This window comes from Trichosurus vulpecula, chromosome 7 (genome assembly GCF_011100635.1).
Source record: "Trichosurus vulpecula isolate mTriVul1 chromosome 7, mTriVul1.pri, whole genome shotgun sequence".
Lineage (NCBI taxonomy): Eukaryota > Metazoa > Chordata > Mammalia > Diprotodontia > Phalangeridae > Trichosurus > Trichosurus vulpecula.
Genome location: NC_050579.1, coordinates 12,123,056 through 12,184,101, shown reverse-complemented (window position 1 = coordinate 12,184,101; position 61,046 = coordinate 12,123,056). Strand labels below are relative to the sequence as shown.

Here is a 61,046-nt window from a genome sequence, read left to right as displayed (position 1 = left end):
TGGAGACTATGCCCTAGGACAACCAGTTGGAGCCTACTGGGTGCCAACCCCTTTAAAAATACAGTCTCATTTGGTCCTCACAAGCACCTTGAGAGGTAGGGGATATTACCCCCATTTTATAGTAGAAGGAGTGGAGGCAGACTGAGGTGAAGGGACTAGCCTCAGGTCACACATCTCCCAAGAGTCTGAGCCTGAATTTGAACTCAGGTCTCCCTGTCTCCATCTCCATGGTCCATGTACTGTGGCGGGCAGGGAGAGTCCAGCAGAGCTGTAATCATGTCCGTTTGGAACAGAGCCAGCCAGCTCAGTTGTGACTTCCTCCATCATCAGGTCGGCAGCACTGAGGAGGAGGGAAGGTGGTAGAAACTGGGGGTAATTTAGACTTCGGGGTGACAAAGTGGCAGTAGTCATAGTGAAAGATTCCCAGGTAAAGGATGGCATGTGATTGAACCAGTTAACTCTGGGTCAAGGAAAGTGAGGCCAGAGTGAGGGAAGGGGGTCTCCTGGTCACAAGAAGCAGCAGAATGACCCACATCTCTAGGGCTGGGGGCTTTGTAGGACAGGGAAGCGGGAAGGACAATTAACCAATCACTGGGCACCTTTGAGGCGCTTACTGTGTGCCGGGCATCCTGCTAGGTGTGGGGAAGACAGAGAAAGGCAAGAGCAGTCCCTGCCCTTGGGAGGCTCACCGTCCAATGCAGGAGATGCCGTTTATACCTGAGACACATAGAGAGGATGGAAGGGGACCCCAGAAGGAAAGGCATGAGCAGCTGGGAGACATCAGCCAAGGTCTCCTTGCAGGAGGTGCAGTTTGAGCTGAGCCTTGACAGAACTGAGGGGTTCGGAGAGTGGGGACAAGGAAGGAATGCATTCCAGGAATGGAGAACAGCCAGTGAAAAGCTATGGAGGGGAGATGAAGAATCAGGTGTGAGAAGCAGGAAATAGGCTATGTGACTGGACTGGCTAGTGGTGGCTGGACTGGCCAGTGGTGGCTGGACTGGTCAGTGGTGGCTGGACTGGCCAGTGGCATCCAAGGCTTCCAAGTGACCAGGAAGGATGAGGACTGGGAAGAGACCATTCGATCTGGCAATTGGGAGATCACTGGTGACCCTGGAGCAGCAGTCCATGTACTGAAGAGGTCAGAAGCCAGGAAGGAGCTGGTGGGGATGGCCTTCTCAAGTTTAGCCACAGAGGGGAAGAGAAGCATGGGGTGATATCTAACGGGTTGGCAGGATTAATGAGGGATGTTTTTAGGGCTGGGGAGCTTACAGATGTGGAGGCCATGCAGCCCAGAGATAGGTCTATGACCTGGCCAAGGTTACACAGGTAGAAAGAAGCCAAACTGGGTCTAGCACTTGGAATAAGTGGTATATCCCCAGACCTCATTTTGGGGGATATTAAGACTTACTAGGACAGGTGTCAATTTATAGACCCCCTGAGAGAAGCCCTGCTTCCAGAGTCAGAGGATCTCAGGTCATGCAGCAGCTCTACTGGGCTGAGTGACCCTGGATGAGTCACTAAGCCTCTCTGGTAAACAGAGATCAGAAACCTGCTGGTCTCTGAGGTCCCAGGTCCCTATGATTCCATGACTAGAATTGATCTAAAGGCCACCCCTCTGCCTAGAGAACCATGTTTACAGCAGAGGAAGGGGATGCACAGAGCAGTCAGTCTGTCTGGGGAAGGGGAAGGGAAGGAAAGGAGCATTTACTAAGTCCTTGTTACGTGCCAGGCACCACGGTGCTATACGATCTTATTTGATTTTCACAACAACTCTGGGAGATGGAGGCTGTTCTTATCCCCATTTTAACACTTGAGGAAACTGAGGCAGACAGGGAAGTGACAGTGTCTGCTCAGAGGTCACATTTGATCTAGCCCACAGCAAGCACTTAATAGGGGATGATGGAATTGTATTGAATTGACCCCAGCCCTCTGGAGACCTGGGCAAGTCCTCCAGGCATTGTCTGTTAAGGTGGCAGGGGTGGAGAATGTCCTTCCTGTGTCCTCCTGTGAGGCAGATGGCATGGCCACACAGCTCCCAGCTGGCGATGACCTTCAGAACTTCTCCCAGAGCCTTCTAGAGCCAGTCACCCCAGCCACCACGATCACATATCCAAATTGTTTAGACCTGCATGGATCTCGAAACCTCCTGAGGCTTCCAGAAATGGGGAAAGGAGCTCATCTCATTTTAGGGTGGCTTTGGTTTCTTCTCTAGTCAGGACCCACATTTTTTATGGGTACAAGGATCTCCTAGGTCAGGAAACTCCCTCCACTGGTGCAGGTCACTACCTGCTTCAGGATCTGAGGAGTTAAGTGACTTGCCCAGGGTCACCTAGCCATCAGGCTTTGGTAGAAGAACCTGAGCTCAGGGCTTCCTGATTTGGACAGAGTTCTGAGCCAGATCCTCCTTCCCTCTGGTACTTTATTCTTGCCTGGCTGCTCTGATCTGTGTCACTGTCCCCCAAACACAGTGTTCCAGAGATTCCCAAGAGCGTGAGTGGGGGAGATGCCTGCTCTCAGGAGGGGAGCAGATCCAGTGCTGAGCCCAAGGAGCCGGGATGGAGCCCTCCCGACTGAAGAAGACCAGTTCTGAGGAGGAGGAGGACGACGAGGAGGAGGAAGGCTACATCATCCCTCCCAAGAAGATCTCAAAACTCGAAATGGTCCCTAACCTCAGGAGAAGCAACAGTGGCCGCTCCAAAACGAAGAGGCCCCAGTATGCTTTTGGCAACAATGAGAAGGTGAGGACCAACCCCACCCCCAGCCCCCGTCCTCTCTCCTCCTCCCTTCCCCCCACCCCACCCTCCAGTCCTCTCTCCTTCTCCCTTCCCCCTTCCTTCCCCTGCCATCCTTTCTCCTCCTCTCCCCCGCCTCCTCTCTCCTCCTCCCTTCCCCTTCCCTTTCCACCCCCCAAAGCACCCCCTGCCCTTGCGGGTCATCTCTCTCTATCTCTCTGCTAGTGATCCAGACCTCAGCCACCCTTCTGCTCATCTCATTCATCTCTTCATTCACTCACTGATTCACACAGTTATTAGTGACTTTATCAGACCACCCTGCTCCTGCCCTGCCCCTCTGCTCCCCTCCTCTTGCCCTGTCCTGTCATCCTTATGGGACAGTGACTGGTCAAAGGCCAGGGAAGCGCACATTGCTTCTCCCCTGGTATGAGTGGCCGCTGGCTGGGGCCAGTAGTCAAAGGGCAGCTCTAGCAGCCAGAGCTGTACAAGGAGGGCAGTGCTTGAGGGGTAGCATAGAGAGGTGGCTGGAGCGTGGGACTTGGAGCCAGAAGTCCTGGGTTTGAATACTCCATCGAACATTGGCAGCTGTGTGACCCGAAGCAAGTCACTCGCTCCCTCAGAGTCTCAGTTGCCACACCTGAAAAATGGGGGTGATGATGCTTTCATGCCCTGCTTCCAAGGAGTCTCTTTATGGACCTTAGGGGCAGCAGAAATTGGAGATTCCTTTGGCCAGGTGACAAGTGGCCCAGAGAGACTTTTTCTTTTGGTGCTGCCTCTGAGAGCTTGTGAGAAGAATGGGCTCAGCTGGTCTCAGGGCTCCCACAGATGTGAGGCTTGAGGCTCAGGCGCCCTTTGGTCCATCTGGGATGGTGACCTGGCCAGGAGGGAGGACCCCACCCACCATCATCCCACACTGGGTGTGATGGAGATGCCCAATGCTCTCTTGAGCACCTCTCCCCCTCCCCAGTGGCCTCTTTGCTTTTCTTCTTCCCAGGAGAACCTCAGCTCGTGGATTCCGGAGAACATTAAGAAGAAGGAGTGCGTGTATTTTGTTGAAAGTTCCAAAACGTCAGACTCTGGGTAGGAAAGATGCTTTGGGTGGGTCTCATCCCCCAATCTCTGCCCCTCTCCCTTCTCCATTTTGCCAGGAAGCAGTTTGTGAAGAGGCAGCCACCAATGAATGGCTGAGGAAGTTTCCCCTGGGTCTGCAGCAGGGCGTTCTGGCCTTTCTCTGCTGAATCCCTCTTCTCCCCACCAGCCCTTGGCATTTCCATTCACCCTCACCCAGGTCCTTATTTCAGAGTCAAATTCTGAGACTTACCTTCCTCTGGGTCAACAATGGGGCAATGGTTGGGCATGTTTCTGGGTGCCCTAAGATCTCTGGGACAGGGGAAAGCTAGGGAGATTAAACTGAACAAGGACAAATGGACAGTCCTACACAGTGGCTCAGAAAGTCGATGCTAAAGAGCAGCATGAGACCAAGTCCACATGAGGGGGCTACAAGTATCTGTATCCTTGTGTTGTTAAAGGGCGGGAGGCTGCTTCCTCATTCACACACAGATGTAACTCCCTTACAACTGGACTCCTTCCCCAAGGTCACGGATCATGGCAGTCATCAGCCAGCCAAAGGCCCATCAAAGGGCAGAATTTGTCTAGTTCTGACTTGTCCTTTTCTATTATGAGCTCTAACGCTATTGCCCGGTGGAACATGTGGAGGGCATGATGAAGGGAGCAGGCTGGAAGGCCTAAAACACACTTTACCAAAGTGATCTTCAAGACGCTGTTCTTCAGGACCCAGAACAGGCTCACTTCTGTCTGTGTTTGTGGAATTGCCACAGGTAGCCCGCCCCTCGAACCTCCCTGGAGTAGGAGACCTCTAGATATTCCCAAAAGCACCATCAGAAGTGTAGAGGCCTACCCAGGGTCACCTTCCCCTCTATCCCCAATCTCCCACCTCAGTGTTTCAATCCTGCAAGACTAGCTGATTGTTTTGGGCCGGGCCTGCCTCAGGCTCATCTCCTGGTAGTTGTATGAGGGATATAGGAACAAAAGGAGACACTTTTAATGGATCATTCAACAGTTAACAGAAAGTGGTTGACTTTGCCATTGCAAAAGGAGATTCATCAGGGGTAGGTATTGAGGACGTCTGAGTCAATTTAGCCAGGTGATGCTCGCCTGGCTGCACTGTCCATCATAGTCCATGGCCAAGCCTCAAGATGTACCTGGAGCTCCTGGGGCAGCTTTGTGCTCCAGCGGTGAAGAAGGGACGACCACAGCCTGAGTCAACCCAGTCTCAAGGACCTGCATGGGGCAGAGCTTAGAATATTGCTTCTATCACAACCCATCAGGAAGATCGTGTCGAGCTCTGGACACCAGATGTTTAGGGGCTCACTGGGAAGCTGGGTCTGGCAGAGAAGGCAGTGAGGACAGTGACAACTCTCCCATGAGCAGAGGCAGGAGCAGGTGGGGGTGTCCAGCCTGAGGAAGACTCAGGAAAGGCAAAGCTTGGAAGCTGTCTACAACTGTCAGCTGTCAATGAGGCAAAGACTTGTGACTGAGCTAGCACCAAGGAGTGCAAGGTGCAGGGGGGTAGATTCTGGCCCAATGCAAGGAAGAACTTTAAAAAAAAATTGTTTTTTCCACTTAATGGTATTTTTTTTCCAATTACATTGAATATAGTTTTCAACATTCATTTTTATAAGATTTTGCATTCCAATTTTTTCTCCTACTCTCTCTTCCCTACCCTCTCCCTAAGATGGTAAACAAATTGATATAGGCTATACACACGTATAATTATGTTAAACATATTTCCACATTAGTCATATTGTGAAAGAAGAATCAGGACAAAAGGCAAAACCACAAGAAAGAAAAGAAAAAGAGACAATAGTCTGCTTTGATCTGCATTCAGACTCCACAGTTTTTTCTCTGGATGCATTTTTGATCATGATCATTGTATTGATGAGAAGAAGCTAAGTCTAGCAAAGTTGGTCCTCCCACAATATAGTTGCTGCTGTGTACAATGTTCTCCTGGTTCTGCTCACTTCACTCAGCGTCAGTTCATATAAGTCTTTCCAGGTTTTTCTGAAATCTGTCTCCTCCTTTCTTATAGCACAATAGTATTCCACTATATCCATATACCACAACTTGTTCAGCCATTCCCCAATGGATGGGCATCCCTTTGATTTCCAATTTTTTGCCAACACAAAAAGAGGTGCTATAAATATTTTTGTACCTGTAGGTACTTTTCCCTTTTTTATGATCTCTTTGGGATATATACCTAGTAGTGGTATTGCTGGATCAAAGGGTATGAACAGTTTTAAAGCCCTTTGGGCATAGTTCCAAATTGCTCTCTAGAATGGTTGGATCAGTTTACAACTCCACCAACAATGCATCAGTGTTCCAATTTTCCCACATCTTCTCCAACATTTATCGTTTAAGGAAGAACTTTCTAAATTCACTTGTCTGGCAATGAAATTGGTTGCCTTTGAAGCTGGTGATTTCTCCATCATTGGAAGTATTCAAATAGAGGCTGAATTGTTGAGAATGGTGTAGCCCCAGGCTTACCTGTGCTTCAGGTGAGGTGTGGATTGAGCTCTGCAGTGGGATTCTTTGTCTCCTCTGAGCCTCAGCCCTAGGGCCTTCTCCTCTGCCCCATTCCTGCTGAACAAACCACAAATTATTTGTGAGCATCCTCATTCTGTATCTCTCCTGCTCCCCCTCCATGGATCTTTGAGAGCAGAGACTGTCTGGGCCCCTCCATCTGTGTATGTCTTGCACTTGGCATGCAGTCGGTGCTTCATAGCTGCTCATGGGTGGGCTGTAACTGATGAGGGGTGTGCCCTTTCAGGAAGGTGGTGTGCGAGTGTGGCTACACGAGGGAGCAGCACCTGGAGGAGGCCACCAAGCCCCAAGTGTTCCAGGGCAAAGAATGGGACCTGAAGAGGCACGTCCAGGAGATGCCCACCGACGCCTTTGGGGACATTGTCTTCACAGGCTTGGGACAGAAGGTGGGAAAGGTTGGTTCTCCGTGACTTTGTTGTTCTTGGGGGACTCTTGGTTCCCAGATTCTGTCATGCTGATGTCTGGATGCTCCTGTTGGGTAAGCAAGGCCATTGAAGCCCAAAGGGAAGGGGGAAGGAAATACGCACTTATTAAGCACCTACTGCTTGCCAGGCGCCGTGCTGAGCGTTCTACAATTATTATCTCATTTGAGCCTCACAATGACCCTGGGAGGTAGATGCTATCATTTCCCCATTTTACAGATGAGGAAGCAGAGGCAGATAGAGGTCAAAGCAACTTGTCCAGGGTCACACAGCTGGTAGGCAGAATTCAAGTTCAGGCCTTCCTGACTCCAGACCCAGAACTCTATCCACTGGCCACCAGCTGCCTCGTGCTGAAGGAGTGCCCGCCTCTCCATGCCAGGGCATTGACTCTCTCCCCCCTGCCTCCCATGGGGGAAGAAAATGGGAAGATGCTTTGGGTGTCCCTTCATGGAGGCTGAACAGCCCTTCATCCTGGTGTAGTCAGCCCAGGTTAGCCTGTGTTGCCTGAAGATGTGTCGTGGGCTAGACCCTGTGCTGGTAAGGACACAGTGATGGATAGAACACAGACTTCAGGAGGACAAAGGCCATTATGTTTGTATCCTAGGGCCTTGCATACAGTAAGTGATTAATAAATATTGGCTGGATTGAACTGAAAAGACTTGGTTTCTGCCCTTAAAGGGCTTATAATCTAGTTGAGGTAGGTTGCCATCTTTCAGTTGTGGGAGAAGGGGTAGCCCAGACTCTGGCCCAGGACCCAGTTCTCAGAGATCCCTTCAGGTGAGATACATGGGTTCCCCAAGGGGGCCTCTTCCCCTTCTTTCCTACAGAAGTAGTGCCCCTTTGGGATTCCAGGGAGCTGGTCTTCCCTGAGGGCTTAAGGAAGGAAGCAATGTTAATGAGAGGTTAGGCTGGTCTAGCTCCCTTACAGGTGTAGAGGATGCTAATTAATCAAAGAACAGGCATTTATTAAGCACCTGCTATGAGCTAGGCATTGTCCTGAGTGCTGGAGATCCAAAAGGGAAATTGTCCCTGCCCTCAAGAGTTTGTAGTCTAGCTGGGAAAATAAGATAGGTATGTGTAAAACTGATACCAGACAAATTTTTTGAAAGGATTGGGGAAAGGTCACTAGCAGCCACAGGGGCCAGGAAAACTTCCATAGAGAAGTTGACACTTGAACAATTCTCAAGATTCTGAGAAGTAGCAGTAAGAAGGGAGGGCATTCCAGGTAGGTGGGACAGCCAATGCAAAGGCGCAGAGACAGGAGATGGAGGTTGTGGGTGAGAAATGGCAAATAAGCTAATTAGGCTGATTATAAAGGACTTGGAAAAGAGGAAAGCAGAAAGGAAGGTGGGAGTCTGACTGGGAAGGGCTTTGAATGCCAAACCCTGGTGTTTGTATTTGATCTGGGAGATAATAGGGAACCACTGGAACTTATTGGGAGGAGTCTAAAAAGCCAGCTCACTCAGTGCCTCCTTTACCTTGTTTCTTCACATCCATTGTGACAAATCCCTGTGGTCTTTTCAACGCAGGGTCTGCATGACCTTTATTTCCCTCTTGGCTCTGTGTGTTTTGACCCTTCTGCAGTATGTACGCGTGTCTCAGGACACTCCACCCGGTGTGATCTACCACCTCATGACACAGCACTGGGGGCTCGACGTTCCCAACCTCCTGATCTCCGTCACTGGAGGAGCAAAAAACTTCAACATGAAAGTCAGACTGAAGAGCATCTTCAGAAGGGGCTTAGTCAAGGTGGCACAGACAACAGGTAGGTGTGCTGGTGGGCAGGAGGCAAATCAAGACCTTCCACCCACTACCTCTCCATCATCTTCATGCATTCATCTATGCAACTTTCCATTCATCCACCCACCTACCCATTCATGCACCTGCACATCCATTCATGTACCCATATATCCATCTACTGCTCCATCCATCCATTCATGTACCTATCCATCCACCCAAGCAGAGTCTGCCCATCACCTCTGCCTCAGGAGGTGGGCAGCCTGTCTTATCATGAGTCCTCTGGAATTGGAGTTGGTCGTGGGGTGAATCTTCTTGGCACTGAGCAGAGTCTGACTGAGAAGGGATGTTTTACAAGTGCTGTGAATGTGCATTTTCTTGGCATAGTTTATGGCTTATAGCCATGCTGCAGCTAGGGGGCGCCACAGGTACAGAGTTCTGGACTTGAGAGTCAGAAAGACCTGAGTTTGAATCCAGATATTCACTGGTTATGTGACCCTGGGCAAGTCATTTGACTTCTCTGGGCTTCAATTTCCTCTCCTCTAAAATGAGGGGCTTGGATTTGATACTCTTGAAGGCCCCTCCTGGTGCCATGTATATGGTCCTATGAGAGACCAGGCTCCAGATCAGAAGGACCATGGGCTACACTGTCTGGTTGTCCCTGGAAAGTTGACCCTGAGACTGCAAAGTCCCAGCAGGGTTAAAAATGAAAGGAATTGAGAAACACTTTTTGGGATGATGGTGATTATGTTTTCCTTAGAACTAAGAGGGGTTGGGGAAGGCTTCCTGTAGGAGGTAGGATTTTAGTTGGGACATAAAGGAGTCCAGGGAGGTCAGCGATCAGGGCCAAGGAGGGAAAGTGTTCCAGGCATGGGGGATGACAGCCAGAGAGAATGTCCAGAGCAGAAAAATAGAAGGTCTCGTTCATGGTAAAGCCAGGAAGCTGGGGTCATAGGATTGAAGAGTGTGTATTAGGGACTAAAGTGTAAGAAGACTGGAAAGAAAGAAGGGGCTGGTGATGAAGGGCTTTGAACACCAAAGAGATAGTTTTGCATTTGCTTTCAGGGGCAGTGGGGAGGCACTGGAGCTTACTGAGTAGGGGGTGACGTGATTGAACTCGCACTTGAGGAAAATCACTTAAGTGGTTGAGTGGAGGATGGAATGGAGTGGGGAGGATCTTCAAGCAGGCAGACCCCCAGCAGCCATGGCCATAATCCAGGTGTGAGGATATGAGGGCCTGCACCAGGGTGGGGGCAAGATCAGAGAGAAGAAGGGGGGTATTGGAAAGATGTTACAGAGGCGGAATTGATGAGAGACGTAGCAGAGGTGGAATATCCACAAGAGATGTAGCAGAGGTGGAATCCACAAAAGATGTAGCAGAGGTGGAATCCACAAGAGATGTGGCAGAGGTGGAATATCCACAAGAGATGTAGCAGAAGTGGAATCAGCAAGAGATGCAGCAGAGATGGAATATCCACAAGAGATAGCAGGGGTGGAATCAACAAGAGATGTAGCAGAGGTGGAATATCCACAAGAGATGTAGCAGAGGTGGAATCAGCAAGAGATGTAGCAGAGGTGGAATATCCACAAGAGATGTAGCAGAGATGGAATATCCACAAGAGATGTAGCAGAGGTGGAATATCCACAAGAGATGTAGCAGAGGTGGAATATCCACAAGAGATGTAGCAGAGGTGGAATATCCACAAGAGATGTAGCAGAGGTGGAATATCCACAAGAGATGTAGCAGAAGTGGAATCAGCAAGAGATGCAGCAGAGATGGAATATCCACAAGAGATGCAGCAGAGATGGAATATCCACAAGAGATAGCAGGGGTGGAATCGACAAGAGATGTAGCAGAGGTGGAATATCCACAAGAGATGTAGCAGAGGTGGAATATCCACAAGAGATAGCAGGGGTGGAATTGACAAGAGATGTAGCAGAGGTGGAATATCCACAAGAGATGTAGCAGAGGTGGAATCCACAAGAGATGTAGCAGAGGTGGAATATCCACAAGAGATGTAGCAGAAGTGGAATCAGCAAGAGATGCAGCAGAGATGGAATATCCACAAGAGATAGCAGGGGTGGAATCGACAAGAGATGTAGCAGAGGTGGAATATCCACAAGAGATATAGCAGAGGTGGAATATCCACAAGAGATGTAGCAGAGGTGGAATATCCACAAGAGATGTAGCAGATGTAGCAGAGGTGGAATATCCACAAGAGATGTAGCAGAGGTGGAATATCCACAAGAGATGTAGCAGAGATGGAATATCCACAAGAGATAGCAGGGGTGGAATTGACAAGAGATGTAGCAGAGGTGGAATATCCACAAGAGACGTAGCAGAGGTGGAATATCCACAAGAGACGTAGCAGAGGTGGAATATCCACAAGAGATAGCAGGGGTGGAATTGACAAGAGATGTAGCAGAGGTGGAATATCCACAAGAGATGTAGCAGAGGTGGAATCCACAAGAGATGTAGCAGAGGTGGAATATCCACAAGAGATAGCAGGGGTGGAATCGACAAGAGATGTAGCAGAGGTGGAATATCCACAAGAGATAGCAGGGGTGGAATTGACAAGAGATGTAGCAGAGGTGGAATCCACAACAGATGTAGCAGAGATGGAATATCCACAAGAGATGTAGCAGAGGTGGAATCAATAGGCCTTGGCACCATATTGGATCTGGGTGATGAGAGATAGTGAGGAGTCCAGGATGACTCCAAGGTTGGGAGGACGGTATTGCCCTCTACAGTAATTGGGAAGGTGTGTGTGTGTGTGTGTGTGTGTGTGTGTGTGTGTGTGTAGGGGTGGGGAATGGTTTAGGGGAAAAGATAAGTTCTATTTTGGACATGATGAGTCTGAGATGTTTACTGGACATCCAGTTTGATATGTTTTCCCAGTTTTCCATGGCCTGAAAAATAACAGATAGGATATGGGACTGAGGGTCGGGGTCAGGAGGAGCTTGTGCTTTCATTTGGAATGAGGCCTGGAATTTCCAAGAAGACCTGTGGTGATACTACAGTGGCCCTATGGGTTCAGTGTTTTTCCCTGGAGGGCAAGATAGGGCCCCGTGGGTGCTTTGAGATCCCTGCCCATCTGTAACCTTTCTTTCTAGGGGCCTGGATCATAACTGGGGGCTCACATACCGGGGTTATGAAGCAGGTGGGGGAGGCTGTGCGAGACTTCAGTCTGAGCAGCAGCTATAAGGAAGGGGAAGTCATCACCATTGGAATCGCCACTTGGGGTACTGTGCACAATCGCGAGAGTTTGATCTATCCCACGGTGAGTTGGACAGTTGGATCCATGCTTGTGGGGGACCAGAGCAGAAGATCCTGCATCCCAGTGGGAGGGAGGGTAAGAGGCAGAGAGAGAAGAGGGAGGCAAGGGGAGAGGGGAGCAGAGAAGAGAAAAAGGGAAGGAAGAGGGGGAGAGAAGGAGACTTGCAAGGTTTTATGAGACACATCCCAAGCATCCACTTCAGTGAGGGTTAGGGCTTGACTTCAGTCAATCTATCAATTAGTGAGCATGCATGTATTAAATGCTTATGTCTGCCTACCTCTTAGTCACTCTTGGGTCATTGAAAGTCTTATTTTCATGAACTTCAAATGGGGATGAGTGCAGCTAGGGAAGCAGCCAGAGGGTGCCACCCCTCCAGAGCACCGGGTCTGGGGTCAGGAAGACCTGAGTTCAAATGTGGTCCCAGAGCTTCCTAGCTGTGTGATCCTGGGCAAGCCACTTCTGTAGGCCTCAGTTTCCTCAAATGTAAAGTGGGCATAATAACAGCACCTATCTCAAGGATCAAATGAGGTGATAATTATAAAGCACTTAGCACAGTGCCTGGCACACAGTAGGTACTATATATATATATATATACATATATATATATATGATTATTATTCTTATTATAAGCCAATGGTCGACCAATCAACAAGTGTTTAGTAAGCACCTTCTGTGTGCCAGGTACTGTGTTGGGTACTAGGGATACAAAGGTAAAAATGAACCAGACCCTGCCCTCAGGGAACTTCTGTTCTATCTAGGAACAACATACACACATAAGGAAAGCAGAATCTAAGCCCAATCAATATGAGGGCATTTGTCTTGGGGCTGGAAGCAGGTGCTGAGGGGTCAGGAAAGGCCTCATGAATGGTAGCCACCCTGGTTTGGTGCTCTCTGACTTATGCAGGCCAGCCCTCCCATGGCAACCTGGCATCAGACTTCGTGTTTGGTACTCTAGTTGCCAAATTTGGCAAGATATCCTTCTTCTCTGGGCCTCATTTGGACTAGATGGCCTCTGAGGTCCCTGCCAACCCTAGGTCAATGATTCTAAGACCCTAGGACCCCAAACGTTCTCTTGGCTGTCTCCAGGGAGGCTTCCCAGCTGAGTATATCTTGGATGAGGAGAGCCAAGGAAATCTTTCCTGCCTGGACAACAACCACTCCCACTTCATCCTTGTGGATGATGGAACCCATGGCAGATATGGTGTGGAGATTCTCCTGAGGACTAAGCTGGAGAAATTCATCTCAGAGCAGACAAAAGAAAAAGGAGGTAACAGGTGCAGGGAGTAAATGGGGATCTAGAAGGAGAGGGAGAGTTGTGTGGGTGTATATTTGTATATCCTCATAGTTCGTGAGAAGAGCCCCCACTAGTGTGTCATCACCTAAAAAGGAAGCTTTTGAACTAGTAGATATGGATGGACAGGGTGACCTCCTCTCATTACCTCCTTTGGTCCATCTTTTTGAGTTGGCCATGTTGCCTATAATAGGTCCCAAACTGGAGGTGACGTCGTAATTAGAAATAAATATATTTGTTTCTCAACTGGGCTCTCCCTAGGTCTGAGCTTTCATCTGACCTAACCTGTGTTTGTCCATAGGGGTGGCTATCAAGATTCCAATTGTCTGTGTGGTCCTAGAGGGAGGACCTGGCACGTTGGATGTAAGTATAGACCACAGGGGCTGAGGGACGGCTTCCTAAGGAAGGAAGAGAAAGAAGCATTAGCGGAGAAGAAAATCACCCTTAAACCAGATAGCTGGGAAAGTGCTATCAAAAGTGTGTTGGTTGCTTTGTCAGGCAGCAGTGTGGCATAGTGGGCAGAGAGCTGCCTGTGGAGCCAGGAATATCTGGTTCAAGTCCTGACTTTGTGCGACTCTGGACAAGTTCCTGACAACTCACTAAGGGTTAGAAGGTTGCAGGGAAGGGTGTCAATCTCCATCAGTTGAGGGGTTTCCTCGCCTGAGGGTCCTCTAAATTAATGAGATCATAGGTCCAGCCCCTGTCCCTATCAATTCCTCATGAGGGATTCATCAGTTTTAAAGTTCCCACCAGGGAGTCCTTCTGGGCTAGTGGTTTACCCACCCCACCCCAGGCTTCCCCAAAGCTCCTCCGGTCACTTCAGAGGTGCATTGTCCTCTCGTTTGTGCTCCAGACCATCTTCAATGCCATGACCAATGGCACCCCCTGTGTGATTGTGGAGGGCTCGGGACGTGTGGCTGACGTCATCGCTCAGGTGGCGAACCTACCCATCTCAGAAATCACCATCTCCCTGATCCAGAAGAAGCTGAGCTTGCTTTTCCATGAGACTTTTGAGACATTTACTGAGAGCAAGATTGTGGAGTGGACCAAGAAGGTGAGACTGGTGTGGGAGTGAGGGCTTTGGGACAGAAGGCAGCATGAGGTAGGACCATGCCCAGGCCACACTGGGGCACTGTGCCAGGGGGAACACTTGTCAGGAGATGCCAAGAGGGCACAGAATAGACCTGGAAGGCACAGTCAGGAGGGCCTCAGGAGGGGCACCAGGCCTAGATGAGTTCACACCCTAGCACTGAGACGCTACCTTAGTATCCAACAAGCAAGACTTCATGAGGCACCTAACTGTGTGCCAGGCCTTACTCAATGTTGGGTGTGCACAGACAGCAGAGAAATGATGCTTGCCCTTGAGGAGATTGCACCCTCTGGGCCTCTCTCTGGTCCCAGCAAGGCTGGGTCAGCACAGCCAGAAAGAAGCTGGGTGGCTGACTCCTTAGCACAGTCCAGGACAGAGGATGTTCCAGGCAGTCATGCGCTCCCTGACCATTCTGGTGGTGTAGACACTGGGATGTGGTGGAACCATCTTTTCCTCTTCTGGGTGACAGTCATCCAGCTGGCTGACCTAGCCTTTCACCTAGTCCTTCTGTGACATCCTTAACTAATAGTCATGCAAGTGAACCAGTCCAGTGACAGGGAGCTCATAACCTCTCAGGGAGGCCCATTTTGTCATACTGAGCAAGAGTAGGCTTCCCTTTGACTTGCAGTCATGGGGCTTGGGAGGACTAGGGTTTTAGGAGGTGGCCTTGATGATCAGGAGGCTGGGTGGACACGGGATGTCAACCAAGGAAGGCCGCAAGGCACTCGCGGAGGGAAGGAGGCAGATGTGTCCCTGGGGACCCCGGCATCAACATGATTGTCTTAAGCATCATGGAAGCAAGTTAATGGGCAAATGAGTTTGCATTTCTCAAGTAGATGCCAACTGATGGAGATGGCCCCAGAGGAGTGCGTGTGTATGTGTGTACTGCATGCTTGTATGTGCGGTGTGTGCACACAAGTGAAGTATGTGCATGTGTGTTTGTATGTCTGTGTGCACATACATGCTTGTATGAATAGAGAGTGTGTACAGGTGTGGTGTGTGGTTGGGGAGGGAGAGAAGGAAGATCTTCATTTGAAAATAAATTTTAGGGGCAGCTAGGTGGTGCAGCAAATAGAACACCAGCCCTGAAGTCAGGAGGACCTGAGTTCAAATCTGACCTCAGGCGCTTGACACTTACTATCTATGTGACTTTGGGCAAGTCACTTAACCACAATTGCCTTGCCTTCTCCCCTCCAAAAAACCCAAACAAAGAAAATAAATTTTAAAACCAAAAAATAAAAGGAAAATAGTGCTGGGATGTTCAGTGGGCTGCCGTAGAAGACCAGCTTAGAGACATGAATGGTCTGGGGCCATGGAACCTCCAGGAATCTTCTGTCCAGTCAGGGAGGGGCTGTGATTTATAGCTGTGGCCACCACCTACTCTGGAGGGTCACACTGTGCCAAAGTTGGGTTCACTCTTGGCCAGCAAAATAGTGGGGCTTGGGAGCTGTGGGGCACCAAGTGCAGGACTGGCAGCTGGCTCCAATATAGTGGGAGTGAGCCCCAGGGCTCAGGGTTACTCTGTGGCAAATAGACTCAGGGCCTGGCAGCAGGGAGGGGGTGTCCCTTCAAGCCCACATGCTGGTAGCAGGGATCGGCCACAGGGCTTCCCCTGACTGCAGGAAATGGCACCTACTTAGATAAGCATGGGGTCTGGCCTTGCTGGCTCATCCATTCCAGGGTGATTTGTTGCAGATCCAAGACATCGTGCGGAAGAGACAGCTGCTGACTATCTACCGTGAAGGCAAAAATGGCCAGCAGGATGTGGATGTGGCCATCCTTCAGGCACTGCTAAAAGGTGAGCAGCTGGGTGGGGGTAGGGTCCCATGGAGGGTGTGAGCAAAGCCTGGGTAGATGGCATAGGAGTGCTGGTTGCTGATGCCTGCTTTGTTCCTTGCTCATGTGAATTAATGGATGGATGGATGAATGGATGGATGGATAGATGGATGGATGGATAGATGAATAAGTGAACAGAAAAGCATCAAATGCTTACTATGTATTAGGTACTACATTAGGCACTGAAGATACCAAAACAAAAAGCAGGACTTTCCTTGCCCACAAGGAGCTTACGTTCTAATAGGGGGAGAGAGGCTGCTGTTTAGACTCACCATTCCATCTGCATGATCTCGCTCTCTCTGCTTAAGAGCAACAAATGTCAGCAAAAATGAAAGAGAGAGGGAGGCGGAGGGAGTAAGCTAGGCAAATAAATTGCAATGTATTCACCTGAGCCAATGCTGGGATTGGATTCAGGGACAAATGCTGGACCCTTGGGTTCTGCTGGGGCAGGTGAGGAAGCCAGGGACCCTGGGCTTCAGATGCTCTGAGCCCCATCCTAAGCCTTCCATTCTCTTCTCCCTTCTACCTTTAGCCTCAAGGAATCATGACCACGTGGGCCATGAGAACTGGGACCATCAACTGAAGTTGGCCGTTGCTTGGAACAGGGTGGATATTGCTCGAAGTGAGATTTTCACAGATGAGCGCCAGTGGAAGGTAGGTCCCTGAAGGTATGGTGGCAATTTGGTGATTGTATTAAATTGCCTGATCATCTCACTGGCAGTCAAGCCTTTGGCTTTTGCAGAACTCCAATGGGAGAAACTGCTGGGTACTTTGTAGACAGTCCTAGACAATCAGCACCTCAGAAAATGCTGACCAGGTGATGGTCCCCCACATGTGGCTTGTGGACCCTCTGAGGCCTCAGAACTATTGCAGGAATCCACGGGCATGCCAAGCCTTTACTCATGGCCAGCAATTCCGTGCGAACAATAAGCAAACCCAGATGATCCAGCCTGAATCAGTAATTAGTTTTCAGCAAACCCGTGGAGAAGTGATGTGCTGAATGAAACACCACCACTCAAAAGTAACCTTGGATCCATTGTCACACGTGTGGTCCACCAGAGGCACAGATGACCCTGTTGTCAGTAAGATGCAGGGCTGTGGCATTTTCTGGCACTTAAGAGGGTCCTTCTCCTATGTGAGAGCTGGGGCCAGCTGCTTGCAAGGCATTCCCCTCAAACACTGAATCTGGGTACAGACGTGTCTATGGAGTACATTAACTGTGCTATCTGGAGTAGGTGTCAGCTCATGCTTATAATAGCCACACATTTGGGAAACTCCCAGGGAACCCCTAGAAACTGCCAAAAGTTCATCCAGCTGAATTGTTCATCTGGGTGACTCCAAATGGGTGAATGGGAAATAACCTTAGCTTTGCTCTGGTTGGACCCCTGTGCTCCGGTTGTTTCCATGGCTGACCTTGGTTTGCTTTTGGCTCAGCCTTCAGATCTGCACCCAATGATGGCTGCCGCCCTCATCACCAACAAGCCTGAGTTTGTGAAGCTCTTCCTGGAGAACGGGGTCCGCCTGAAGGAATTTGTCACCTGGGACACGCTGATTTACCTCTATGAGAACTTAGCGCCCTCCAGCCTGTTCCACAGTAAGCTGCAGAAGGTGCTAATGGAGGAGATGGAGCGCTCTGCCTACTCATCCCTGCCCAAGATCCAGATGCACCACGTGTCCCAGGTGCTCAGAGAGCTGCTCGGAGACTTCACACAACCGCTGTATCCCAAGCCCAAGCACAGCGAGCGGCCCCGGCTGTCCCTGGCGGTGCCACACATTAAGCTCAATGTACGGTGCTGCCTTTTCTCCCTCTGCTCATTCCCACCTGACCACCATGTTCATTCCCATATGGGTGGTTCCTTAGCTCTGTCCAAGGTACCACACTGTCCTTCCTCACCTTATTCCCACCTCTCCTGCATGTTCATTCCCCATATGGATGGTTCCCTATCTCTGTCCAAGGTACCGGACTGCCCCTCCTCATCTTCTTATTCCCACCTGACCTCCATGTTCATTCCCCATACGAATGGTTCCTTAGCTCTGTCCAGAGTACCACACTGCCCTTGCTTATCTTTTCATTCCTTTGGTCTGTAGCATTTTTTTTTCAGTGCCTTGGATAAGGCATGATTCCAAAATAATGAGGGGTAGCTAACCTATTGGATGACTGAGTCAGGATCAAAAAGGGGTATATGACAGGCTGGAGCAATAGGTTGAATTGAATGACATCACATTCAGTAGGAATAAATGTAAAATGTGCCCTTGGGCATAAAAAATCAATGTCACAAGGAGAAGATAGCACAGCTTGGCTAGAACACAGTGGTTCTGTGAGATCTGGGGATTTGAGTGAATGGTAATGCAAATTCAATATGGGCCATCAAAGGTTGGAGTAGCAACCAAAGGCTTGAGGGGAGGAAAGACTTCTTTACCATAAGAGTTGTTGCCTTAGAAGGTGGTAAGCAACCCTTCCTTGGAGGTCTTCAAACAGGTTAGACAGCCACTTGAGGGGTTTGTTAGAGTGGGAGTTACTTTCAGTCAACAAGCATTTATTAAGTACCTGCTCTCAGTGAAGCCCTGTGCTAGTCTCTGGGATATAAGGAAAATAAACAAACCAATCTCTGCCCACAAAGCATTTCCATTCCCAGGTGGATGGCAACAAGAATTTGGTGCATGAGTTGGATTGATGGTTCTTGAGATCCCTTCCCAATGTGACTTTCTGTGGTTTTCAGATCTTGTGAGCCAAATGAAGAGAGTGATTTATAGCCATTGGAAAGAGAATCCTCCTTGCCCAATCTGCCTCTGCCAGTCTTTGCCCTGCATTTCAGGAACTCCAGAGTTCATTTGACCTGGGGCATGGCTACTCTTCCAAGAACAGAGAATCCTACAGTAGATTCGGAGGAAATCATTCTCCAGAAAAATGGCTCATTTATTTAAACTTTTAGAATCCTGAAATCACAGATTCTCATAACCAGATGGGGCTTCAGCAGGTGTCTGGATCAGTCCATCCCCAAAGGAGTCCTCTTGAAATTACCTTCTATAACTGGTCACCACTGCTTGGGCACTCAGAGTCCCCAGGCCAGTCCAATCCAAAGGTCCTTCTCTTCCAGATGTTTCTAAGTTTCTCTGAGGGGCCTGACCCAAAAGTACTTGAGAAAGCCCTAAGTTCACTTCCATGTATCTCACTATAATTTAGGTGGCCCAGGAAACTATCTAAGGGCAGAAGTTTTATTTATTTTAAAGATCTGGCTTCAAGTGATTGAAAGTCAACTTTAGAAGGATGTGTTTCCCAAGTGGACTCTGTCTTCCATCTAATATGGAATGACCTTGGGCAGGCCCTTCCCCTCTTTGACTCTTGGTTTCCTCCTTTGTAAAAGTCAGAGGTACCTCCCAACTCTAACCCTCTGTGATCCTATTGTCTCTGAAGCTGGATAGGCAAATGCTGTGCTCCCAAAGTGGACCATACCACCCCCTGGGGGGCACTGGAATGATTTAGGGGAATGATTTAGTAGCCTCAGGGGCATTTGAGGGTCATTGAATAAAAATAAGAGGGTGGTAGAAGCATAAGGAAAGAAAATAAGATAAGAAAATTTTGAAAAACCCTTCGTACATATTTCATCTGTTGTATGAGTTAAAGTCATAGCGATTACATTATTTTCCAAATAAACACACAAAATGCAAGTTATAACCAATGAGTGGTGAAGTCAGCTGAGAAGTCTTAACAAGCAGGTGTTGGCAGAAGAGCATATTGCACATTGTCAGAAAGTACAGCATGCCTTGGCAGGAATATGTGAGTGTGACGATTTGTTTGCAAGATGATACTATATGGTTACATGATGCAATATTGCATCATCAAAATTTCAATGCAGGAAAAACCCACAAATTTACAATAAATTATTAAATTTAAGATGTGTTATTAAAAATGATGTTTTTTTAAATGACACAAATTTTAGAAAAAATCATTAAAGGGCTAAAGAAAGTAGATTTCTGGGGTGGGGGCTGAGTATTCTTTTTTTGGGGGGGAAGGTGGTGGTAGGCCCCAGAGCAAACTGGTACTTCTTTCATTCATTCATGTATTCATCCATCCATTCATTCGTCTTCAGTGCTGGGCACTGAGGGGTTGACAAAGATAGACAGTCAGGTACATCTTAATGTTGTTCATACTGATCTTGAGGCCTCATGTATAGTTGATGATAAGTGCCTACTTCATGCCCTGGGGGCACCCTCCCATCATCTCAGTGATGCTATGATCTCTTGATTCCTTCCTCTGCTCAGCACTGGTCTCCTGCGGTAGAGTTCTAATTGTCATCTGTTCACTAGGTGCAAGGAGTGAGCCTCCGGTCCCTCTACAAGCGTTCTCCAGGACGTGTCACTTTCACCATGGACCCTGTCCGAGACCTCCTTATTTGGGCCATTGTCCAGAATCGGAAAGAACTGGCAGAGATCATCTGGGCCCAGGTACCCAACAGAGAAGAGATGTCTATAAGAGATTCCTTGTGTGGGGTCTTTAAGGGGGGACTTCTGGCCGTCAGTATTATCCAAGACCAACGTCCAATGGCCTGGGCTTCACAGAGGCAGATGGATGAGGTCCTAGGGAGCCCTGGGATGGTGGGGCATGGGACTCACCCTTGTCAGTAGTGCAAGATTATTTGTGGGTGGACTGAGAATATAGGTAGGAGTGGGAAGTCTTCAAAGGGGTCTGTGCCAAGGTGTCCAGACCTTCCTTTCTGTTGGGCCAGTGAGAGGGAAGCATAGCGATGCTGAGGAGGCATGGACTTTCTAGAGGTGCAGGGATTAGGAGTGGGGACCTTGGCTGTTACATTGGAGGGGGGGGCAAGAAGAAAAGGGGGATGAGGCTGGCCTCCTACATATTCTCTTAAGCAAGTCTTCAGCTCTCACTCTCGGTAGGTAGCCAATGAATCTATTGCCAATTGTAGGGAGTGGAATGGGGTACAGCCTTCACCCTTCCTTCCCACACATAGATCAGCTCTGGTGCACATGCCAGGCAGTCCCAACCACCAGTAGGGGCTTTTAGGTGCAAAGAGGAGGAGTAGGCCAGTGGTTAGGCACCAGAATGACTGGCACCAGACATCAGATCTGGCTAGAGTGCTGGGCCTGTACATCTCTCCACTGTGGCCATGTCTTTAGGCCCTTGAAGGTGCATGATGCCTATCCACTTGGCAGGGATGATGGCATCAAGTGATTTGCAAATGCTGAGTAAATACTGGTCACACTGTTCCCTAATGAAGGTCAAGCTGGGGTAGGTCAGGAGAGAACTTGGAGCCCACCTTCCCCTAGCAGGAGTATGAACTGGGCTGGCAGGGGCAGGGATTGATCATGGTCACTTCTGGTGCCAGGAATCATGCCTCAGCCCCCATGTTAGAGATTTGTTTGTGCCTCTTAGAACAGGCTCTAGCCCTTTGGGATTTGCTTAACTGGTGGCACCTAGAAGCCTTTCTTCCCTGCAGAGGCTCCTCCTCCATGGGTCCTCCCATAAAGTAATCATTTTCCATAGAGATTCTCCCTGCAGAGGGCTCTTCCCCCAGAAGGGTCCTCCCTGTAGCAGCCTCATAAGAGGGCACCATGAACAGCTGGGATGTATTCCAAAGTGACGGGGTCTGCCTGGAGCTGGCCTCACGGTGGGCTTGGCTACCCAGGCCTCTCCCCTGATGTCTCTAGAGCCAGGATTGCATTGCAGCAGCCTTGGCTTGCAGTAAGATCCTGAAGGAGCTGTCCAAAGAGGAGGATGACACGGACAGCTCTGAGGAAATGCTCACCCTTGCTGAGGAATATGAGCACAGAGCCATCGGTGAGTTTGCTTCTCAGCTGATGCGAGGTTTTCAGGGGCCAGTCCCTCTCCGGCGTTTCCCCCTCTTGTCCAGCACGGCTGCCTGTGCCTGCCTGGCAGGTGTGTGGCAGGAGGGGCTCAGGGCAGCTGCTGACATGCGCTCCCCATTGCTGGACCTTTCAGGGGTCTTCACAGAGTGCTACCGGAAAGATGAAGAGAGAGCACAAAAGCTCCTTATCCGAGTGTCTGAGGCCTGGGGGAAGACAACCTGTCTGCAGCTGGCTCTGGAGGCCAAGGACATGAAGTTTGTGTCCCATGGGGGCATCCAGGTTAGCCTTCCTGGAGGAAGTGTGTATGTGCATGTGTGTGTATATGTGTATGTGCATGCATGTGTATGTACATGTGTATGTGCATGTACGTGTGTGTGCATGTGCGTATAGAGGGAGGGTCTTCCTCCAGAGAACTGGATAGTTCTATTTCCTGACCAGCCACGGACATCTGTGCATTGGGACATCAGCCCCTTCTCCCTGGACAGGAATGGACCTGGGGTGAGGGGTGCTCATGCCTGGTCCTAACTCACATATACAGAGGGCGGCTTTTCTTATGGTAGCTCTTTGGGGCAGCTAAGGCAGACAGGTTCTTTGCCCTAAGTTCAGAGAGCAGTGTCCTGCCCAAGGCTGCACAGTAGGTGAGGGCAGAGGCTGCCACCCCTTGGTTCTGCATCTAGGCTGCGGGGCACTGGACACCAGCTGTGTGCGCCACTCCACACACTCATCACAGTCTGGGAGGAGACAACATCAGCAAACCACAGCTTTGTGGGGTGTGTCCCAAGGCAGGTGTTGAGGGAGCAGGGAGCTAACTTGCATGGTTGGAGGCAGGATGGCAGAAGGTCAATGGTCATCTCAGCAGCAGAGGAGGTAGATGGGCAGGCTCCAGAGAGCATGGGGCTCTGAGCTGGGTCCTCAGGGGTCAGGGAGGGTTGGAATCCTCCCTTTAATATCGGTCACCTTGGGCAAGGCATGCCCTCCATTTCCTGTCAAACAAATGGGTTGGACAGGATGAGCTGAGGACCTTTCCCCAGTTCTAAATCCTTCTGACCCTTTGGCTAGATAGCATTAAAGTCCTTTCACCCACAAATCCCCAGATGCTTTTCTTCCCCAAGGTTTCTCCTGGGTTAGCTTCTATAATTACACAGCACATTCACAGAAGGTTCAAGTCCTCTGATCCACCCCAGTACCAGGATAAGTGGGGCCTCCAGCAAGGGAGTAGCCTAAGACCAACAGCCCCTGGCTAGGATAGGGTGGGCTAAGCTGCTTGGCCTCAGGAGCCCCAGCTTGGTAGGCTTGGCTGTGCCTGGCTGAGAGCTGCCTAAAGGCTGGGCTGGGTTCTGTCTCTCTGGGCAGAATTCTGCCCATCTCCTTGCACCCTAAATGCGCACTCCATTCCCCCATGCCTGATGTGGTGCTCACGATATTGCCAGGGCTCACAAACATGCCTTTCCTATATAAAATTTCTCTATTTCCCAGGGAAAGAGGAAAAGACATGGGGAGCTCCGGCAGACTTAAAGCAGCTGTCAGCATTAGCTAGCCACCTCTTTGTTGCCTTTGTCATGCCGTGTGTTGTATTTTTGCATGCATAGGTGTGCACATGCACATCTTGGCCCCAGAGGGGCCTTGCCTGCTCTGCCCAATGCCACCTCTCTCTCCCTTTCTCTACTCAGGCCTTTCTGACCAAAGTCTGGTGGGGGCAGCTGTGTGTGGACAACGGCCTCTGGCGGGTGATCCTGTGCATGCTGGCGTTCCCTCTTCTCTACACGGGCATCATCTCCTTCAGGTGCCAGTCTAGGCTTCCTGCACTCTGGAGGGTTTGTTCCATTTTTTAAGGAGCCAGGACTTTAAAGAGGAAGTTGGGTAACAGGCCATCTTGACAGACACCTTGGTGCCTCCCACCTGACCTTTGGCAGTTCTCCATGGTCTGGTTCCACCCAATTCCATTGAGTTAGAACAGTTGAGCTGGAAGGGGCCTTAGCAGTCATCTGAGCCAGTGGCCTCATTACAGAGAAGGAAATGAGGCACAGAGAACAGAAGGGACAGAGCAGAGATTCAGGTCCCCTGGCGTCCAGTGCTTTTGCTGCCCTACCTGCCTGAAACCAGAGCACACCATACACCTAGACCTTTCCCTCTCTGGTGTCTGCCTGGCATGGACACCAGCACTGTTTCTCTCCAAATAGCTGTGGTCTCACCAGGGAGGGAAGTGCCAGCACAGATCAGGAGGGCCACCACTGGTGGAGTGGGGTGGGGGTTTTAGAAAGGCAGTGTGGCTGGAAACTGGATTGCCATATGGCCAATCAGGTAAAGAGGCTCTTTGCTTGTCTGGTCCTCAGATGACAGACCTTGCCCATGTATGGGGGGCACTTCCAGAACTAATGCTCAGCTGGTATTGCCTTTGAGAACTCAAGGTCGGCCCAGCACTGAGAGGATGCCTCTGGGGAGGAGTAGAGGACACAAAGACATATAAAAGAAAGAGAAAACACTGACTCATGGAAATTGGGTTTCTTAGGATTCTAGGGACTCTTAGATGTCATTAAGACCATTAAGATGCTTGTCTCCATAAGCATCTGTAGAACCATACCATTGGTGCACAGATGCACAGGAACGTCTTGCTTTCTGGTGCCTCACTTGGTGCACACAATCAGAGGGTATCAAATAGGGTCATCTTGTGGCCGCCCTCATAGAGTGATCTCCTGCTATGTTAGCATAAGCATGGTGGACTTCTTGTTGGAAGAGGGACATGAAGGCATGATCTTACTCTGCTGAGCCAGATGCCTTTTACAATAATCGACAAACAGCAAACACAGGAAGATCTTGGTTTCTCTGTTCCCCTTAGTCAATCATGTCACTGTAAAAGTGTGGGCAGCCTCTGTTCCTTTCTCATATTGTTGTCAATACAAAGTGTTCACTACAAATGTACCCCAACATCACAGAGACGAGAAAGATGTATGGGTTGATAATTATCCACATTCTTTTGACTACCTTTTTAAGGTAACAATATAATCTATGGATTTTCCATTCTTTGGCATGTTTTCCTTTTGGAGATGTCTTGGAGAAATACTTAGGGTGGAGTGTCAGATTTTTTTGGTATGTACTTGGTCTCATTGAGCCATTTCCCCCACTCCATTTTTTTGTGCTTTTTCTACTCATTCATCATAGATGAAAATTTAGGGTTGGAATGAACTTCTACCACTGGAGATTCAGATGGATTATTATAAAAATGCTGAGTGATCTGTTTCATTTTCCATCCACTTGTCCTCCTGTCAGCCTTGTCTGGGAATGCTCCTGAAAGGACCTGGTGAAGTTGGGACCTCTCCATACACATACCTTTGCCTCCTTTATTTCTATTGCTTTATGAGGAGGTACTGCTGTTCATGTCCCACCATCATTTGGTGTTTTACAAGTGAGTTTGTATTCTAAACAAGTATTGCCCTCAGATGCCATCTGTCTGTGTGTGCTTAGGAAGTGGGGCACATTCTTGCTGGTGAGGGTAGTTTGTTTCTGGGCACCCTAGTCCTCTTCATTGTGGCAACTTTTTTTTTTACACAAGTTAAACCTTTACAGGAGGTAATTATGATCAAGGTGTGGTAGAAAACATACCCATTGTTACTCCTCTAATCTCTTCCCTTCTCATCTACTTGAGGGCTGAGCCCAGGTTGGGAAAGGAAGCAGATCAGAGTTTCCACCCTCTCAGCCGTGGGGTGAGGCCATGAGTGGCCACTGTGCTTCCACCCTGAGTGAGATAGGGTGACCTAGTCTGAAAAACAGACATATTCTGCATCTGGGGAAGAACCCACCCTTCTTCAGCAGGCACTTTTCTCAATAGTCTTTCACAATAGTGATTTAAAACTTTCTCCCAAATCACCCTTTCACCTACATGCCCTGGGGCAGAGATAAGAAGTGGGATGCTGAAGATGGCACAGGAATGCGTGCCGTGCTTGCTGAGCTCAGGAGGCACCAGATTGACCTGAATAGTCTGGGGTGGGTATTTGTAGTCACCTGGACAGAGGCAATAGTTACAAGGTGTGCTAGGGTGTCCTAGAAGTTCATCTCTCCATGTACCAGCTGTGATCTTCACCAAGACTCTCTTCGAAGCTCATGGGCACCATGATCATTACAGGACATACAGCGAATGGTTTGCACTTCTTAGCCTCTACAGGCTGATGTTCATCATGAAAGCAGCTGGGAGACCAGAATGTTCACCCCTTTTCTGTGGTTAGGAAACTTACGGCCATAGAATGTTGGCGTTTGGAGGCTCATAGGGGTTATCTGTTCCAACTCCCTTCTTTTTCAGATGTGGAAACAAAAGCCTGGGGAGATTAAATGACTTGTCACCATGTCATAGAGGACAGAGCCCAGCCTGGAATTCTAAACTTCTACCTCCCAGTTCAGCAAAGCAGAGATCATAGGAATCTTAGAGGCTGGCTGGTCTACCTGCTGCATTTTTATTCACCTTTCTTACATTTCTGTTGTTGCAACAGTCTTTGCAAGTCAAACAATCTGCTCCATCTAGGCTTTTTTTTCTTCAAAAACAATGCTTCCAATGCATCTATTTTACTGAATTGATTATCTTTTTTCAGTGATGATTAGGCTTAGGTTTATAAATTATGTCATTTTGGGTTGCATCTTGAGTTCCTTTGCTTTTTGGAATATATTATTCTATTTTCTTTTGAGGTTTCTGGTGAATGCTGAGTAGTCTTGTGCTATTCTAATTTTCTTTTCTTTATATTGGAAGATTTTTCTCCTGGTCACTTGTAGAATGTATTCTTTGTCATTGAAATCATTAAATTTAACCACCATGTGTCTTGGAGCTTAAAACAGAACATTTTCCCCTTCAGGCTTCAATTGGTGCTTTTTTCTGTATTCAGAAGTTCGGGGTCGTTTTGTTACATTATTTCTTGCAGTATGGTATTTAGGTTTTTGACATGTCATGTTCTAAGAGGACTAGGGCTGTTAAGCTGTCTCCATACAACTTGTCTTCAGGGTCAGTGTATTTTGCTGGCCTAGAGAGATCTTATTTTCTTTTAATATTATTGCTTTTTGTTTCTCTTCTTTCAGATTGTTCTTCACGTCAATATATTTTATTCCTGTTGTTCTCTATTTCGCCTCTTTGGAGGCACTTGCCACAATGGATTCAAGTTCTTCTATTCTCCTAATTATTTCTGTTGTGCAGACCATTTGTTCTTACCTAAGGTTCATTTCTTCTCTTGAGGTTAGGGCTATGGTTGATTGATTCAAGAGACAATTTAGTTGTCCCTTGAACTACTTTGGAACATCCTGTTAAGGTTCAATGCTTTCTTGGGAATCCATAGGGTTCTGTGTTTCATCAATCGAAGAATCACTTTCCTTTCTTACAATATTTATTTAGAGACATTTGCAATCTTTTAGTTATCTTGGTATGTATCTTCCCTTCTGATTTTAGCATCTTCCATGTTGATTTATCTACACGTGCTCTAGGTTTTTGACAGGGTTTTTATTCCTCTAAAATTCTTTGGTGGATTTAGCCTTTTCCTTTTATATTCTTCCCATATTTCCTTTTTAGGGTAAGTCTACCCCTGGGGCTGGACCTCCAAGCTATTGTGGCCTCCTCCCATGTTAGGGAGCCCACTTTTCATCAATCTCAGTCCCTGCCTGCCCTCAGTGACTTCTAGGGGGATTAAAATAGCCTTGGTTGGGTGTCCTTCTACATGCTGGCCCACTGCCTTATTTGCATTCTTTAGTTCTCTGACTGGGCTAGGTGGGTGGTTGCTGTATCTGAAGGGTTGTGGGGGGGTGTAAAATGGCATCCTATGCATAGTTTCTGCCACTTTGGGACTCACTAACTTGGGGGCTATCCCAGGCAGAATTTGGTCCTGCCCTCCCATATTTCTTCCATCTGTAGCTGGCAGAGTTCAGATCCACTGTGTGTTTCAACAGAATTATGGAGTAAGGGCAGGGCCACTGTGTGCCAGCACAATCTGTAGCAGCAGAAAGATTCCTGAGTGGGTCCCAGAGCACAAGCTGATGGGTTGATCTGTGCATACTTCTAGATCAATGGCACCAGAGGGAGTGGGATGTTCTTCAGTGTGAGTTCCTGAGGCTGTTACTTCATTGACAGCTGTAATTGCTGGACCTCTGGGACCTAATGCCTCTTGGGGTTTGGCATTTCCTTTTTTTTTCCTTTTTCTTTTTGAGACTTACTAGGGACTAGAGGAAATATTGAGTCTTCCATCTTGTTGGTCATGTTGGGTCCATTGTAACATCCTGACAGAACTTAGCAACGGGCTCTGATGCTGCTCCTCAGAGAGGCTGCATGTTCACCTCATGCTTCCCTTTGCTTTCCTCCTTAGGGAGAAGAGGCTCCAGCCGGTGAGCTGCCTGGCCCGCTTCCGTGCCTTCTTCACTGCGCCCGTGGTCATCTTCCACCTCAACATCCTCTCCTACTTCACCTTCCTCTGGCTCTTTGCTTACGTACTCATGATCGATTTCCAGCCCACGCCATCTTGGAGAGAGTACGTCATCTACTTCTGGCTTTTCTCACTTGTGTGTGAGGAGACACGGCAGGTATTGTACGTAAGCCCCCAGCTCTGGGTCCCAGCCCTCCCCACAGATGGCCATGGCTTTTATCCTTTGTCCTTACACCCTGAGCCCCATCTGGTTTCTGTAAAGTAGCTGACCCAGGTAGTCTTCCAGACAAGTCTTCTCTCGGTCAGTGTTTTCCTTCTGGGGGAATTCTTACCCTCACCCTCTACCTCTTCATTCCATGGAGCCATATCGGACACCATATAAGACCCAAGAAGTGCTGGGAAGTGGACCAGTATCCCATTGTTGTAATCAAATCATCATTGTAGACTGCTAGAGCCGGAAGCAACCTCCGGTCATCTTCCTCTTCTCTCTGCCCCATTACATGAAACTGAGACCCAAAAAAGGTGATGACTTGCCCGTGATCAGTAAGAATTTGAGAGTCCAGCACCTGAGGCAGAGTGGAAAATTGACCTTCTTTTTCTTGAATTAAAGACTCAAGGGGAGCAAAATGCATGTCATAGAATCAAGAAATACAGGGAAATACAGCTTTTGCTGATGCGTCAATGGTTCAGCCATGAGCTTGTTGGCTTAGAAAGGCCAAAGAGGATCGAGAAAGGCTAGAGTCTGAGCAGGAATGCCCTCCAATGAGCGAGTTATGTTGGGCACTAGATGTGTGTACTCCTTTAGTAAGAACTGGGCCCCTGCCCAGCAGTCACACAGAGACCATTCCATATTTACTTTTGAGCCCTACTGCCCCTCCTCTGTGTCCCCTCCAAGGCTAGGCACTACCTCTGACCAGTCCTGCTGAAGAATTGAGGGAACCCTTGATGTGTTTTGTTTAGTAATGAGGGCTGATGAAAGGCATCCATGGGTGCCCCGGCCTAGGTCTGTTCCAACTGAGTCAAAGCTGGTCACCCTAAATTTGCCCTCAGGATGGTTGCATCATATTTAATCCTGGGTCTCACAGTACCTATACTTGGTGCTCCAGGCATGGTTGTGGCCTGAATCACAGCACAGAGAGTGCTCAAGCCTTGGGCACCTGCCTGAGGCTGCCCTCCCTTCTCTCCAGACCCTGTTCCCAGGTGGGAGCACCCGGTGCCCAGAGTTGCTTTTGGCCCTTTGCTCATGCTGTGTTTCTCTTCAAGCTTTTCTACGACCCGGATGGCTTTGGGCTCCTGAAGATGGCCTCTTTGTACTTCAATGACTTCTGGAACAAGCTTGATGTTGGTGCCATCCTCATCTTCATAGCTGGGCTCACATGCAGGCAAGTGCCTGAGATTCCACTCAGGTCTAGTCTTAGTCTATCTGTGATCTTGTCTCCTCACCTCCCCCTTACCATGAATCTCCCCCACCATGCATCCCCTCCCCCACTCAGGAACAAAAATGCTGAGAGTTCATTTGTTTTTAAATTTTTGATCTCCAGTTGATAAGTGTCAAACAAAATGAACGTTGCCATGTAATAACCGGGTCAGAGATGAGATTGCACGGCAAGCTGCAGATGTCTCTCTTGTGGACAGCTTGCTTTTCCCCTTTAAGGGTATAATGACCTCACCCTGTAACTTTTAAAGCTGCCCTGGCTGTCTGTGACTTCTGTCCTTCCTCCTGTTCTCTTGCCCCTCTTTCCTTTTTCATTTCATTCGGGAACTCAACCACTGGCCCCCCCTTCTCCCTCCGACTTCCCAAACCTCACTCAAATTAAAGCAAAAACAAAAACCTTGTAATAAATATATACAGTCAAGTTAAATAAATTCCCACATTGGCTGAATTCAAAAATGCATGTCTCATTCTGCACCCTGAGCCCCCCACCTCTCTTTCAGAAGGCAGATGGGTGGCATGTTTCATTATCAGCCTCTGGAGCTGTTGCGGTTCAGTTTTGTCTGACTCACTATGACCCCATTCAGGGTTTTCTTGGCAAAGACGCTGGAGTGGTTTGCCGCTTCCTTCTTTGGCTCATTTTACAGATGAGGAAACTGAGGCAAAGAGAGTTAAGCAGTTTCACAGGGCCACCCAGCTAGTAAATATCAGAGGATGGTTTTGAGCTCAGGAAGATGAGCTTTCCTCACTCCAGGCCTGGTGCTCTGTGCACTATGGCGCCCCCTACCTGTCCTCCCGGAGTGCTGGTTAGTTATTGTACTAGTCTGAGTCCAATGTTGTTGGTTTGCTTTTGTCCAAGTGTTGATTTGTTTTTTTTTTAACTTTTATTTCTTCAGTGAACAAACATCTACTTTTTTCCCTATTATCTGCCCCCATTTGAAAAACAAAACCAAACACCAACATTTTTATAACAATTATGCATAGTCAAACAAAATAATTTTTCCCCATTTCCTGTGTTCAAAAATGTGTTTCTCCTTCTGTAACTTGAGTCCTCCACTTCAGTCAGGAGGTGGGAAGGAGGCTTTATCATCCGGCCTCTGGAAATGTGGTTGGTCATTGCATTAATCAGACTTCTTAAGTCTGTACTGTTAGTTTTATAGAAATTGTTCTCTGTGTTTTATTTAATTCACTTCCCATCAGTCCATACAAATCTTCCCAGGCTTCTCTGAAACTGTCCCTTTAGTGACTTCTTACGGCACAACAGTGTTCTATCACATTCACATTCAGCCAGTGGAGTACCAGTAAATATATGGGCCCCTTTCCTCTGTCTTTGATCTCTTTGGGGCAGAGTCCAGTGCCATCACAGCTGAGTAACTGTGGGGTTATAGCTCCAAATTGTTCTCCCCAAAGCTCTGCCAACAGGGCATGCATATTCCTGCTTCCTCATGGCCTCTTCAGCATTTGTCATTTTTGTTTGGATGGTCGTGAGGTAGAAACCTGGAATTGTCTTAATTTGCATTTCTCTAATTATTAATGTTTTGGAGCATTTTAAATTGTATTATCAATTATATTGATAGTTTGGGTTTTTCTTTTAAAAACTGCCAATATCCCTATCCTTTGGGGGAATGGCTTTTATTCTTGTAAATTTTAATCAGTTCCCTATATATCTTGTTTCTATGGTGTGAATTGTCATGTGGTGTGACCCAGACCTAATACCTGGCAGACTGGTTTTGGTTAGGTAGTGAGTTCTTGCCCCAGGTATTTGTTAATTTGGGTAGGAATCATTGCTCCTCCATTATCCCTGGACTCTGGGCTGTCTGCCGTTTGGTTTCTGTGGCTTCTCAACAAAGACCTTTTTCATCTTTCAGATTATTAGCACCTTTGCTGGAGTGAAAAGCCCAGAAATGCAGAGCCCAGATTGGCTGACTTCCCTGCTAGCCAGGGTTGCAACGAGCTGTATTAATCTCCTTATTGAGAATAATGACCCCACCTGTGTGTGTTGGGGGGGGGTGGCTGGAGCTCACAGGAGCTGGGTCAGAGGTAGTCTGGCTTGAAGTCAAACCCCTGGCCCTGCTGCCTGGGCATCCAGGAGGCCAGAGGAATCTGCTGCACTCCCTTTAAAGCACAATATAAAACTCCTATCATTGTTATCATCCTCTTAGACATCCTCACCCTCATCTTTTTTTCCCCTCCTTTTCCTCCCTCTCCTTCCTATTCATCTTCTTCCTCCTCCAGACCACATACCCTCACTTGTCTTCTGGAGCAGGTTCTGCTCTGTGACCAAACATGTGCTTTGGGGGATGGAGGGTGGCCTTTGGTCCTGGCTCTCCAGGTGGTTTGAGGTGGCCCAGAACGCTCTGACCTCTGGTCTCCATAGCTTGTTTGGGCCTTGGGGGATCCCCTCCCACCAGACAAAAAGCTGCCAAGCTTCTCTCCCTTGAAATGTCTTTCACTGGCCTGTGGGAAGTCCCAGGTTCCCTCATTTCTGACTCCCCCGTGTGCTGACCAGGTTGATCCCAGCGACCCTGTACCCAGGAAGGATCATACTGTCTCTGGATTTCATTATGTTCTGTCTGAGACTGATGCACATTTTCACGGTCAGCAAAACTCTGGGGCCCAAGATCATCATTGTGAAGAGAATGGTGAGCACCTGCATGTGAGCCCACCGTGGAGGGGGAAGGAGCACAATGGCATATGCAGGGAGGATAGGGCCAGAGGGCCTCCTTGCTTGGGCACCTGCCCCCAAACCAGTCTGCTTGGTGGCAAGCTCACCAAGGAGGCAGAGGTTTGGGAGGCAGCTGCCCCTCATTTGAGAGTGGGGGGGGGGGCGGCAGGGGGGGGGAGATTTGTTTGAGGCCACACAGCAAGGCTGTGGTAGATCTGGAACTCAGTCCCAGTATTCAGTCTGGTGTCCCCCCACTCCATGTGGACTCAGACAATGACCCTGGGGGAGTGGACATTCCTGAAGAATTTGGGCAGAAGGTCCATCCCCTGACCCCGAGGAGCCCTTGGTCTACCTGCACGCCCAGGGAGGGTAGCTGTGGATCTGTGCTTGTGATCACCACATAGGCTCGGAGTGGTCTGGGCCATGCTGGTGTGGGTGCTGTGGCCAGGGCTCTAGAGATGACAGGAAAATGTAGGATGAAGCCACAGGTGGGGAGGCCCCAGACCATATCCATCAGAGGCTCTAACCCTGTTGTTGCAGATGAAGGACGTCTTCTTCTTCCTCTTCTTGTTGGCTGTTTGGGTTGTGTCCTTTGGGGTCGCGAAGCAGGCCATCCTGATCCATAACGAGAGCCGGGTGGACTGGATCTTCCGAGGGGTGGTTTACCATTCCTACCTAACCATCTTTGGGCAGATCCCAACCTACATCGATGGTACCAGATTCAGATGCTCCCCTTGTTTGTGATTCTGTGCCAAATGCAGTCCAGGGCACCACGGTGCCCAGAGTGCTGTCTTTGTTCAGGAAGACCTGAGCTCAAATCCTGTCTCAGACACTTATTAGCTGTGAGACCCTGGGAGTCACTTGCCTAACCTTTGTTTGCCCCAGTTTCCTCATATGTAAAATGGGGATAACAACAGAACCCCCCCCCCCCCAGGGTGGCTGTGAGGATCAGATGGGGTACCATGTGCGAAACTCTTAGCACAGTGCCCCACATAGTAGGTGCTTCATAAACGCTGTCCACAGTGCTGCCCCCCCACTGCAGCTTCTGGGTTGTTCTATACTCTGCCTTGCGCAGGGAGATCAGTTTTGAGGGGGAGATATCAGGATTTTGGTTTCTTCTGTGGACAGGTGAATTTTTGGAAGTGAGCAGGAATGTAGATCAGGGAGGGGCTCTTCCCCTTTCCTCAGGTGACCCCTTTGGCCGTCAGCTGCTGATGCCCATGGCTGAGCCCCCACTGAGAATCACAGTTTTACACCATAAGATAAAATACAGAAGGTCACGGAGAAAACAAGTTACCGAGATAGGAAAGAAACCAGCCCCTTCAGCCAAGCCCAGGCGAAGGGCTCCTGGCCCCGCCTCTTGCCCCTCCTCCTTTTCTTGCCCCTGGGGGCTCTGGGCCTGTGGGGTGCTCCCAGTGTGGAAGCTCGCTCTCTGAATGCGGTTCTGCCCTGCCTCAAAGGACCCAGAGAGGTGAATGGGCCTCCCCACAGCTTTCTGGCTCGACGGCGGGTTAGGATGTTTGACTTTGGCAGCTCCCGCTCTCATTGACCACTGACTCCGCTCGGCTCTGTCCTCAGGGGTGAACTTCAATCCGGAGCAGTGCAGCCCCAATGGAACGGACCCCTACAAGCCCAAGTGTCCTGAGAGCAGCGAGGTCAGCAACAAGCCTGTGTTCCCCGAGTGGCTGACGGTCATCCTGCTCTGTCTCTATCTGCTCTTCACCAACATCCTGCTCCTTAACCTACTCATCGCCATGTTCAAGTGAGCCCCGGCCGGCCGCTGTCCCTACCCCACGGATCTGGGGGCGGTGAAGGGGAGGAGCAGCATGGGTGGGTCTGGGTGAGACACATGGAAGGGGGCGTGTGCGAGCTAGAGCAAAGGGTGCTGGGCTGGGAGCCGGGGCACCTGGCGGCGGTGCCCGGGAGCCCCACTCCGCCTTGAAGGAGCCTGGGTAGCCATGGCCGGGACATGTCCCCTCTCGGGGCTTCAGTTTCGGGACCCTTGCGGCCTGACCTGGCGGTGTCCGGCGGCCGTGGAATGAAGAGGTCAGAGGGGGTCGCGGGGCTGTGGGTCACCGGCTGCTCCCCTCCCCCCGCCCCAGCTACACGTTCCAGCAGGTCCAGGAGCACACGGACCAGATCTGGAAGTTCCAGCGGCACGACCTGATCGAGGAATATCACGGACGGCCCCCGGCGCCCCCACCCTTCATCTTATTCAACCACCTGCAGCTGTTTGTCAAGAGAGTCATCCTGGGCAAGCCCGCCAAGAGGCACAAGCAGCTGAGTAAGTGCGCAGAAGCGCGCTCGAGGACGCAGCCAGCACGAGGCATCGCGCAGGAACGTGCACGTGCATAATGCAGGCGCGTATGTCCACGCGTGCTCACACCCACAGACATGCCTGTGCCTGCCACACTGGCCGTCGTCCACGCCACGGGGAGGGGCCGCCCTCTGAGGGACGGGACAAAGGCTCTGGCCCGTGGGTCCAAGAGGGCTCAGAAATGGTGCTCCCTCCTCCTCCTCTCTCTTGCACCTGCCGGTGGGCTGGACAATCAGGCAGACAGAAGGGCAGAGCAGCCTTGGCGTTGGGTCTAGGAGTCATGTCCTGATGGCCAGTCCAGGCAGGGGTCCCCTCCCTGCCTCTTCCCCATCCTCACCCTCCCAGGCGGGGAGCCCTGGCTGCAGAAAGCATGCAGTCTACTGGGGAGAAAACACGGATGTAGACTCACAAAGGCGAGGTCACCCCGTTGAAGAGGGAGATATGGGGGGGGAGCTTCCGGGGAAGGTGGCCCTGGGAGGAGCCTTCAAGGAAGGGAGGGAGTCTAAGAGAAGGAGGGGAGCAGGGGAGCATCCCAACCATGGAGAGGTCTGTGCACAGACACCTACATAGGCAAGAGGTAGAATGTTGTGTGTGAGGGACAGCAAGCAGGCCAGGAGGGGGAGAGAGAGAGAGAGAGAGAGAGAGAGAGAGAGAGAGAGAGAGAGAGAGAGAGAGAGAGAGAGAGAGAGAGTGGGAGAGAACGAACCTGGAATAGGATCAGGGGGCAGGGCTGTGAAGGGCAGACTGTGTTTGATTCTGGAAGTAGTAGAGAGCCACAGCAGTTAATGGAGTGGGGGAGTGATGGGGTCCAACCTAAACAGGAGGAAATCATGTGGACAACTGACTGGAGGGTGGACTGGACTGGGGAGATATTGGAAGCAGGGAGAGTTAGGGTTAGTGGTGTTCTATCATGGTATTCTGGAGGAAAGACAGGCCTGTCAGTGAGTCAGGCAACAAGCTTTTATTTGGTCTTATGTGCCCAGCGCAGTGCTAAGCACTGGGGATACAAAGAAAGAGAAAAGCCAGTCCCTGCTGTCACAGAGCTTCCAGTCTAATGGGGAGACAACATATAAAAAGAAGGTGAAGGGGATGAGCTGGGGGAGAGAGGAGGTGGTTTGCATTGCACCTCTCCTTAAGTGAAGGACCTGGGAGCTCTCCCACATCTCCCATCGAAAGGTCCCTCCTCCCTTCTCCCTTTTCTTCCCAGGGGGTTCGGGTTACCCCTTAACCAATGGCTGGAGCCCAGGTCCTGCCCCCTGAGGACGTGGGGAGAATGCTAGCTGTGTGAGGGAAGCTCAGGCTGAGATTTCCTGGAGTAGGCACCTGCAGTGGGCAATGAAAGCATCTGGGCTCTGGGAAGCCAGTGGGGCAGCCCCAGCAAGGGAGGAGCTGAGGGGAAGGGCCCTTTGCTGAACCTGACTGGGCATGTGTGGTTGGCAGTTTGGGTGCCAGAGCTTTTCAGGTTTGGGCTGAATCCTCTAGGATTCCCACTCCCCCACCCCCATGTCTTTTTAAATTTTAGCTTCCCAGGCCTCTAGGCTCTCTCTTGCCTCATTGTTGGTGGGAAGACACCTCCTTGTCTGCAAGCTTGGTTCTCAGTGATCCCTTCCCCTAGAGGGCAGGGCCTGGGTCTTTTGGGCCAGGGTCCCCAGCCTGAGCACAGTGCCAGGCCCACAAGAGGCCTGTTGGGCTTGTACTGAACCAAGCCTGGCTCCCTTGTGGACTCTCACCCCACTTTCTTGTCTGGACCCTGGTGCTGTGAGGACAGGCAGCTGGTAGGGCTGCTCCAGGGTCCTGGACACTTCTCAGATGGGAGCTGATCTCTGTGCATGGTCCCTCTCCCTTCTTCCCCAGTTCCTGGGCTGCATGACCCACCAGCCAGACCCTGGTGGGGCTGCCATGGGGTGCATGGGCATATCCCAGGCCTTTGGAAGTGCTGGTTTCTCCTTCTTTGCCTCCTTCCCAACAGAGAAGAAGCTGGAGAAGAATGAGGAGGCCACTCTGCTCTCCTGGGAGATCTACCTAAAGGAAAACTATCTGCAGAGTCAGCAGTACCAGCTCAAGCAAAGGACGGACCAGAAGATCGAGGACATGGGCAATAAGTAAGATCAGACGCTGAGCAGGGAGCAGGCAGGTGGCAGAGGCAGCCTGGCCAAGGGTCACTGGGTGCTGGGTCCTGAGGAATGCCAGGCGGGGAGGTTGGCACTGGGGGTCACCAGGGTGCTAGCCTCTGAGCAGGGCTGCCAGGCAGGCAGGTTGGCACTGAGGGTCAGCAGGGTGCCAGCCCCTGAGCAGGGGTGCCAGGCAAGGAGGTTGGCAGGCTGAGAGTCACCAGGGTCCAATGGCACAGAAAAGAAAGGCCCTCTGGGGTTTCCCACACCTTTTATTGAGAGCCTGGCATATTCCTGGCAGCCTGGAAAGGAAAGGAAGGCCCAGTACCTGCTCTCTAAGAGCTGAGGATTCCCATGGGCAGATGGACACAGGATGCTTGTCTCAAGTGGGCATGGGACATGGCAAGTGGGGCTGGAGATGAGGGAGGAAGGCAGGGCTGGATCTTGGCCTTGTGTCCAGAGAATGGGCTTGAGGGGGTAATACATCCCCTCTCAAGGCCCTCTCCCAGAGAGCTGTCCCTTGGAACAAAGCAGAAACAAAGTGGGGAAAGGTTCAACAAAACTAACCAAGTGTCGGCCAGGTCTGGCGTTCAATGCCGTGTTTGGCCCCTGTGGTCCCTGACCTCTGCAAAGAAGAGAGGAGAGGCTCCTCCTCTCTCTTCTCTGGGGCAAAGCATGGCTCCTTCAGACCCTGCACTCTCTTCTTCATACTCCTCATTTGTTTAGTCAGCTCCAGGAACATGTTTTAGAGGAGGGAAGGACAGAGCAGCTTGAGAGGTTCTGGGGTCAGTGGAGACTGACAGACCCAAGAAATGAGAGGGAGGAACAAGGACTGGGAGGGCGTGGCAAGCGAGGCCACAGTGGAGTCCTGCGGAGGGAGGGGAGGCCACAGTGGGGCTGTGGGGAGGGAGGGGAGGCCACAGCAGAGTCCTGGGGAGGAAGTGGGTCCTCCCGACATGGGCGGGTCACCTGCCTGACCATACGAGGGCTCCAGAGCCACCTGTGCCATGTGCTCGCCCAGCACCTGCCCTCTCTGAGGGAGGGGGTGCGTGCTCTGTCTCAGGATTGACATCATGATGGACCTGCTGGACCTGGATCACCTGAAAAGGATGGGCTCTGTGGAGCAGCGCCTGGGGTACCTGGAAGAGCAGGTGAGCCAGGACCCTCTGAGGCAGGAGCAGGCGGCCTCAACTTTTTCTGGGACACACGGGGCATTGGTTCAGCCATGAGACCCCGTGGGCACAAGGACAGGGAGTTCTGGCCTGGGGCAGAGAGGGGATCAGGGGTGGGCTTGGAAGGTCCCTGAGCAACAGGACTCAAGGAGGGGACTCGTCCCCTCCCCCCAGCCCCTCTGGAGCTGAGCCCTGCCTACGCCCTGGCAGTGAGGTATTGTGCTGCCCACCTTAGGGACGCAGGTGCTCCCAGCTTGTCCTGGGTCATCCTCCTTTGCTGCCCCTGATGCTGGGGAGTCCCTCTGAACAATGGCTTTCCTGAATCTCCTCAGCATCTCCCCTGGCTGCCTCGCATGGGCCATTCTGAGAAGGGGCTAGTGCCCAACTGTGCTCACTGAGAAGGAAGCCTGAGCTCCTCATTCTGCTGGTGCTGTGGCTGTGGTGGGCAGGAGGGGGGAAGTTGGAGACTGATCTCTACCCTCAGTCAGAAGGGGAAGCACAGAGCACAATGAGCGTGTGTGTGTGTGTGTGTGTGTGTGTGTGTGTGTGTGTGTGTGTTGGCTAGGGTGAGGACAGGCAGCTTCATCCAGGGCACCTACCTCCTGGAATGTTTTTCCTTCATAGCTTCCTCATTTTGGCTCAGTAAACATGCATTATGCACCTACTGTGTGCCAGGTGCTGTGCTAATCTCCTAGCTGGAGCTGGCAGGAGCCCAGGCATCCTCCATCTCACTGCCTCAGGCATCTGGGGTCACAGCTCTGTGGCTTAGGCAGGACTCGAGGGTGGGCGGTGGGGGCATGCTGAAGTGCTCACTATGCACCAGCCATCCTGTGGAGACAGAGATAAGGCCTTGCCCTCAAGGGACTTACATTCTACTTAGAGAAGGCAGCCGGGACCATAGATAAGCGAAGGACATAAGCCAGATCAGCCCCTCCAATGTTGGGGCACGGGAGGGAGGTGGGATCAGTGGGAGAATTCAGGAAGTACCAGGAAGGCTGAGCCAGAGGGGATACATGGAGGGATGCTGTATACAGGTAATATCAAGGCCCATTGGCTGGAGCATAGAATGGATGAGGAGGGCGCACTGTCAGCTTGGGAAAGGCCTCCCTCATTTTTGAGGCTGGACCCTCTCTGGTCCTACCCCTGCCCCCACTTTAGGGCAGACACAGACACTATGCTGGAGGGACCATGGGCCTCATCCAGAGTGTGATTTTTCAGTGACACCGTTGGCCACCAGGTGACCCCTGCACCTGGCTGACCCACCTTGGGAGGGACTCAGTCACCCTTGGTTGGATTTGGAGGTGACCCTCCTGACTTGTTCCTCTGGGGCTCCAAATGTCCTTGAGGCCTGTTCTGTCTGCCTTGTACTCTTCTCTGGGTTTGGGGGGAGAAGGGGTGCTGAGGGACATGTGCCAGCCACTTCCAGGCCCAGAAAGTGCTGTCTTGAGTCATGTTTCTTGAGGAGCTCCAAAGGTCTGGTGAGGTACCCATGTTGTGGATCTGTGGGGCCTTCACTGGGGCTGACAGGAGAGGTGGCTGTGGGCCCTCAGACCTGGGCCCCAGCTCTCAGGGATAGTTGAGCTAATGTCTTGGGGCAGTGGTCAGCCTTAGTCAGGAACAGGACTGAATTGACCCAGTGCTGTCCCCAAGGCTCAGACCATCCCAATGGGGCCTGCTGGTGCCTGGGAGGAGGCGCGGAGGAGGCCCTTCACCCAGGCTGCCTGGTATGTTTTGGTCAGATGTTCCAGTCAACCAAGGCCCTGACCTGGATCATCCGGGCACTGAGGGACAATGGTTTTGGCTCCGAGGAGGACGTGCCCGTCTTGGGTAAGTCTTGTGGGCAACGTGCCCAAATGTACACTGGGAATGGGCATGGGGACAGAATTTGAACTCTGGTCCCCTGCTCCAGAGTCAGCTCTCTCCCTACTTCACTGATAGTCTAATGAGGGTGCAATGGAGATCAGTGCCCAAGGTCTCCCACCCTGGCGGGGGCAGGGAAGAGCTCTGGTCTGGCCACCTGGAAGCCGGCCCAGTTTCACGCTTACTAGCTGAAAGATTATGGAAGTGGCACCTGGCCTCAGTTTCCTTATTTGTAAAGTAGGAATAATAATAGCCGCCCCCTCCCGGGGTTGTCGTGAGAATCAAATGAGGTCATATTTGTGCAGCACTTTATAGACCTTAAATGCTGTCTAAATGCTCACTGTGATTATGGGCCGGCAGAGGCGGGGATGGGGCAGAAGTTCTGGAAGATTGGGGACAGTTTGTGAGCCCTGGGGGCTCAGAGTTAGGGTGAGGTGACAGGAGGCAGAGTGTGTCCCCCGGAAGGAAGGAAGGCTCCAGGACAAAGAACAGTTAGGAGTGGAGGTGAAGACATGTTCTGAGAGTGTGCGTGTGTATGTGTGTGTGTGTGTGTGTGTATGTGTGTGTGTGTGTGTGTGTGTGTGTGTATGTAGCAAGGAATGATGGGAGGACCTGACCTAAGGGGGTGAGGCCTCCAGAGTCCTGGGCGGGGGACTCCTGAGACATCTGCCTGCACTCTCCCTCCATCCCCGCAGTGTCCAGGAAGATGCCAGAAGGGAAGGAGTATGACCCAGGGGACAAACAGGAAGACACAGAGGACTTGTACCATGTGAATGCCCGCCATCTCCTGTACCCCAATTCCACCGTCATGCGCTTCCCAGTGCCCAACGAGAAGGTGCCCTGGGAGGTAAGGGCCTCAGGGCAGAGTGGGCAGAGGCCACCTCAGTGCCCGCCATCCAAGGGAGCTGGGGGTAAATGGCCCAGACAAGATGCCAGCCTTTGGGTCTGGTGAGAGCATTGGTTGAAAGAGGTTTCTTCACAGCAGGAATTCCATATCTATGATCCTCCCTTTTACACGGCGGAGAGGAAGGAGAAAGCCACATCAGACCCTGTGGGAAAGTGAGTCAGCTGGCAATGAGCTTCCTGCGCTCTGCGGGATGCCAGGCCTCCAGATGGAGAGGGGGCACAGGGATGGACACAGGAAGGCAGGGTGGGGGCGGGGCTGGAGTATGCCAATGGTCCTGTGGGGAGGAGGCGGGTCACCCAGAGGGCTGGGGCCAACCCTGGGATTCTGGTCCTACTACCACGACTGGCCCAGGGTGTCCAGGGTGGGTGATCACTCCTGGCTCTATCAGGCCAGCTTGGAGTCCTCCGTCCTCCAGGGAGCTAAAGCCATCTTGGGAAATGGGGCTTCCCCTCCTGGCCATCCCTGCTCCGCCCTGCTGGGAGGCCCCGCCCCAAGAGCCCCCAGGCCCTGCCTCTTCTCTGTCTTTCAGTTCTCTGGAGTCTCTGTCTAGAATCAATTATAACACCATGGACGGGCTGATCAACAGGCAGAGTTTCCACGGACCTTACATGGTGCAGGATGGGCTCTCGCTGTGAGTCACCTTGGATTTCTTGCACTCTGGCCCTCAAGCGCAGGCACAGCCACAGCGCCCCCCCCCCCCCGCCTCCCCCCGCCCCGCGGCCCTCGCTCTCCAGCGGGTGATGCCACCTTCTGAAAAGGTAGCAGCTCTGATTTCATTTGAGCAGGGAACTCTCATGTGAGGGAACTCCCTCCACCAGGGCAGATTGGCACGTTTTCTGCAGCTAATAGTCTTAAAAAGCTGCCTAGAGCAATGAGAGGCTGGGGATTTTCCTAAAGTGTCTTGAACCTGGATCTTCCTGGCCCTCTAGCCTCTGGCTGTGTTGCCACATGCTTCAGGCCATCTGTGATGCTCCACCCCACCCCCCAATTGAGCTGGTCCAGGGCTTCTCCAAAAGAGGTGTCCACAGAGCAGGAGGTTGGCAGAGGCAGCTTCCATTGTTTCAAGCCAAAAACCCATTATAAGAAGGTGGTGTTCCATTATCTGTGGGTCTACCTTGGGCACTCTGTTCTGGAAAGGCCCTATGCTGACCACACTTTCTCCCTGTGCCAGGAATCCCATGGGGCGCACGGGATTACGAGGCAGAGGGAGCCTCTGCTGTTTCGGACCGAACCATGCCCTGCACCCTGTTATCACACGGTGAGTAGCCTTATGGTGGCTGGCATCCTTTCTATGGTGCTAGGAACATAATTACCAACTTCTTTTATTCTGTACTTCAAAGGAAGTCTGAGGAGAATGGAGAGACCCCCATTAGTAAACTTCCTGAATTCTTTCCAGGTTTGGTGGTTGGGAGTAAACTGGGATATTGGGGTGATCCAGCGTAAGCATCTCTCCTCTCTTACAGCTGGCGGCGGAATCAAGATGGTGCCATTTGTAGAAAAAGCATAAAGAAGATGCTGGAAATCTTGGTCGTCAAGCATGCCCTGTCAGAACACTGGGCTTTGCCGGGGGTATGTGGCCATTGGCCAGTTGGTCGATGTCAATGCCCCTTCCTTCCTTCCTTCCTTCCTTCTTTCCTTCCTTCCATCCTTCCTTCCTTCCTTCCTTCCTTCCTTCCTTCCTTCCTTCCTTCCTTCCTTCCTTCCTTCCTTCCTTCCTTCCTTCCTTCAGTTTTTCATCCATTCACTCATTCATTTCACAAATATGTGTTGAATGCTCACTAGGCAAAAAGACCTATGTGAAAGGTGAGGGATCAATACTTCATTAGTATTAGTGGCAGAGTGATTTCTTCACAGATCTGTGACTTAATTGGTGTGGGATGTGGCCTCTCTGCAAGGGTAGAGGACAGTGCTTGTATGCCTCAGGTAGGTTGTCTTTGTGAGTGGCCATGGCCCAAATGTCCATGTCCCTGTGGTCAGCCAGGGGGTGATTCTTTCTGGTCCTCAGCTGGCAGACAGCTATGGTCTGTAACTGGGCCCATTCTCAAAGCCCTTCCATTGTTACAGCCTCCATTGGGATGTCTTTGAAGATCCTGGGTCTTCCCAAGTCTTGGTGAGGAATTGAAATAGAACTTTAATGGGGGGTAGGGAATAAAGCACTTCTTCTTCTCTGGGACCTTATGGGAGGGGAGAGTGAATGTGGGGCCTCATCTTATCCCCTTCTCATCTTCGTGGATGTCACAAATCAGCTTCCAGGTCATTCTTCTGGCATTTTTGATGGACGTAGGACCTAGCTCACAGTCTTTTTTACCCATCTTCTTGCCATTGGTCTTGGAGATTGCAGAATTTATTTGGATGGTCCCTTATAATCACCTGGCCTCCTAATCCCCAAATTTGAATGGCCTCCTCCATTCTCCTTCAGCCCCTAATGGCATGGTCACCCTTTGGACTGCCCTGCCTCTAAGAAATATAGCACTTTCAAGAGTGAGCACTTGAATCTTTCTCTCTGACCTTGGCCCCCGATCTTCTGCCTGCTTCTGTGTGCTCACACTTCCCACATCTTGCTCTTCATCCTTCGTAGGAGCTCAGGACTCTCAGGACCTGATTATCCCAGCCCATTTTCCTCTCTCTGACTATGTTAGTCTCCATTCCTTGCCTTGGTATTGTAGTAGCACAGCTCGAGAGCTGGAAGGACCTTTGAGGTCATCTAGCCCAACCCCCTTATTTTACAAATGAGGAAACTGAGGCCACAGAGGTGAAGAGACTTGCCCAAGGTCATGCTGGTACTAAGTTGCAGGGCCAGTATTTGAATGCAGGTCCTCTCGACTCCAAATCTCATGCTTTCTCCACTGTGCGATGTAATGTTTTACTCACCACTTTTCCATAGACCTTGTTCTGGGCCCTTCTGCCATTTCTTACTTGTAAAGCCTCGTTTCTGGCTAACGACCACCTCTGAGGTCTCTGCTCCTGTTGCAGGGCTGCTTCAAAAGGCAAGGCTTCCCTGACTATAGAAGGAAGTGGCTGCCCCAGGAGGTGGTAGGCTCTTTGTCACTGGGGATTGGATGATAACCTGTTGGGTGGCTGCCCCAGGAGGTGGCAGCCTCTTTGTCACATGGATCTGGGTGGTCACTTGTTGGGTGGCTATCTCAGGAGGTGGTGGGCTCTTTGTCACTGGGGTCTGTGTGGTCACCTGTTGGGTGGCTATCCCAGGAGGTGGTAGATTCTTCATCACTGGGGATTGGATGGTTACCTATTGGGTGGCTGTCCCAAGAGGTGGTGGGCTCTTTGTTGCTGGGGTCTGGGTAGTCATTTGTCAGGTGGCTGCTCTCTCTCTCCAGGTCCTGAACCTCACACTACTTGTCAAATATATTGTGGGAATTCTTGGACAGGTAGAGGCTGGACTAGATGCTTCTGAGGTCCCTTCTATCTGAGGTTCTAAATTCTTAGTCTGACCCTGAATTTGCCTGTGATTTGGTGCATTGCAGCTGCCCTAGAGGGGACTAGGCTGCCTTGGACAATCTCCCTGCAGTCTGGGTGACTGCGTCCTAAGAATGTTGCCAAAGAGAGTCAAGTCTTGGGCAAGAATTCAACAAAATGGCCTCTGCGACTCCTGCCAAGTCCAGTTCTATGATCCTGGGTTCAAGAAGAAAAGGTCCAGCAGAGTTCTGGGTTCCAGTCTTAGCTCTGACATTTACCAGCTGTGTGACTGTGGGCAAACCTTTTGCTTCTCTGACCCCTGGTTTGTTCCTCTGTAAGACAGGGATGCTGGAAGAAAGCTGTTCAGTTAGCTGTAAAGCCCCCTTGGTCATGGACTGAGATGGGCCAGCTGCATGTAATTTTCCCTTTCTTTCCAGGGATCCCTGGAACCTGGTGAGATGCTGCCCCGAAAACTGAAGAGGATCCTGAGCCAGGAATTCTGGCAGTACTTTGAGACACTGCTGAAGCAAGGTGCTGAGGTAGGGTGGCCTTGTGGGTCCCTGCTTTAGTGGGTAGGAGGTGGTGGTCTGGGAAGGCTCATAGACAGGGCTGGTTGGGAGGGTGTAGAGACTACCAGAGAGACATCATCATGGGGGATGAGGAAAGTCCTGGGGAGGGGGAAAGCAGGAAGGTCAGCCTGGCTAGACTCAGAGTGGAGGGAAAGTGGAAGGTTGGAGAGGGGCATGATGAGCAGGATAAGGAATTGGGGCTTTATTAAGATGACAGTGGGGAGCCACGGAAGTATATGAGCCCCAGGCTTTTAGTGAGATAAGAGGAAGGTTAATTTTGCCGAGCTGTGGAACACGGATTAGAGAAGAGGGAATTAGAGGTGGGCAAACCGGTGAGGAGATGACAAGGCAGGTGGTGGCCCTGGGCCACTGGGTGCAAATGGAGCTAGGAAGAAGTCCCGTGGCCCTCACAGCCCCCAACACACAGTGGATGCTTCACCAAAACTGTCGATCCCCTTCCCCTGCTCTGCCTCCCCAGGTCTATAAAGGCTATGTCGATGACCCGAGGAACACAGATAATGCCTGGATAGAAACCATTGCCATCAGTGTTCACTTCAAGGACCAGAATGACTTGGAACTGAAGCGGCTGAATTCTGTAAGTGCCTTTTGATGCCTTCTCCACTCCCCCAAAGGTCTGTGAAAACATCACCAGGGTGTGATCTGGCCGATGAAGCTGAGTCTCGCTGGTAAAGCTCTTGGAGGCTTTGCTTCTCCCAGCAAGAGCAGCACGGTCTGAGTCCTGCCTGGTGGGGGAACAGTCTCTTTCCTCAAAACCTTTTGGTGGTGTGAGGATTGAGATTCTCACTCTACAGATGAAGAAACTGAGGCTCAGGGTCCCAGGTCCCCTAGAGACTAAATGGCAGAATTAAGAGATGGAAATGACTACTAATTTATGGCAGATGATGGGGAGGGCTTGGGTGCCCACATGCCACTGCTCCCAGCATGGGCACCAAGAAAGGCGAAGGCATTGCTGTCTTGACAGATAGAGGTCATTTGGACCTCACAGGTCTCACTGAGATTTGATGGGATGAGATCCATGACTGGCATGTGGTGGAAGGGTGGCGGACACCCCCTTGTATTCCAAAGACAGCCTCATATGATGGCCCCACAGTGGGGATGCCAGCATGCGGGTGTGACTTGGAGAAGGAGGACACTGAAGCGGTGGGTGGCAGATGTGTCCAATGGGTGGCTTGGCCAAAGAAGAGGATAGATGATGAGCTGCAGACAGAGATCACAGGCAGAGGCTTGGTGATGTCAGGGATGTCTGGGCGGGACAATACAGCAGTTCTTGGCTTGGTGCTGCAAGCACCTCTGAGCTGCCTTAACGATGATTCATTCTCTAAAAGGCAGAGGGGACTGCTTTCTTTAACAAATCTGGTTTGTCAATCAGCAAACATTCATTAAGTGCCTACTATGTTCCAGGCTTTGTGCTAGGCACTAGGAATACCGAGATAAAAAGGAACAGTCCCTGCCCTGAGGGAGTGAGGAGAGGAGACAGCCTATACCTTGCAGTTAGGTACAAAGTAGATGCAAGGTGACAGGAGGAGGGGTGCAGGCAGCTGGGGAAGGCTACATGTGGAGGGCGGTGCTGAGCTGGGTCCTGAAGCAAGCCAGGGATTATGAGAGAAGGCACAGGCCTTCCAGGCATGGGGGATGTGCCCTGCAAAGTCATGGAGAGGAGGCAGAGGGTCCTAGGTGAGGACACCAAGGAAGACCTGCTCAGTGAAGGAGCGCACTCCCTCTGGGAATTTCTGATGCAGGACAGGGAAGCATAGTGTGTCCTGCACTGTAGCAGGTGGAGGAGCTAGTTTGAAATGGATCAAGGAAAGGCAGGTAGCATCCCATGGACAAAACTGTACAGTGAAAGTTGACTCGGGAGGACTGGGACACTGAGGAGAGGGATTCGGGTGATAAGCAGCTGCCTCCTTTTTTTTCCAGCATCTCCAAGTCTGCGACCCAGAGGTCTCCATCCGATGGCAGGTGGTTGACAAGCGGATCCCACTCTATGCAAATCACAAGGAGATCCTTCAGAAAGCCTCCGCCCTGTTTGGTGCCTATTACTAAGGCTGGACCAACACTCCAGGTGCCCTGGCACTGGAGGACAGCAAAGGGTTGGGCTTTCATTGGCCAGAAATGAGCCGTCTGGTCCAATGATCTCCACACCTGCCATGATGAGAAAGATGTTCATTCTGTCACTCAGCCCCTGTGGACTCACCCCTATTCTCACAGAGGTGGGACTGAGACTCCTGGGGTGCAGGGTGCCAACCTGGGCCAGACGCCAGCAGAAATGTTGGAATCCATCTCAGAGGGCTGGTCTTGACCTCTTCCATGCCATACTCTGTCTCCTTGCAATCTGGACTGGCAATCAGACTGCCCAGGAGGCATTGATGGTAGTGCTGGGGTGTGGGGAAGGGGAGCAGTCTTAAGACCCAGGCCTGGGGTGAAGGACAGGGAGGGCCAAGGGCTTGTCTTCTCTGCAGAAATTAAGCTAATGTCCTCAGGGGAGGTGCACACCCTTTCTTCACCATCTCCAGTCCCCAGGGAGAAGCTAACCTGAGAGACTCACTGGTTTCCAGCCTGTGCCACCCTTCTGTTCTTTTCCATAGCATCTTCCCTGCCCCTGCCCAGGGCCCTCCAACTAGGAGGCTCCATGTTCTCATGAGATTGTCCCCAGAGCCTCTGTCTGTAGCTGGAACTTAGCATGGATCTAACACCTCCAGGCACCCCCCGGGGAGTCTTAGGCCTGTGGTCTGGGGACATTCCCTATCCACAGCAGGTGCCAAACTGTCATAAGCAAGGAGTGTCCCAGGGTGGGCTGGTCCCTATGAGAGAGGCCAGATCCTGAGGGCCCTAATGAAGCCTCCTCAGAGTTTCTTTTTGTCCTCTCATGAGACCTGCCATGGTCAAGTGATTCTGAGGATGGGGGACCTGGTAACAGACATGATATTAAACCTGCTCACTGGTTCCTCCTCACACGCTGCTGCCCTGTTCTATTTGGGTTGACCTGTAGATGCTGATCAGGATAAACATGGGTTCGAATTGGGGGCAAGGGTGTCCTTGAACTTCTGTGGACTCAGTTTCCCTGACGTGGCAGAAGGCAGGAGAGCCAGGGGCTACCTGGCTGCAGCTCATCGTCCCTCAGGCTGAGCCACTCACAAGACCCTTCCTTCTAATCCCCAAGTTCATCCCACAGCACCAACCCACATGCCTGCCTGATGTGACTCAGAAGGGACAGATCTGTGGCATTCTGACCCCTAGGGCCATGCACAACTCTGCCTGGAGCTTTTCTCTGGAACCCCTTTCTCTGCAAGACTCCATGCCTGGTCTGACATTTTTTCTCCCCCACCTCCCAAAGCTGACTAGGTTTAAATCAGGGAATCCCTGACTCTCATCTCATTCCTGCCATGCTGCCCATGATCCAGCATCATTCCTGGAACATTCCCCATTTCTCATTGTTGACCCACATTCCAGCTCTGAGACCTCTTACTGGCCTGCCATGGCCCCCTCAGACCTGGTGTGTTCCCTCTCTTCCTTGGTGGATGCTAACAGCCAGGGTCTCATTGTTAGTCTATGGGTGTTAGGTGGGAAGACCATAACCACAGCAGCCATGTGGACAACTGACAACTGGTGGCCACTTGCCTTCTGAGGAACATCTCTGAACTTCGATGGATTAGTCGTGGGGTGACTCTGCAGTGGGGGATGCAGGGAGACGAAGCGAACATGAGAGCTGGCCCAAAGGGGAGTGTGCTGCCCTGGTAGGTGGGGGGCTCCCCATTCCCAGAGGATGGATAGTCCTTTGTAAGGAATGCAGAGGTCTCATCCAGCTCTGAGCTGGGTCCTGTGGACATGGAAAGTGAAGACTGATTTTCAGAATGTAGCTTTGATATTTGTGAATTATTTGGAGCTGGGGAGTGAATTGCTTCTATATAGGAAAACTTGAAGAAAGATGGCATAATGTTTTGTAAGTCGATTCACATCTCACTGGCTCTGGCCATGGGGCTCCATCAGTCTGCCCCCTGCCCTGGCCACTAGGGACTCTGTGTTGTCATTTCACAAGGCATTCTGTCTAAGGATGCCTCAGAGTCCCCTCCAGCTAAGATCACATGGCTCTAAGTTGTGAGCAGTGCTAGGAAGAAGATGAACATGTTGAATTTGAGCAGTCTTGGGAGTCCAAAGGAGCAAGGACAGGGGCTCATAGGACCTCTCCCAACTGTGGGGGACACAGACCCTTCTGCCAAGCCTCCCAAATCACCCCCAGAGCTCTCCCTAGGAACTTCCTCAGTTTACTCATTCCTTTGCTTTAGGCCTGCTTCCTGACCTGGTCCTCGTCTTTCTTCTACCACTGTCCTGGAGTGCCATGACTTAAATCCTTGTTATTATTATCTATTACTATCATTAGAAAGCCAGAGCTGGAAGGGACCTTGAAGACATCTGTGACCAAGGCTCATAGATCTGTAGCTGGAAGGGACCTTGGAGGCCATCCTTTTATGGAAGAGGAAACAGGCCCAGAGAGACAAAGTGACCTCCCATGGGTCACATAGCCAGCATCTGAGGAGAGATTCAAACTCAGGTCTTCCTGACATGAAGTCCAGGGCCTGCCCTCTACACCATGCAGCCTCTGGTTGATCCAGGCCAGGGCCCCTTAACCCTTTTGGTTCTTCTGCTGAAGCCCATGGAACCCTTCTTAGAATCATGTTTTAAAATGCATAAAATAAAATACACAAAATGGGATTATAAAGGAAACCAGGTATATTGAAATGCAGTCATAAAAATGTAGAATGTGTAAATGTATAGAAATAGAAAACCCAGTTCAAGCTCCAGATTAGGAACCCCCAATCCAGCCCACTGCCCTCCCCCTTTCACAGAGGGGCTCTGGGGTGGGGAGGGGGCAAGCATCATGGTAGTGGTAGTACCAGGGTTGGTGGGAGAGCCCAGGGCTCCTGACTTCCAGCCCAAGGCTCTTGTCATGTCCTTTCCAGATCTGAAAATCCTTATCCATATTTCCTGATTTGATTTTCTAAACGGTTCCAGTGCCATATTTGTGATCCCAAGATCTCTGCCCCTTCCTCCAAACTTCTAATTTTAATTCAACAAATTAGGTGCTTGTAAAATTTCAGTGCCTGGAATTTTCACTGTTAGAGATTCATTATTTCAGCTAAAGTATTAAAGCCCTCTATTACACTTTAAAGGGGTGGCAAGGTGGCCCAGGGGATAGAGCACCAGGACCGGAGTCAGGAAGCCTCATTTTCCTGATTGTAAATCTGACCTCAGACACTTAGAAGCTGTGTGACCCTGGGCAAGTCACTTCACCCTGTTTGTCTCAGTTTCCTCATCTGTGAAATGAGCTGGAAAAGGGAATGGCGAACCCTTCCTTTATTTTTCCCAGTATAGCCCCAAATGGGGTCATAGAGTCGGACATGGCTGAAAATGACTGAGCTGACTGCACTTCAAATGTGCAGGAATAACAGGTCAAATAAGCTATGTATGCTTGGCTGCTCACACCATAGCAGGAAACAGATTGATTGAAGAATCACAAGGCAGCTTCTCTGAGGGAGGAAGACTCAGAACAGGTGAGTGGGGTTGGAGGCTCAGGAAGGTGGCCTAGCATGGCACCCCAGTTAGGAGCTCTGAGCAGTGAAGGGTGGAGAGATGGGAAGCTGCCAGCCCCATGTTCCTGGAGATCCTGGAGGACCACAGGCCCTTCTTTCGCCTCAATCTTATCTCCCCTCGGGAGTTACATGCCTTCCAGTTTGGGGAACAAACAGTGCTCAGGAGGCCACATGGGCTAGGTTCCCATGCCCAGGGGACACATTCTCCTAGGAAAGTGTAGGACCCGTGTCTCCAGGACTGAGAATGGTGGCTGCCAGACCTCTGGCCTCCTCAGTCTAGGCCAAGGCCAGCTCCCTTCACCAGAGAGGCTTTCATGTGCTCGGCTGGAGACTTGCAGCTCAGACTTGGCTTGGCTTTGTGTGGCTTGCATTCCCATCATCTTCATTACCTCCCTATGGAATCTAAATAAAGACATTTATCAGCAAGGCTAGAGGGCCTGGCCTAACATGGCGCCTACCTGTGTTCAGGGCAAACAGACGGGCTGACCACTTCAGCACCTCGGCCAGCGCCAAAGCCTGTGCTTTCCCTGGGAGCACATCCAGGCACAGCAGAGTGTCTTAGCTAAAGCTAATGGCCAGCATCCCACTTCCAGCAGGGACCCACGCTCAGGTCACTCCTCCGCCCCACCCCAGCAGGACTATATTTTGTATGTAGACAGTGTGTGCATGCCATCTCTGGCAGTTGGATTGTAAGCACCTTGAGGGCAGAGACTATCTTGTCATTGTCTTGGTATTCCCAGTGTCCAGCCCAGGGCATGGCATAAAGCAAGGGCTTAATGAGTCCTCATTGGTTGGTAGATTTATTGGATTGTAGATCCTAGAAAGGAAGGAGGCTTGAACCCTGACAGCTCCTTGTCTTAGTTAGTTCCCTGATTGGCTGGTCAGTCAGTTTGTTGGCTAGCTGGCCTGTCCATTGGTCAGTATGTGGGCCAATCAACTGGTTGCTCAATTTGCATGTTGGATTGTCAGTCTATGTTTTGGTCTATTGGCCAGAACATATGCAGTAAGAGTTTAATAAGTGCTTGCTGACTGAGCACCTGCTGGATGCCCAATGCTGGACTAGGTCCTGGAGGTGAGGTGGGGAATATAAAAGGGGAAAGTGTGGCTCCTGGCCTTGAGGAAATGATGATCCCCCGGTGGAGGCCAGGCATAGACACAGGCACCCAGAAGTCCCTGGAGCTGGAAGGGACAGGATTTAAGGACTCTGACTTGGTTGTCAAGTCATCTCCACTTGGGTAACAAAAATAACAGGTTGAGTTAGGCCTGAACAGGATGTGGGACCTCCCAGGGCCAAGTGCTCAACAGGCCTATCCCAGAGGAGTTTCTGTGAGACTCTCAGTACCTGTCCTGCCCCTGCCCCACCCCACTTTGGGGCTGGGTCTGCACTTGCTTTTTCTTCTTCACTCTCATTTCCTTTCCCTCCTGCTGTCACCCGGTAGCCATTGCCCCACAAGCCTAGGCCTCCCTAGGCCTCCTCCTGTGCTTTCCTTTCATGGCTACTGCTCAACCTGGAGTTGGAAAAGTGACAGCCTGTTGTTGGTGACACCATGGGAGGCAATAGCAGCATGCTGCCCCCAGAGCTGTGTGACTCCAGGCAAGTCATGCAACCTCTCTGGGCCTTTGTTTCCTTGCCTGAAAAATGAGGGGCTGGACAGAGAGATCTGGCCAGAGGGCTGCTCTGAGTGGGGCTAAATGACATCTCCTCCTCCTCCCCCATTTGGGTGTGAGCTTCCTTTAAGGAGAGATTATTTTATCAACCCTCTTTGAATCCCCAGTGCCTCAAACAGGGCCTGATCCATAGTAGGCACTTGACAAATGCTTGTTAATTGACTGACCCACAAGGGAGGGGCACCCTAGCTAGGCTGGCACTAGAAAATGGTGGTCCGAAGTGTGTGTGTGTGTGTGTGTGTGTGTGTGTGTGTGTGTTCTATATTAAAGAGGTTAGACCCAATTAGCTACAAAAAAGCTGCTCCTTCAGTTAGTGACTCATCACTACATCCTCTCCTGAGACCCATTGTTTTAGACAGATCTAAGTGTGTGTGTATGTCTGTGTGTGTGTGTGTGAGAGAGAGAGAGAGAGGTGGGGTGGGGCAGGGAGGAAGGGGGAGGGAAGGAGAAAGAGACAGAGACTGAGAGAGTAAGTCACCATGCCTCCCACATCCTGTTAGGTAACAGGAGAGGAGCACCCTAACCAGGCTAGCACTGGGAGAGGACAGAGGCAACCATAGGAAAGGGGCAGGTGGGCAGGTTTGTATAAACTGATGTTAAGTGAAATATTAGAACCAACGAGCTAATCAATGAGATGTTGTCCATTGAGCACATCCTGGGTTCCAGGCAGCCAAACAATCATCACAATGAAAAGGAAAAGAATGTTGAAAGGCTTTCCAAAATCTGCTTTCTGTCCTGGTCAGTCATGGCTCCAGGAGCTTGATTATGAAGTCCCTGTGCCTGCCTCCTTCCTGGTGAGCAACAGCAGACTCAAGGCACAGGATGAGACATGCAAGTTCAGATGTATCTTATGTGTGAATGTGTTTCACTCTACTCCCCTGTGACAGAGGAGGATGGGGAGAGGGTTTGGGGCAGGAGCTGGTGATGAGAAGCCAGAGGAAAGAATAAGACATTTTAGAAACATACAAAAGGAAGATCAGAAAGGGAGCCCAACCAAGGGGCACCAGCACAAAGGGCGATTCTATCACTGCTTTGTTAGGTTTCCTAAGTACTGAAAAGAAGCCAAATGGCAGATCTGAAGTTGATGCATTTTTACAGTCTTCTTTTAATCTTTTTTACATCTTGAGATGTTGGTGTTCACTGGTGATCATTAAGTTCACAATAAAAAGAGATTAACAATGAAATAGAGACTAGAGTGTCAGGCTCAGTCAGGAAGTGGAATCCTGGCTCAGTCGTTTGCTTTCTGCATGACCTTGGGCCAGTCACTTCCCTCCCTGAGCAGGAGGAGAACAAGATCAAGGCATTAGGAGACAGAGTTTGGAAAGGGCTTTGGGAACCTTAAAGTCCAGCCCTTGTCACCTCTTTCTCTTATGTTTCTGTCTCTGTGGGCTATACACTCGGGGAATAAGAGACACTGAAGACACACTTCTTCCCCACAAAGAACTTAACATTCACTTGTGAGCTGGGCTATCAAAATGAGAAGACTAAGAAATTTCTCTCCCACCAAGAACCCTTTTTGCAAGTTGATAGCGAATCAGCAAATTGGTGATGATGATCCAAGATGGGAGTGGGTAATGTTGGAGGGCAGCAGGGGGAGGGTGCCAACAGTGCACAGAGCGCTGGGCCTGAAGTCTTCCTGAGTTCAAATCCAGCCTCAGACTCTTACCAGCTGTGTGACCCTGGGCAAGCGACTTAACCCTGTTTGCCTCAGTTTCCTCATCTGTCAAATGAGCTGGAGCAGGAAATGGCAAACCGCTCTAGTATCTCTGCCAAGAAAACTCTGAATGGGGTCATGCAAAGTTGGACATGACTGAAAATGACTGAACACAACTGAACAATAACAATGTTGGAGGAGTGGTAGAAGGCCAGGCACATGAACACACTCTTGGTAAAGCTGTGAATTGGTCCAACTATGCTGGAAAGCAATTTGAAATTATTTGAAGAAAGTGAATAGAATGTCCATACCATTTGACCACACCTGGGAACATATCCAACCAAGGAGGTGAAAGACAAAAGAAAGGCACCATATGTAGCAAAATACTCGTTATCAGTACTTTCTGTGGTAACAAAGAGCTGGAAACAAAGTAGATGCCCATGGATTGGGCACTGGCTGAACAGGTTGTGGCACACAAAGGTAATGACATATTACTGTAATGTAAGAATGAATGGACAGGGTGGCTACAGAGAATCATAAAAAGACTTGTATGGATGGATTCAAAGTGAGGTCAGTGGAGCCAATGACTGCAAGGTTCCAGGGAGCACTCTGGAAAGGGGATGGGAAAGGGAGATCCTCCTCCATCTTGTTTGAGATCTTTTTAGACTCACAGCTACTCTCCAATGAACTTAGACTTGTTTCTTCAACAAATGTTACTTGTCTTTCATTCTTGAAGGACCAAAATGACATCACTATGTTACAATGTGTCAGACTGTGGCTGATCAGACCAATAAAAGCTCAGCAGGCTCTACCACAGGTCAGGCACGAATAGTCCATGTGAACATTTGAAGTAGAGATGGCTCTCTATTTGTGAGTCTCAAATTTCTTTTGAGCTACTGCGATTCTGCATCACTCACAGAGCTTTGCACTTCCTTTGATGCAGGAATGCCATGCTGGCACACATGCCAGTGTCTCCCATGTCTCACAATGGATTTCAAAGTTCTTCAGAGAGACCTTGAGAGTGTGCTTCTTCTTACTACCATGTGAATGCTAATGTGGTTCTCCATAAAATAGTCTTTTAGGCAAACATACATTTGGCATTTGAACAACGTGGCCAACCGATTGGAGTTATGCTCTCTGAAGCAGAGTTTGAATGCTTGGCAGTTCAGTTCAAGAAAGGACCTCAGTGTCTGGTACCTTATCCTGCCAGGTGATCTTCAGAATCTTCCTAAGACAATTTAAATGGAAGCGACTCAGTTTCCTGGAATGGTGCTGGTAGACTGTCCAGGTTTTATAGGCATAAAACAATGAGGTCAGCACAATGGCTCTGTAGACCTTCAGTTTGGCAGACAGTCTAATACCTCTTCTCTCCACACTTTCCTTTTGAGCCTCCCAAATACTGAACTAGCTCTGGCAATGTGTTAATCAGTCTCATTATCTATGTGGATGTCCCTGGAAGGTATACTGCCGAGGTAAGTGAACTTAACAACAGCATTCAAAATTTTCCATTTGCTGTAAGCAATGGCTCCACATATGGATGATGTGGGGCTGGTTGAGGGAGAACCTGTGTTTTCTTGGGATTAATATTTAGGTCAAAATTAGCACAAGCAGAGAATTGATCCATACTTTGTCACATCTCAGCTTCGGAGACTGCATTGAGTGCATAATCATCTGTGAACGAAAACCCATGCACCAACTCTCCCTCCACTTTAGTCTTGGCTTGTAGCCTTTCAAGTCAAATAATTTATGGTCTTCAACAAATAAACAGATGCTGAGAAGGTGTCCATGAGAACAGAGCTTCCATAAGAATGCCGGGACTGACACAATATCTGTTTTGCTTTGTTGCCAGCCCAGTATGGGTCAGACAGATAGTGAGTAATGATAATTATGGCTAATGTTCACTATGTGTCAGGAACTGTGCTAAGTGCCTAACAATTATCATCTCATTTGGTCCTCATAAGAACACTGGGAGGGAGGTGTTATTCTTATTATTCCCATTTTACAGATGAGGAAATTGAGGCAAAAGGAGAGGAAGAAGAGGTGAAGTGACAGCTAGTAAGTGTCTGAAGATGGATTTGAACTCAGGTCTCCCTAATGCCAGACCCGGCTCTCTACCTACTGTGCCACCTAGCTGCCTCATGGAGGGATGTGCTGCCAGCCTAGAGGCTGGTACCAGGTAGAGTTCTGCAGGCCAGAGAGAATTCTCAAGGTGGCTACAGACATTGGGACCCTAACCTGTGGCTGGTTTCCCCTTGTCCAGATGGGCTTTCCTCCAAACCCTTGCTCATTGTGCTGTTGGGACAGGGTAGCACACAGTAAAGCTGGGGAATGAGGGGGTGGTGACCTAGATCTTCCCACATGACCCTAATAAAGAAAGTCATCACAAAGCTCAGTGCCATCCATGCCCAAGCAGCCCCCGCCCAGTGCTGGCACTGCCCTGTGAATGGTGGGAGGTGTGTCCTCACCAAGCACATCACCTGATTTCTCTTGCCCCAAGCTCTCAGGAGTCTGACAGAGTGGAGGATGAGATTACAATGGAGAGGGTTTTTTTCTGCTTTAGGGGTTTGGATTTGAAAGGTAGGTAGAAGGCTATCCATCTCTACCCACTTCTTCCAGTAACAATGAGACCACTTGTACCATAATGTGTCTGGTGCTTATGTATTCTACTTCCCTTTTTTCTGATGTAATTAAACTGTTGTTTAGCTATGACCATTGAGTTGAGTGACTGAAACAAGACTGGATCTGGAAGGAATGGACATGGTCAGTGGGGGCTGAGCCCATAAGTGACATATCAAGGTTGACATGTCCTCCTAGACTTTGAGCCAGAGAAGTGACAGTGAGAGATGGATTTTTGGGTAATTTACAGTCCTAGCCCATGGTCCTGACCCCAGCACCTGGCACCTAGTAGGTGTTTAATAAATGTTTATTGACTGACTGAATGACTGACAGCAGTTTGTCATACAATGTTATGCAAATAGCAAAAAAATCTACTGTCCAGTCAAGCAATAAGGTGACTTATGGGATCCATAGGCCAGCGACTTGGAATTGGTAAAATATGGGCAGATATTTTTAAATGCCTCCATTCCCTCACCCCCACACACCCTCTTTATTCTCTTTTCCTTTGTGTTCTGGAAGCACCTAAGCAGAATTCATTTATCAATTCCATAAACATCAATGAAACACCTATTAGGTGCCAGGCACTGTGCTGAAGCTTGGGGATACAAATAAGAAAAAGGAAAACAGTCCTGCTCTCAACCAGCTTACAGACTAGAGGAAGACAACACCCAAAAAGAGGCTGGAAAGTAGGGGGGAGAAGTATCAGGGTGTGCCTGGTCCAGAGGCATCTTGTTCCATGCAGATGGAAAGTGGAGATCCTGCCCTCTGAGAAGAGTTGAGTGTCCCATCCTCTTCCCTCTATCAGAAGGGAGAGGAGGCTGAGGGAGGTGGGAAGGTTTGTGGATAGAAAGTGGAGAGTGAACTGGAAAGTCCCAGTCCTCCTGCTCTGGATCTGGTCCTGTAAATGGCCAGGAGGGAGACATTTGGGTGCACACTCAAGGAGGAGAAAGCCTTTTGGAGGCTAGGGCTACCCTGGGGCATCAGCCCCAGAGGAGCAGAGCCTGGAAGCTACTAGTGCCAGATCTTGGGTGCGGCCCCTTGTGCATGATCCATCCTGGAGTCTAATGATGAACACAGAATAAACCAGCAGCCTCCAGATCCCGCCCCATCAGAGATTCCAAGAGGAAGCCAGGATCTGGGCAGTGTCAAAAAAGCTTCTTGCTAATTATGGGTGACAATTTACTGCTCTGATCTTGATGGAAAAGGCTTACATGGGCTGACAAGACACAGTGCTCTCTTCTGGGTCCCAGGAAGGGCCAGGTGGGGATGACTGTGACTGAGCTCATTAGGCTTGGGGCCAGAGGAGGGAGGGAGGGAGGCAGAGAATCTAATCAGCCTCCTATGGAGATGGAAATCCGGGATTCTGTCTAGATGAAGGGCAGAGGGCACCACAGTGAACCTTGAGAAAATCATGTTTGAGTGCAGCTTTGCTTGGGAAAATGCAGAGCTTCTCTGGGGAGTCCTGAGAGGTTGGTCTGAGTTTTTAGGTGCCTCTAAGCTTTGGGGAGATGGGAGGGGCTCATGGATGAATGAAAAGAAGGGTGGAGGAAATGCTTTAGACCTTTCCAATGTCAATAATGGGATTGCTTCCTTCTGTGCTAAGTGTTCTCCTTATTCTGGCCTCCCCCCCCCCCCCAATCCTCTCCTCAACAAATATTTATCAAGCAAGCACCCACTGAACCCTGGGCCCTGGACACAAAACCAAAAAGAAAATAAAAATAAAGGCGACAGTATCCTGTATTTTCAAAGGAAGCAAGGGACAGTCACCCAGCCCGACTGTGAAGGGGCTAGCGCTGTGTGAGAGTTGGGGCTAAGAAGAAGGCGGAACAGCAGTGGGAGCAGCGCCTCACTCCCCGCCCCCGAAAAGACACCCGAGAACAGCTCAAGAGGGGTGGGAGTGAGGGTGAGGGCTGGAAGTCCCCCAGGCTTTCCAGGAATCTCCGTGTTAGCTTGTTGGCAGAGCCAGCAATGGCTGTGAGGAGGACAGCCACTGCCGCATACGTGGTGCTGCTAGTTATCTAGCTCCCTTTGGGTCACTCCCCATCCTAGAACAAAAAGCCAGGGCAGTCTGGCAGGTAAGCATATAACCCCAATCCCAAGGGGGCTTTTGGGCATCCGCTACCACTCTTTGAGGGGGACCCCAGAGCCCCCAACTATGATATCGATGATTTCCTGTCATGGCTGGGAGGAGGGGATCCAAAAATACTCCTGGTGTGAGAGAAGGAGAAATCGAAAGGCGAGGGAAGGAGTGAGGGAGGGAGAGGGAGAGGGAGAGGGAGGGGGAGAGAGAGAGACAGAGAGAGAGAGAGAGAGAGAGAGAGAGAGAGAGAGAGAGAGAGAGAGAGGAGAGAGACCGAGACAGACAGAGACAGAGAGACAGAGAGAGAGAAGGGGAGAGAGAGAGGGAGGGAAAGAGGGGGAGAGAGGGAAAGGGGGGAGGGAGGGAGAGAGACAGACAGAGAAAGAGAGACAGAGACAGAAACAGAGAGACAGAGACAGTGAGAGACAGACACAGAGAGACAGAGAGAGAGAAGGGGAGAGAGGAGGAAGAGAGGGAGAGAGAAGGAGGGAGGCAGACAGACAGAGAGAGAGAGAGAGAGAGAGAGAGAGAGAGAGAGAGAGAGAGAGAGAGAGAGAGAGAGAGAGAGAGAGAGAGAGAGAGAAAGAGAGAGAGAGTCTTCGTCTGGGGAAGGGAGAGACCAACGATGGATGGGATGAATGTCCCCTCCCCATCTCTGGAGCCCCAGAGCTAGGGTCCGTCTGAGTCCTGTGTCCCCCAATTGGCTAGGCACTGGGTAGGTGAGATGGGAACCCGCCCCAGGAAGGATGGGGGTGGGGATGAGGGAGGGAGGTAGATAATAGAAGGCTGAAGGTTGGAGGAATCAACCCAATGACAAGCAGGGCGGGTCCTGGTCAGGAGGGAGGGGGAGGTTGGGGTGGAGGAGATGCGAACTGCGGAGCCCAGTCCAGCGTCGGGGTGGCGCTGCGAGGGAGGGTGGGGGAGAGACAGAGAGAGAGAAAGAGAGCGAGCTTAGGCTCTCACCGCTGCATTCAGGAGCACCCCAAGGAGCAGTCACCGGAGTGACTGAGCTCTAGCCTCCTCCCCGGGCTGCCCACAGTCCAGCCCCGCCCAAAGCCTATCCCAGCTCCCTTCCAGGCAGTGAGCCCTCCACCTCAGGTCAGCCATCCTTCGAGACTGCTTTCCTTAAGCTTTGGTTTGACAGGTGAGTGAGAGTCCCAGCCTGGCAATGACTCTGGGACACGCGTGGGAGGGACGTGCACACATGCACATGCACACATGCACATGCACACACAAATTCATACTGCTCATTTACATGCTCACACACACACACACTCTCACATACACTCACACACCCACACACACATTCACATACACACTCACACACACAGGCTGACTCTTCTGGCCCTTCCTTGGGTGCTCTCAGACTGGCCAGCCCTGAGGGCTGTGCCCATGCTCTCCTGCCATGATCCCACCAGCCTTGCCAATTGCCTGACTCAGGGGCAGAGCTGACAGGGAGGGCCGGACATGGGTTCCTTCCCCTTTTATTCTTAGAGAGAGATGTAGGAAATCAAGCAGCAGATTCCTGAAGGAAAGGAGCACTTGTGACTTCTTGTCCCCAGCAGGGGTGATGCTGGGTGACTTGGGGGCCGCAAGGCCACCTCTGAGTGACAGCACTAGGAAGCCACTTCTGGCTGCTCATCAGCCCCAAAGTGAAAGTTGTCTTTAACCTTGGTCCACCTGGCCAGGATTCCAAAAGCAAAGAGGCCCACTGCCTGGTAGGGAAGCTCTGATCTAATCTCAGAGGGAGAGGGGGGCAGTCCCCGATTTTTATTCAGTTAACATCATGCTCACTACTTTAATTCAGCCTGATTCTTGGGACCCTGGACCTCGAACCAGAAGGGCCCCTAAGAGGCCATGTAATGCAACCCCCTCATTTTACAGAGGAGCAAAGGGCCAGGGACTTGGCCAAGGTCACATAGGTAATAGGTGGCTGAGCTGGGGCTCTAACACAGCTCATTGCTATTTTCCACCATGCCATGCTGCCTCAGAGAAATCAGAGGGTTGAGTTTAATTTCCAAACTTCCCCAAGTGCTTAGCACAAGCACGGAACATAGTAGGCACTTACTGCATACTTGTTGACTTGGCTTGGTGTAAAGCAGGGACCAACTGAGCAGATTTTAACAGGGGAAAGAATCTGCCAGTGGGTGACAGGTTGACATGGAGGCTTACCTGTCTGCCAGTCCCAGAGCCCAGTTCATCCAGAGGCACATGCATCCCCACCTCTCCACTCCCCTAGTTAGATTCAAGCTCTATCATGCACAGGCACTGAAGTCCCTTTGGTACTGCCCACTTCTCTCTCTCTCTCCCTCTCTCTCTCTCTCTCTCTCACTCTCTCTCTGTCTGTCTCTCTGTCTCCCTCGTCTCTGTCTCTGTCTGTCTGTCTGTCTAGGATTGGCATGGTACATTTGAGGACGTCAGAGAAGGTGTCAAGTCTGGGATTGATGGAAGCCAAGCTAAGAAGAGATTGCTTGACTCTGGGAGAACACGGCTGTCATGCTGACCCTAAAGAGTCCCTGTGCACAGTGATCAGAATGCTTCAGATGGTAGCAGAACTTCAGGCTTTGGCAGCGGTGCCCTCCAGGGGGGTTCTCTACCTCTTTCTCCTCCTGCTCTACCTCCCCCTGGGCACCTCCTGCCCCCCAAATTGCCAGTGCTCAGATGGCAGTGGTCTGATGACTGTCCACTGTAGTTCAAAGAACCTCAAAGAAATCCCCAGGGACATACCCAAGGACACTGTATTCTTGAAGCTT

The 61,046-nt window shown here is 50.6% G+C and overlaps 2 protein-coding genes across 2 annotated transcripts in view; both read left to right on the top strand.

Moving 5' to 3' along the window:
• Positions 1-2,489: 2,489 nt before the first annotated feature.
• TRPM2 (transient receptor potential cation channel subfamily M member 2) lies at positions 2,490-47,639 on the top strand. Its single transcript, XM_036769327.1, has 32 exons — positions 2,490-2,738; positions 3,727-3,812; positions 6,580-6,748; positions 8,360-8,540; positions 11,627-11,793; positions 12,877-13,057; positions 13,383-13,444; positions 13,935-14,135; positions 15,867-15,969; positions 16,540-16,661; positions 17,442-17,792; positions 20,316-20,453; positions 21,675-21,804; positions 21,967-22,112; positions 23,504-23,616; positions 28,163-28,376; positions 29,483-29,601; positions 32,161-32,293; positions 32,857-33,028; positions 33,895-34,078; positions 34,419-34,600; positions 36,603-36,735; positions 37,808-37,895; positions 39,656-39,743; positions 40,472-40,623; positions 40,759-40,835; positions 41,213-41,314; positions 41,855-41,941; positions 42,147-42,252; positions 44,535-44,636; positions 45,145-45,261; positions 46,605-47,639. Exons 1-32 carry the CDS (start codon positions 2,556-2,558, stop codon positions 46,728-46,730), a joined length of 4,515 nt encoding a protein of 1,504 aa, XP_036625222.1. The 5' UTR covers positions 2,490-2,555; the 3' UTR covers positions 46,731-47,639.
• A 13,098-nt stretch (positions 47,640-60,737) lies between these two features.
• The window catches only part of LRRC3 (leucine rich repeat containing 3), an 879-nt gene continuing 570 nt past the window's right edge, over positions 60,738-61,046 (top strand). Inside the window, exon 1 of the mRNA XM_036766116.1 lies at positions 60,738-61,046. This exon is cut by the window's right edge and continues 570 nt beyond it. Within this exon, the coding sequence (XP_036622011.1) occupies positions 60,738-61,046 (309 nt within the window).

Excerpts from the sequence above, each read along its gene's own strand:
- TRPM2 (XM_036769327.1), top strand. The coding sequence starts at position 2,556 with ATGGAGCCCTCCCGACTGAAGAAGACCAGTTCTGAGGAGGAGGAGGAC. Across the intron at positions 11,794-12,876 it reads AGAGTTTGATCTATCCCACG|GGAGGCTTCCCAGCTGAGTA; the intron begins GTGAGTTGGACA and ends GGCTGTCTCCAG. Across the intron at positions 22,113-23,503 it reads TGTCCCATGGGGGCATCCAG|GCCTTTCTGACCAAAGTCTG; the intron begins GTTAGCCTTCCT and ends TTCTCTACTCAG.